The 72,089-nt window shown below is 33.9% G+C and overlaps 3 protein-coding genes across 3 annotated transcripts; 2 read left to right on the top strand and 1 right to left on the bottom strand.

The window, feature by feature from the left end:
* Positions 1-16,061: 16,061 nt before the first annotated feature.
* LOC132548922 (nascent polypeptide-associated complex subunit alpha-like) lies at positions 16,062-21,043 on the bottom strand. Its single transcript, XM_060212823.1, has 7 exons — positions 20,999-21,043; positions 19,857-19,990; positions 19,610-19,703; positions 18,048-18,178; positions 17,052-17,189; positions 16,689-16,811; positions 16,062-16,191 (listed from the first exon to the last, which is right to left on the bottom strand). The coding sequence occupies exons 2-7, from the start codon at positions 19,986-19,988 to the stop codon at positions 16,177-16,179; spliced, it is 633 nt and encodes a 210-aa protein (XP_060068806.1). The 5' UTR covers positions 19,989-19,990; positions 20,999-21,043; the 3' UTR covers positions 16,062-16,176.
* Positions 21,044-21,549: 506 nt separating this feature from the next.
* Positions 21,550-43,041, top strand: LOC132548929 (annexin A6-like). The gene is made up of 25 exons (XM_060212830.1): positions 21,550-21,661; positions 22,488-22,641; positions 22,961-23,144; positions 23,653-23,779; positions 24,267-24,430; positions 24,716-24,887; positions 25,408-25,511; positions 26,523-26,598; positions 32,525-32,688; positions 33,094-33,175; positions 34,333-34,427; positions 34,819-34,932; positions 35,592-35,682; positions 36,287-36,613; positions 37,041-37,222; positions 38,585-38,663; positions 39,008-39,093; positions 39,407-39,488; positions 39,695-39,789; positions 40,429-40,542; positions 40,905-40,995; positions 41,463-41,789; positions 42,080-42,261; positions 42,469-42,565; positions 42,964-43,041. The coding sequence occupies exons 1-25, from the start codon at positions 21,550-21,552 to the stop codon at positions 42,972-42,974; spliced, it is 3,312 nt and encodes a 1,103-aa protein (XP_060068813.1). The 3' UTR covers positions 42,975-43,041.
* Positions 43,042-53,630: 10,589 nt separating this feature from the next.
* Positions 53,631-71,721, top strand: LOC132548917 (uncharacterized). Its single transcript, XM_060212819.1, has 7 exons — positions 53,631-53,637; positions 66,303-66,411; positions 67,323-67,425; positions 69,198-69,363; positions 69,755-69,829; positions 70,358-70,506; positions 71,698-71,721. The coding sequence occupies exons 2-7, from the start codon at positions 66,308-66,310 to the stop codon at positions 71,719-71,721; spliced, it is 621 nt and encodes a 206-aa protein (XP_060068802.1). The 5' UTR covers positions 53,631-53,637; positions 66,303-66,307.
* Positions 71,722-72,089: the final 368 nt, after the last annotated feature.

The raw sequence follows: 72,089 nt of genomic DNA, 5'->3' as shown, positions 1-72,089 counted from the left end.
CTTCGACCTCTTAAAGAGAAGAAGAGTCAAACACAGACAACTGTTTGTGATGAAATAATGTGTACTGTACTTTTTTGACAGTACTGTATCATATATCAATAATGTATCCAGCAATTAATACAATGTAAAAACAAATACTTGTGAAAAACATTTCCAATAGGAAGACCTATTACACAATAGGTAACAATACCTGAAGCAAGCTTTATGTCGGCATTCCATACCTTTTTGTGCCGTATACCTGTGTGACGTTATTTTCGTGTTGACAGAATGTAGTAATTTGAACATGAAATCTGAAACCAATTCAATAATATATTGAGGTTCACATGTATAATAAACAATCTTTGTTATATATATAAAAGAATTTGGACATTTTTGTTGTTGAAACAATAATATAAAACAAGCTAATGAAGAACTATGTGATCATAAGTATCATATGAATGATCAAAAATTGAAGGAGTGGAGGCATAACATGTACTAGCTTATCCAAATAAAGAAATAAATATTTATTTATAGGCATACATGTTATCAACAGTGTATATAGCAGACAAAGATGAGTGGTTTGTCATAATTGTTTAGTGTTCTGTGATACTTCTTAGGAAGTTGACCTGTTTGGCACACTAAGTTAAAGTCTTACGAATATATCTGGTGAGCTGTCAATTTTGTTCACTTACTATTTATCAGATAGGCAGCAGAAAGTATTCATTACAAATTCTGCTTCTTGTACTGGTCTTATAAAAGCTGGGGTGCCTCAGGGTTCTATCTTGGGACATTTGTTCCTAGTTTATATCAATGATATATCTGATGTACTGTTTTTTACCTCGAAGGTTTTCGCTGGCGATGGCACTTTTCTTCGCATGTGATCTTCCTGTCATGAATTAGAAAATACCCTCAACACAAATCTTGATTCATTAATTAATTGGGCAAACACTTGGTTACTTGATTTTAATGCCGGCAAAACTGGTGTTTTATTTGTTACTAACGCTGTTAATCTTGATGGCAATTTCTAATTAAATTTTAATGAACTTTTTTTATTTTAGTGGCAGTCATATAATTTGGTAGCAGTTCTGAACGCAGAAGGTAAATAGGAATATCATATATCTGTCTTGAAGAAAGTAAAGATCCGGAACTGAAAGTAAAGGTAACTGGATCATAAATTTTATACAGAGTATTGGGTAAATTCACAAGTGTGTATACGGTGCACTACAATTTCTGCTGGGATTACAATTTTATTGTTCTTTAGACTAAACATTCTGTTCATTTTATAATGTAAACAAAGAGTTCAATCTGTTCGGCTTATAGCGTTATGACGTAATTAGGGTCGCGCGGACGTTTGTAAAATCGTTCTAGATCTATAACGAATTTTCGCAAATAAAATATAATATATTTATTTAAATGGTAAACTGGTGTCCTATTACCATAAGTGCATAAGTAGATGAGCTTGTACAAATTTCTACAAAAGCATCCCATGAAATTATAACGAAATATCACTTTACGTAATGGAAAATGCATTACCTTTCCTATGGTAGGATTATGACTCAATCATCCCGAAAATGGAAAATTTATAGTGTGAGTGATATTTCTAATTGAGGAGAAAACAAAGCAAAACATGAATTTGTTGAAAGTTAATTTTATTGAGAGCTAAAACGAAAAAGTGCATGCATAGTACGTCATTATGTATCATGTCTTGTTAATGTTTTTATTCGTTTCTAAATCTTCTTATTACCGTCTGGCTGTTTTCATAGTCCGAGACGTGAGCGTGGAACAATCAAGAATCAAGAGACTGGAAATATTGTAAAATAATACATTTCCATTGGGTTTCTTAAAAAAGTTATTACGTGGACATTAACTTATGTTGATAAACTCAATAAATCAACTTATATTTATTTAAACACTTATCCCCGAAAAATCGCCCTATGAAAATCAATAATATTACAGTTTCCGATGTTTAAAACATTAAACGCAACATTAACTAAGTATACTAATATAACACATGAAATACAACCTTGTTGAAAAACTTAATCACTTATTGAGATGGTTTCCTTTGAAGAAAAACGGTATAGAGAAATTATCATGTTAAATTCAATTCAAAATCTTCAATGTTGTGATACGGATTATAGCTTTCAAATTTACGGTAAATAAAATGTTTCATAGTAAGTGCAATCCTGTATAAAGTAAGCCCCACTTCTTGTTTTGTTCTGGAATTATAGAGAAATGTTCTTTTTGCTTTTACACTTTACCTTCACCTTTGACCGATACTTGGAATGCTCGCACTCCTTAAAATGTTTTGACGCCAGTTTGTGATAAATTCCATTATTAAGATTTCCTATCAAATCATAATCTTGAAATTTTGAGCGTTGGTCTTCAGCTGAACATTACAGGCGGTCCTCTGCTATCACTTTTGTACTCCTATTTTTTCTATATCCATGCTTCAAGCCTATTGCATTACTTTCAGAGAGCTTACCGCCAGCTGGTACAGCAAGACCCCGCCTCAAAATGAATTTGACTGCACTTATAATGTCCATAAAATTTGAAATATTGATTACATTTGGTGGCGAGGTGGTAACCAACTCGCCTTTCAGCTAGACGGCCGGGTTATCCTTGGGTACTCCGATTTCTTTCAACTGTAAAGACACTTCGCGCGCTTAGTTATGGCCCAGTTTATTTTGATAACAAAATTGAAAGTCAATGCTTACAATGTGTGATATGTTTGTTCAGCTCTTCCTCTGTATATTTTATCAAACCTACACCCACTAAATTGATTTTATCCCAGATACATAAGATGATCATCACCAATAAATCAATAAAAATGTACTCTATCTAAATTAGTGTAAAACGATAGAAGCAGGTTAATTTACTTCGTAAATCATAACTACTAGGGAAACCAACTCTATCAGGAAGAAAAATTCTGCTTTGATCCGTAAAGAGGAGGAAGAGAACTGTCATAATGAACGATATTGAAAGTTAGTTTATTTAGATAATGGAGGTTTTTGCTTGCAGTCGATCAAGCGAATGACCATCATCATGGAATAACAAAGTGTAGAAGCGTTGATAAATACAGCCGTAACAACAATTTACAGATAAATTATGGTGAATAATGTAACAATGAAAAAAATAAGGCTTTATCAACATTTCAATACGTTTATATATAAAATTCTGATAACAAAAAGAAAATCTCACCATATTGTAATTGGGTTTAGAATTTTTTATCTCTCCAACACATACTACAACTTAAAGTGTTCACCCAAAACTTGCGTTCTGAATGCGGCATTATAACCACAGTTCAATGAAGGGTGTGCTGATTGTGTTTTCAGCACACCGAAAATAAGTGCCAAGTCGCACTTTTTGCTCCTAACGAGAATCTGTAGCAGTTGAAAATTTAATCCTACTAAAGCCATTCACGTACACTTTCTAACGTCGCTGTACTGCTTGGACAATTGCAAAGAACCCCATCGCTGTACTGCTTGGACGCGAATCATATATGCTGATCAGTTTTCGTTTTAACATGGACGTAGAATTCTTTCTTACTTTGAGTTGAACTTGCAGCTGGAACAGTAGTTTCTCTGTTTGTGCTCTGGTCAAATTCATGGAATCGTTCCACTTAATTTTACAACACATGTTGTCACGAGAATTGGTGTCAACCGACATTGTTTCGACAAATGAATTTATCGCATCAGAATATGTGGTAGACTGAACAGGTGTAGAGGTTGACCTCTGACTTCCTGCAAAGGAAGCAAAATGCTGTATTATAACACTAAGCTCAGATTTTTACATACTTTGTTAATAAGAATAAACAATATATGGCCCTCTTGAAACATAACACTCATACTTCATAAGACAGACAAGGTGGAAACAGTAATCGGTCTTCTCTACAACTTTAATAAATGCATTGTACAAAATCACAAGTGAATAGCACCTTTTCATAATTTAGATTGAAATACAGTAGAACAAAACTAATAATCAAACTGCATCATACAGTTCTTTCGTCCTTCTAGGACAATTCCGTGGTGCAAAGGGCCTAAATTGAAGTCTATGAGGTGACAAAGGAAATTCCAAAGTGATCAAAAGAAGACAAAATATGTACAGGGATGTGCAGCTGCCCCATATTCATAATTGAATAAATTTCGTTATTTTCATACATAATTTTAGAATAGCGGCAAGTACCTGTGTATTTTCTAAACCGTACCTCGATTCGAATGAATTAAAAGTTGAAAAGCTGGACATGGCAAACTCGGAAAGAAACGATCCGCTTCTCGAGGTGTTAATTGATATATATTCAATATATTGGTGTTTTTTCCATATCTTTTATGCAAATTGCTTCCAAAATATGAAAATTATGTAAAATCTTATTTCTGTTATATTTCGAAAACCAAGAAATTGTGCGCATTCATAAGTTGGTGGCAAGGAATTAACAATTATACACTTTTAACTTGTGAGAGCATGGATGATTACATAACGGAGAGTGGTTAGTATACATATGATATAGGGTAATACTTGATTTCCGACGTTTTATGACACTCGCAGCGATAACAGAGAACATTTAGGCAACAGTGTGAAATATACACAAAAGAAAAATCCCTTTTTTAATGTATAAGATAGAGACCAAATATCTCTAGACATTTTCGCTACCAACCGTCATTTTGAAGGCATTAGCTATGGTCGACTTGGACAATTAGAAATACATTACTGTACAATGTAGACCAACGTTGACATAGCCAATCAGATTCAAGGACGAAGAAGCCTTATTGAATTTCAGATTAGGTTGTTTAATGTGTAAACCAACTTCAATCCATCACTTGGCATTCTTCTTAGAAGATTGATTCAGCAGTTGTAAGAACATTAAATTTTTGTGGTTATCAATGAATAAGACGGCCATTTTGAAAGTAAAAATTTCACTTTAGTGGGTTATTAGTGTAGGTATTAATAAAACCAAATGTTAACATTTTATTTCAGTTCTCTTTACAATGCTTCAATCCAAAACTTTGCTTGTTTCTCCTTTTAAAAAGTACATAACAATATTGTCAATCAATCTTAATTACTTTGCATAAAATTTCTAATACCTATTTCGGGGCACTTTATTTTATACTGTTTGAATACGCTTTTTAGCAAACAATTACGAATGGACTCCAATAGGAAGTTGTATTTTTAACCTTCAGAAAATATCGCTTAATTTCTCTAAAACCGCCACAATTTTATCTCCTGTTCCCAATGTATTCAAAACTGTGCTTTGCATATATGATATCTAGCATGTTATTATTATCAACATTTTCATTTTTAGTTTTACTTAGAAATCAAGAAATAATATTGTAGCATTTCCGCAAAAAAAAACATACATTTTTTGGCACGAAAAAGATGCTATATTGCGTATATATGTGTTTCGGCTTAAATACTTCTTTGTAAACGTACTACTACAGAGCCTACCAAAAGCACACGCAAGCTTTTGTATTCGTTTATCATTATCAAGCCTGTGATCGATGAAAATGAAAAACGCTTGAAGCATGTAGAAATGTTGGCTTCGATTTTATTCCAGAAAAAGCAATACTTCAAGTATGTCGCTAACACGCAGAAGTCAAACGAAGTACAACATGTTGATCGATGTATGTATTTAGATCAGACTACGGATGTGAGCATGTATGTAGTGAAAAACTGAAAGAACAAAATGAACACTCATAAGTCACTTACCAAAATTTGGGCACACAACACGAGTAATTGGGAAAAATCTACTACGGCTCATATTTAGCAAAAACATAGAAAGAACACGAAATCGAGATGGTAGCAAATAGTGGGTCGATTCAGGATGAAAACATTATGGGGCAAAATGGGACAGTGGAAAAATTGGCAGATTGGTAATAAGTTCCAACATGCGTAGCGTATCAAAGGCAGTGACTATTTTACAACAATTGGAAGAACATAATTCTTGAACTTGTATGGGGCAATAAACTCACTCTTTGGGGGACTAGAGACGGTAAAATTCCTAGAATTGTACTGTGTGAATCGCTCAGCGATGTAAACACGTCCGACATCTTGAAACGTTCAGCATACGACACAGAAAATAGAAATCCCCGCTACCAAATATAGACAGGAGTTCCGAGAAGGGGGATAACCCTGCTACATTAACATGACAATCATGCCATTTTGAAACACCATCTTTTTAACTTTCGAATCACCATGAGTTTCAATGGGTTTCTTCTGCTATTTTTTTATACTAAAACCTTTTTCATTTAAATTATACAACAACAACACCATAAATAAATCATGTAAAACGCCAAATAACGAACTCAAAAATAAATAAAACAATGACAATAAAACAACAAAGTAAAATGTATTAAACATTGTTTTGCTTAGTTTTGCCCGATAAATTAAAAAGCAAATAATCATTTTACCATGTAAACATAACTATATTTCAAGAAATAAACCTAGCATATTTTTACAAGCAATATCTTGCTTGTATTGTAAATGGACATCCCGTAATTGCCACCACAAATATCGTTCGGATTTCTGTATTTTTTTTTCAAAGTAGCATAACACCGTGACAAACTGATAAACACCACATACAATATATAGTGTTTTTCTGAGCTAATGAATTATATACATGTATATTACATATGTATATATTTCATTATAGTTTGTTGATCATGAACCGTGATGTGATGACCTCGCAGAGCTGTCAATCAATAGATTCCAGAGAGATCTTGACGCCCACTATTGTTTGTTCTAAATTTGCTCACTAAAAGATGAATATTATTCCTTCTTTCCTCTTATTTTCTCTTTATGATATAATTCCTAGCTGATCCCCACAGATAACTGTCCCTAAGTTATCCCCAAAGATTACTGTTCCTTATTTATCCCTACAGATTAATCCCCACAAACCACTGTTCCTAAGAAATCCCCACATATTTCTGTTCCTAAGTAATTCCCACAGATCACTGTTCCTACGTAATCCCCACAAGCTACTGGTGCTAAGTGATCCCCCCAGATTACTATTAATAGGTGATCCCACAGATTACTGTTCCTAAGTCATTCCCACAGATAACTGTTCCTAAGTGATCCCCACAGATTACTGTTCCTAAGTGATCACCACAGATTACTGTTCCTTAGTGATCCCCACAGATCACTGTTCCTAAGTAATCCCCACAGATCACTGTACTAAGTGATCCCTACAGATTACTGTTCCTGAGTGATCCCAACAGATCACTGTTCCGAAGTAATCCCCAAAGATTACAGATAACTGTTCCTAACTGATCCCCACATATTACTTTTCCTAAGAGATCCCCACAGATTACTGTTCCTAAGTGATCACCAAAGATCACTGTTCCTAAGTGATCCCCCACAGATTACTGTTCCTAAGTAATCCTTACAGATTACTGTTCCTAAGTAATCCCCACAGATTACTGTTCCTAAGTGATCCCCACAGATTACTGTTCCTAAGTAATCCTTACAGATTACTGTTCCTAAGTAATCCCCACAGATTACTGTTCCTAAGTGATCCCCACAGATTACTGTTCCTAAGCGATCCCCACACAGTACTGTTCCTAAGTGATCCCTACAGATTACTGTTCCGAAGTAATTCCCACAGATTACTGTTCCTAAGTGATCCCCACAGATTACTGTTCCTAAGTAATCCCCACAGATTACTGTTCCTAAGTGATCCCCACAGATTACTGTTCCTAAGTGATCCCCACAGATTACTGTTCCTAAGTGATCCCCACAGATTACTGTTCCTAAGTAATCCCCACAGATTACTGTTCCTAAGTGATCCCCACAGATTACTGTTCCTAAGTGATCCCCACAGATTACTATTCTTAAGTGATCCCAACATATAACTGTTCTTAAGTAATCCCAACATATAACTGTTCCTAAGTGATCCCTACAGATTACTGTTCCTAAGTGATCCCCACAGATTACTGTTCCTAAGTGATCCCAACAGATTACTGTTCCTAAGTAATCCCCACAGATTACTGTTCCTAAGACATCCCCACAGATTACTGTTCCTTGGTGATGCCTACAGATTACTGTTCCTAAGAGATCTACACAGATTACTGTTCTTAAGTAATCCCAACAGATTACTGTTTCAAGGTGATTCCACAGATTACTGTTTCTAAGTGATTGCCACAGATTACCGTTCCTAAGTGATCCCCACAGATTACTGTTCCTTAGTGATGCCTACAGATTACTGTTCCTAAATAATCCCCACAGATTACTTTTGCTAAGTGATCACCAAAGATTACCGTTGCTTAGTGATCCCCATAGATAACTGTTCCTAAGTAATCCCAACAGATTACTTTTCCTAAGAAATCCCAACAGATTACTGTTCCTGAGTGATGCCAACAGATTACTGTTCATAAGAATTCACCACAGATTACTGTTCCTTAGTGATGCCTACAGATTACTGTTTCTAGGTGATCCCACAGATTACTGTTCCTACGTGATTCCCACAGATTACTGTTACTAAGACATCCCCATAGATTACTGTTTCTAGGTGATCCCACAGATTACTGTTACTAAGACATCCCCACAGATTACTGTTCCTAAGAGATCTACACTGATTACTGTCCCTAAGTAATCCCAAGAGATTACTTTTTCCAGGTGATGCCCAAAGATTACTGTTCCTTATTGATCCCCACATATTAATCCTCACAAATTACTGTTCCTAATTGATCCCCCCAGATTACTGTTCTAAGTGACCCCCCCCAGATTACTGTTTCCCCACAGATTACTGTTCCTAAGTAATCCCCACACATAACTGTTTCCTAAGGAATCTCCATAGATTACTGTTCCTAAGTGATCCCCACACAGTTCTGTTCCTAAGTGATTCCCACAGATTACTGTTCCCAAGTAATCCCCACATATTAATCCTCACAAATTACTGTTCCTAAGTGATCCCCACAGATTACTGTTCCTAAGTGACCCCCCCAGATTACTGTTCCTAAGTGATGCCCACAGATTACTGTTCCTAATTGATCCCCACATATTAATCCTCACAAATTACTGTTTCTAAGTGATCCCCCCAGATTACTGTTCCTAAGTGATGCCCACAGATTACCGATATAATCCACTTTAGCCTGTTTAATAGTGTTAAGGTATTTATTGCGGAATTGGCTAACAACACCAGTGAGCATGAATTTATGTCCACGTTTTCGTTTCCTAATTGACTTTTCAAAATTTCATTTGACATCCGAGATGGTTCGTTATCTCTAACGATTATAATGAATCAAGCGAAGTCTCGGTAAACTTTCCACATGAATCTAATTTCAGGTAACTAAATTAATTCCATCTCTAAATAAATAATATCAACCATTATCAAAGAGTCCAATGTTACGTTTGAAACTAAGCTGCACCGACTTAATGAGGTTTAACGAACCTTGTGTAAACAGGGGCAATCAGTGCGAAGTTTGAAATATTCTCTTCTTTTAAGGGTGATAGAACAAAATCATTCATATATGACATATAAACAAAATTTTGGTCGTTGTCTCGGTTTCTCACTGATCTAGATGAAGCAAAACATTGGGAGGTTAGTCTATTAATATTTCTTTTTGTTTAATTTAAATTCTGAACACAAGTTTTTGGCACTAATTCCCAATCCATATATATGTATTAATACATATGATATTGACTGTGCCAAATCCCTGTGGTTCTGAACTGTTAAGACGAAATATCTTACTAATATTTTTATACATGTAAATCATCCATGTCTGTGAAATGTAGGACGCTGGCACTAACAAATATCAATACCCTTGTACCATTATTAAGTGTTGTACTGAGAGTTTCAACGCTTGCACAACAAAAGTTTACAACCTAAAATATTCTTTTTCATTTCGAAATTTAACTGACAACGAACAGGTCGTGATTCAGAAGTTTTGTACAGGTATATGTATTATTTGTGAAGATGACAAAGAAAATACTGGAAAATTTTTTTTTTTTTTTTATTGATGTATTTTTCAGGTTTTGAATAAAAGCTTCTCTTTGTCGGGGTTGTACAGCATCACTTTAGCTACAGATTATATTGAGCAAAATGGACGACTAATCATTCTTTTCTATTCGAAGTCCAAATTTCACTTTCTAACATTGTTTTTCCAATTTCAAACGTTTATTAAGTATTTATTTGATATTACTACCAGTTTGTAATACTGTGTACTCTGGTATATGTTAAGGCCAGGGACATAACTCAAACCCTTCCACACAGGGGCGAACGCTGCTTAACTAAAGGCCAGAGTGGACAAAGATCCTAAAGTTGATTGATTGATAGATTAGATTGTGCTGTCTCTCACAACAGTACGATGGGGGAGTGGGTAACGTTCGTACGCCCTACATGCAGACATGATGTCACTAAGTATCAAGACAGTCAATTTTTAAATGAACATGATGGTAGAGATCATTATTCCTACATAATTCCTGAGTGATGCCAACAGATTACTGTTCCTAAATAATCCCAACAAATTACTGTTCCTAAATAATCCCACCAAATTACTGTTCCTAAATAATCCCAAAATATTACTGTTCTTAAATAATCTAAACAGATTACTGTTCCTAAGTGATGCCTACAGATTACTGTTCCTAAATAATCTCAACAGATTACTGTTCCTAAGTAATCCCAACAGATTACTGTTCCTGAGAGATGCCTACAAATTACTGTTCCTAAATAATCTCAACAGATTACTGTTCCTAGGTGATTCCCACAGATTACTGTTCCTAAGAGATCTACACAAATCACTGTTCCTATGTAATCCCAACAGATTACTCTTTCTAGGTGATCCCACAGATTACTGTTCCTAAGAGATCTACACAGATTACTCTTTCTAAGTAATCCCAACAGATTACTTTTTCCAAGTGATCCCCACAGATTACTGTTCCTAAGTGATCCCCCCCACCCAAAAAAAAAAAAGATTACTGTTCCTAAGTGATGCCCACAGATTACCGATATAAGCCACTTTAATATGTTTAATAGTGTTAAGGTATTTATTAAGCAATTGGCTAACAACACCAGTGAGCATGAATTTATGTCCACGTTTTCATTTCCTAATTGACTTTTCAAAATTTCATTTGACATCCGAGATGGTTCGTTAGCTCTAACGATTATAATGAATCAAGCGAAGTCTCGGTAAACTTTCCAAAAGAATCTCATTTAGATTATGGTTTCCGTCTGTTTACGGTTAATCTCCAGGTACCAAGTGTTCTCCAGAGTTGTTTAGATGATGGTTTTTACACACGTGGTAGCACGTCAACCTACCATGCAACAGACTCAATTTCAGACAACTCGGCCTTTTGGTTATTGAGAAGTCGTTCGAAGATTATAACACGTTGGACTCGTGTAATCTTGAAAGTCCGTGAAGGTAATTAATTGAAAACAAAAATTGGTAGCCCTCCATCTCCCCATGCTACCCTGACTGATCCTGATTCCGTGCTTCGGTCAGCCCATCTGTTAATCAGTTGAAATACCAACATGGCAACATAATCGTAATTCAAACTCTAATTCCATAAACTAGGGCAAAATATGATCAAAAGAAAGATTTACACAGTGACTCCTGAAAAATTACATAAAGAATAAGAACAGTTGTTGTGGAATAGTAAGCATTTTCTGCCTTATCGACGACACCCGCTATGTAAACCATGGCCAATCAAAGTAAGTAATGTCAAGCTCTCAAATTAGAACAAGGTATACAACAGCGGAACCAACACGTAAACCAACTAGCATCAAAAGTGTCCAGCTTCGTGTTGGATAAGGAAAAAGATTTCTCAATGAAATCACTATGGCGACCAAAAAACTTTCTAATAATTTTCATCAACTTGCATCAGTTGACGACTCCGTGTACGGAAATCATGATAATGGGAACAGGGCCTTGAGCATCGAATCAAGTGTGACATGTAAATATCATAGGTAGGAGATGTAAGGATATTGCTATCTAGAAATGGAAAATTCTCAATAGGGAAATTGAAATAGTTGTATGAAAAAATCGAGATAAGCGGCTGATATAGAAAGTCTGTTGTATCTTTGATTTCCAGTTCTGGCGGATATATACGGACGTAGTCAATCATTTTCTTTTTATTTAAAGACAGGACGTCATCAATATATGAAAGGGTGAAATCCAATGAACTCCACAAACAGATGGACTGAGTTCACTAAAATTTAAACAGGTTTGATACTTTGGGAAATTCAAAAAAAATGAAATAGATCAAGCTCGAAATACGTTTCGATTAATCAGAATGAAATTCATAAATAAAAAACGCACAATGCTGAAAAAAATGTTTTGAAAAGTTTTAAACATAGCCAATTTAGATCATACTGAAGACCACTTAATGTGCTGAATTCACATGCACATACAAAGGAGAATGGGATAGTTTAAGAGTAGGAAATTGAGTAGAACGGTTACGATTTAACATCATGTAGTAAATCCTCTTTGTTGAGTCGTGTTGATTCTAAAAAATCTTGTCCTGTGGGTGAGACCTTTATTTTTCATTGCACAAGAAATTAAGAGTTGTTTCATAGATTTCACGTGTTTTAAAAACATAAAATGCAAAATTAAATGGAATTGTAAGAAAACAATGACCACATGGAATGAAAGTTGATGATAGCAAAGAGATCTATCTGTTAATTAGGGAATGGAGCTCTTTATTACAAACACGTGACAGCCATTCCACTCCATTTGCAACAGGTCAAGGTCAGGTTAGTGGATGGATTTTCAAAAGGAATGCAAGGTCGATTTGCAGTCTCCATGGATGAACTGTACGCACGGTAATCATGGGAATAGAGGTAATCCAGCAATATTTGATAAAGCCTTTTAAATTCAAAGCAAAAAACATAGTTCCAAATAACAATTGGGGGAAAAAAGCACATACAAGTTTCAAGTTAGTACTCATTTTATTAGCATTTTTTTTAAAATTTACATCTTATTCATTTTCACAACAAAACACATTTAAATAAGACATGGAACTAATGGAGAAGAACACATTGTACGACAAAAAAAAGCACACTAATTACACCAACAGGTACAATAGACAAAATAAGTCTAGGTTCTGATAATGTAAAGAAGATATAATATATAGTGAATACATGTGTTAAAAGACAAAGGCATACTTTTGTACCAAGGTAGAGTAATAGAATAAATATTAGACAAAAGTAAATCACTCGAATACTAACTATTAACTTTAAAAATCTTACCACTGTTGAATTTGTGCACTTAATTGAGCTTTATCTTTAAATTTACATTTAGATAAAAGAATTTGGTGTGCTTTTAACTCAACTTAAATGTGACTTTTAACACTATTAAAATTAAGTTGTTGTTCAAAACATCTGGACTTGTATATGTAATGTTTTATAATAAGTAGTATCAGGTTATCAATGTCAAATTTATTGTTTATTTACAGTTTTACCTAAAATTAATTTTTTTTTGTCAAATCTTAGACCAAGATTTTTAGCTATAATGTTAATTCTTAAATAATCAATTAGTATGACACCAGATGACAGTCCCATAATATATGGATAATAGTTTCTGGATGAAGTTTGAAAAAAAAAATAGGTTATTGTCAGTTTTTCCAATTTTGAATAAGAATGTATTTGTAACAAGGTTTCTATGATTAATTCTATACTGCAACCAATGAAGTTTGGAGTTGGATGTTGTGTTAAAAGGAGCTAAATAAATGTTCCATGTATCTTCTCTCCAATTTAATGAAGTGTTCCATTTTCTTTCAGATTTTGGTTTAGCAGAATTTTTACTAATTGTTTTGTAAATTTCTTGAGCTCCCTTTTTGTCTTTAAAAATAAGTTTTAAGTTAATGAGAATACTAGGTAAAACAGTTCTTTTTTCTAAGTCGAATACATTTTGGTTCCTCAAGATAAAATGATAGACAGCTCTTTTAATACTTTGATAAGTTAAGAAATTAGTATGAATATTATATTTTTCTCTTAATTCTTCAAGACTATAAAATGTTTTATCCTCTTTAGCTAAGTCATTAATAGTATGAATCCCATTATTATACCAAACCCTATTGAAGACATGTTTCATTTTGTCCGAGAGCGTATCAATATTGCCTTAAATTTTGTGTTTTCTTATTTCTTCTAATTGTCTTTTTTGTCCCCAAGTTCATTAAAAAAAATGGCATCAGGCCCTGTTTTCTCTAAGTTCCTAAATTCAATTATTAAAATTCTCTCTCTTTCATTAGACTTTCTTTTCTTATAAATTGAAAAAGAAATAGTTTTACCCCTGAGTTCCATCATAAGTGTTTCTAAAAATAACTGGTCATTGATGCAAAGGTAATCTCGTCAAGAGGAATATCATTTAAGTTATCTATATTGTAAACTGGGATAAAATATTGTCGCTTTATGTCATTTATTGTTTATTTAATAAGATCTAAGTACTCTGGGTCAAATAGAAGCGAATTATTAAATTTCAATAAACCACAACCTCGTGTAAAGTTGTCGAATTTTAACTGTATTTCTGAAAAAGAATGGTCTGATCGATACCTTGGTTCGATGGGTGACGATAATAAACTAGGTAATAAACTGTCTGAAATCAATAGTCAAGTCTTGCCTGCTTACGTGGAGTTTTCTTGTGCCATTTGTATCGTTTATTGTTAGGGTGAAGATCTCTAAATGTATCTATTAATCAGAAATCCTCTTTTAGATCCAAGACCTTATTTCTAGCATTTGGATTATTTATGTTATTGTAATAATCATAGTCTAAATTTGGATCAAGAATTTGTTATTGTAATAATCATAGTCTAAATTTGGATCAAGAATTTGTTATTGTAATAATCAGTCTAAATTTGGATCAAGAATCATATTAAAGTCACCACAGAATAAAACTCGAATTTCCAAAGTCTTCAGTAATATTTAAAAGTTCGTCACAGAAAGTAGGTTGATCAGTATTGGGTCCATATAGTGTTACAAGAGCAAACACCGAGGATAACAGCGAGAGGGTCTCGAAACCCACCACATTGTAAACCACGCTAATTACACCTGTGTCAACAATGCCGTGTTCCATGACTGTCTTATGTATACGACGGTCGTGTAGTGTCACAGGTAGGCTTTGTTTACAAGTACAGATGAGTAAAAGGCAATTAACTTCATGGTTTCGACTTTAAAAAGATACATGCAATAAAATTGACCTCATTGACACTTATCTTCAGCTCAATGACCTTTTCTTGAGAAAAGTGTAATTACTATGATTATCAACACAAAGAAAATGAGACATGTTTTGTATGGTTTGATAGCAATTCTTCTCTTACATTGTATTTTTATTTAGTGCCGATATAAATATGTAATTCTTTGAAAATGAAATATCAAAAATTAAAATGATTTTTTTTTACACAAATTAATAACAGCTTGTAATTATAATTTTATGATGAATCAGGAATACTGCCATTATCTTCACACAGGATTGGTGCAAATTGATTATCTCCCTTTGATTCAAGAATTTTGGATGTTCATTTAAACCTTCTTATAAAGACCACCTGTCTATCAAGACCAGTTTTTTTCTTTATTTCCCCATGAGCGTTCTTTATATACAGGTTCGACAGTAAATATATGTCAATAAATTTACACAAACTGTTAATTTGGCGTATTATGCACCCAATTTTTAAGTAGCTAATCGCAAGAGCCGACGATTAATTATTGATTTTTGTCAAATACTTCCACCGTAGAGTAGTTTAGCTATCATAAACAAAAAGGAAGAACTTTGAAAACTCTTAAGTATAGTATTCTGATGGTGATTGTTATAATTACTGAAATCAAGGTATTTGTACCCGGTGCAATTTACGACCTCAACTAAACACAGAGGAATGCTTTGGTTCGAGCATAATGCATAGATCATTTACTGTCAATAAATCAAAGGGTAATTCCTGTTAAGTATTTAACCACCATCTTCAAAACTTCCAACTTGATCACTTGATCTTGGAAATGTCAACACAGAGACAACCACCTTTAGAATCTCTGGATTACAAATAACTCTTCTACACATTATCTTGCTATAAAGTGGTGGATGTAACTATCCATGTTTTATACACAGCACTTGAGAACCTATAGTGGAGTAGTAGCTACAGTGTGAAGTAAAAACAATGTATTGTAGAAAAATGTTTTATGCCTTTATTAGGCTTATACATATAAATATCACAATGAAAGAAAGAGTCTGTCAAGCACAATGGGGTGTGAAGCTATAAACATTGGGGACATCGAGGCAGCAAAGGTTACATCGTCAATTCCTGTAAAGACAGAAAACAACAACTTATACCAAGAGGAGTAACAAAATTCCTTGTTCATGATTCATATTGATTGACTTCCATGTTTTTCAAGCAATTTTCAAGCAGAATTAAGGTTATTTTGAAATTCAAGCACTTTTGATTTACAAATTCAATTTTGAAGCACTTTTTGATTTCTGTGTGAACCATTTTGTTACAATTAAGAATGCATGCCAAATTTTAAAATGCTTTATGTTCCTTTGAAATTAATTTTGAAAACATTTGAGTTACAAAGATATCTTTGCAAGTATATCACTTGTGCGTACATCTGAAGTATATCCTCGTACGATTTCAGACAGTAGCACAAATCTTGCTGACAAATCAATACTATGATTCTATAGGAACAGCTTTGACAATGAAAATTAAGTTTCTCATTACTTATTTGATCAAAAGCATTAACACATTTACCTGAAAATAAATGAATATGTGATTGTGTTGACTATACGATGGGCAAACCTTACCATGATAGCATTGACGATGTCGTTACTATTATTTTTAAGCGCTTTGACAGCTTTAGATCTTGATACATTGGCTTGGGACATAACAAGTTCAATATCCTTAGCTTCCACACCGCTCTCATCAACCTGAAAAACCAAAAGACACAACTGGTTTGTATCTACCTTATTTCAAACATCTATAAGAAATTTATCACATTCTAGGTAGTGATTTTTGTAGTAGTATTTGACCTCGCAAAAGCACAACCTTTTTTTGCACCTCTATTTGAAAAAAAAAACATGAAGTGCAGATTTATTATTTATATTTTCCCAACTCTTCAGAATAATGCTTATATTGCGCCACCCTGACACTGAGGAATAAAAGTATACCTCGCCCTCTTCTTCGGATTCCTCCTGGATTGGCTCGGCTATGGTGCTTGGACTGTCTCCGCCCAGACTCATGGGGTTCTCAGGAGTCTTGAATTTCTCTGCAGCCTGCATCTGGGCTTGTTGACTCAGATCTTCAATCTTAAATAATTATGATAGCTTATTAGGACTTGCACTATTAAGACTTTCCACTTCCATGATTTCTATTCCACTTTGTAAAAATTTTGACATACAAAAATTAAGGATTAAATAATGTGTTACCAATTATATGATATTAATTGTTACAGAACCAGTTGCATAAGGCCCCCAAACTGCCCTCCCTCAGTTGTGAATGATGCTTATTAAAGAACTTCAACATATGGTCTGTGATCAGACTGGCATACACTAACTTGAGATTGGAAGGAAACCCGGAGGTACAAAGATACCATTTCATACGTCAACTACATTCCAGATTTCACTATAACATATTAGCCAATCAGATGCCAACAAATGGCAGATGTTTTGCCAAATAAAAAAATAGTAATTGTTTGCTCATGTAGAAAACATTATTATTGTTCACTTTAAATTTGGTTCTGTAATAGGTAACACTCTAAAACTCAGACTGTCTGAAGGACATGAATGCCCAAAAGCCCATGCATACAAGTATCAGTCTGATAAATTTGCAAAAATTATAAAATGTAACACGATCCTAATTGATGACCCAATGTAACATAAGGTGTAGAACTAGATATTATTAATGGTAAGTATGAATCAAATATTCCGAGTTTGTTAAGATTCAGCATTGGTTCTGAATTAATGTCAAAGGACATAATTAGAGTTGTCAAATGTGACTTTTACCTTGACAGAGGGGACATCTTTACACAAGGTTTCCAACTTTGAATAATAAAGGGCAAGTATGAATCAAATGGCACGAGATTTGTTCAGAATAGAACAGATGAACAAGGATGATGCTATCTCCCATCCTGGATAACATGGCAGGGTTATGAAAAAAATTCTTACCTTTGCTTCACCGAACACAATGTAGGTATCTGATGCAGGACTTTTATATACGTCTGGTCGGTTGATTACAAATAAAATGTTTTTGGACTTTCTTATTGTTACTCGCGTGACACTCTGTACTTGCTTCAGACCTGTAACATGGACGAAGGCAATATATTTCAGTACAGTTTATAAACTGAAACAACTTACATCACAGGAAAACAAAGCAGTGCAGCACCTCAACTGCCATATATTCAAAGACTGGGGACAGCCTTTCATCATAAAAAGCACTTTATAATATTAACTATATCATTCTGAAAGAATAACTTTAATAATTAGGATGAAAAAAATTCTGACTTGCAATTTGGCTTTCTTTGCACTAATCAAACAACCTAACATGCTTTTTTCTTTAAATAACACAAATATATTTGCAACTTATAGATACTGATATGCATGATAAAGACTGAATAGACTAGAGGAAGTCACTGTACGTTTGTTGGCAAGGCAATGCGCAGATGTAAACTAAATCTGTGTTAATATGAAAACTACAAGGTTTTAAGTCATTCATGAAGTGTAACCTTAAAGCAATTATTTATGATTAACTAAATGGACTCAAAATGCAAATTCATGTTGGACGGGAAATAATCCACATATTTCAAGTGTAAATCTAACTTTGGATTTGAAAACAATTTACCTATTGTAAAAAATCCTGCATACAGAAAATGTGCAAGTCAATTTAGAATTTCTGCTCCATGGCTTAATATAGATGTAATGCCTATGACATTGATGATGCCAAGTTTTTGAAAAGTAGAATTCCATGGCGACTATTATATGTGCTACATTTAATTATCTAAATTGCAAAGATTAACTCATCTGGCTGTTAAATACTCAACATGAAACAATTTTGCAGGCATTGGGAACATTTTTGCATGAAAATTATGCTCCGATTTCATATTCTGTTGTAATCAAGGGGAGATAACTTTAGGCACAAAAATGGTTTGTTCCTTATTTGTCATCATGTTACTTTCTGAATCATGTTTCATGTAATATTCTACTAGTGGTCCCATGGTTGAACAAATTAAGTCATGTATCTTGCAAACATATGTGATGGGACAAAGATAAGATTTAATCGATTATCAAACCTATCTTATTCTATGCTATGATCAATTGTAATTTTTCGTGATCAGTTATCAGTACCTTAATATTTGTGCATGTTTAAGCAATAACAAAAGTCTTGTTAAACACAACAATTACCAATAATATTAATTCTTGAGGTATCCGAGGTTAAAGTTACAAAAAAGTACTTCTGCCATGTATGTAGAATGCATGCACTTTCTATGAATATTGAAAACAATGTCAGTCAAAAATGTAATCGATTAGCTACATTGAAAAGCCCATCTGATTTTTACCACTCCTTGATTAAGGATTGTTACAGATTTCCTACTACTATAATTGTTTTCCGTGTTGGACTGAGGTCTACAACACCATCTGATACTTTATGTACAAAAATCTGAACATGTATGGAATATCAATGTAAGGTAGTTTTAGAAAATGCCTCATTTTCATACCCTATAAGAGCTTACCAAGTTTAGACATAGCTTTTCTGGCCTTCTTTTCACTGCGACTTTGTTTTGCTTTGCTCGTGAGCTCTTCTGTGATTCCTGCTGCTGCTGCAAGCTACAAAAAATATGACATGAAGTAATCTATAATTGGATTAAAGAAAAATTCAGCATTAAATACATTAACAATATCCGATATCTCTTAATCTAAACAGAACCAAATTCAAATAATTTTTCAGTGATGTGAAAAAAATGTTTTTTTATCCAATACCTGGCTCTGCTGTGCGGCATCCCCTTCTTCAAGCTCCGGCATTGAATCACTGCTGTCGGATTCAGTGCCTGAAGCTGAGCCCTCATCGGGCTTCAGGTCTTCAATTGGTCTCTCTACAGCTTCAGTTGGCATTTCTGGAGAAAAAGTGTCAAGAACAATGTAAATTTACATGGAAATTGGAGGCTACCTCATCCAGTATAATTTGTTGGATATTGCTATAGATATCCAAAAATGCATTTCAGGCATTGTTCTAAACAGCACAAAATCTCGTTAAAAGTAAAACCAATTGATCAAAAGGGATGCTGTAGAAATGTCTTGCCTAACCAGTTAAGGTCTAACTAAATAAAGTTGCCTTTCAACGAGTTTAAAATTTCTGACCTAAATCACAAATTTCGTGCAGAACACGCACTCAGCTGCCATCAAACCACTCTACTACTGGCATCATTATTCAACAGCTTTCAAATTGGCCATCGCAATACTCTAAAGGGTCTGATAGCAGATGAAAGCCTGTTAAAGAAGATCCCTTTCAAAAATAAAATAAATAGGCAAAAGGCACTTCCCATAGCAAAAGCAGTCGAAACTTTACTGCAAGATCTTACTTGCATGCAATCATTTGTAACGTTTTTTTTATTCCACGTCTACTCTAAACCAAAAGTTGTTCAACCCCTACCGACGGTGAATTTTTCGTCAAAGAATTAAACATCAAAATTTAAACGAAATACAAGATACCTCCTGAGCGACGTTGAAAAAAAAACATGATAAATCGTAACCTAATATTGACATTCGACAGATTTCTCTGGGGCCAGGTGCTTACATAGTTACCTTGAAAATGGAAAACAGTTGCCCATCTAAAACTATATCATCTCCAACAACATTTAAACATAGAAAATATTCCTATCCTACCAGGAGGTCGCGATTGCAATCGTTTCACGTGAGCGTATACAACAGAATCGACATATAAGGCGGTATTCGAGCATAGAATGTCAAACCAGCTTCGCCACAATCATGTTTTACACACAGGATATCACTTTTATACAACAAGACGTAGACAAAATTACAATATTTTGCATGACAATTAAATATCTGACGTTGATGGTCATTAACATGTGTGATATTAATCGATTGAAGAGCCCCATGCTTACTTGAGATCTGAGCCAAATTCTTCCAGTATGGTAAAAGGAACTTCCGGTTGAACTATTTCCGCAAAGTGTTCGGCGCTCTTTGGTGCGTGAGGCGCAAAAAGATGGCGACTTGACGACACAAACAACCATAAACAGTTTCAAATATTATCATTATAACGAGATACAGTATCATATTCTCCACATCGTTTGACTTATTTCAGGTAAGTTGTAGTCATGGAAGATTAAACACGAATATTTATGGTGAAGGAGCTTCGGAATGTTTTGAAACGACAACTCTGTTTATGAATGAAGAAGTTCAGACTTGTTTCCTCAGCAGTTTTCATCGTCGACTCAGGAATGCTTCTCGTCTATGTACTATACTTTGTGTTACGGCAGATTCTAGTTGATATAAGTAACAATAATATGAAATTTTATATAAAAAATATGGTCTTCAAATTCCACAAAGTACAAAACGGCTTGATTTGTGTAACATGTCCTTTATCAATCTAGATGCAGATGATGAGTTTTAAACAATTCTGTTTTTTCAGGGCAATTGAAGGGTAAAAACAATCATGCCAAGCGCTGGGGCTGTGTGTCCCCCTGTTATAACTCCACTCCGGAAAGCTATACCAGGCCTGTCAGGAAATAAAATTGATACATCAACATTGATTGAGTTATGCACTGGTGAGTTATTTAAACTGGGTACCTTCTATCATATTAACACAAGATGACTCCGTTTACTTTTAGTGTTACATGTTTATTTGTAATTGCAGTATAGATATGATATTGGCTTAAAGCTAACATGAATTATTTTGAATTATATTTATTTGTTTTTCAGTTTTTTTCCCTTTATTTCCTTATCAATTGATTAATTAAAGATTTGTGAAATCATGGGTGCATAAGTATTCAAATGTTCAAATCTTAAAGAAGGGCCAATGATTTTACAAAGATCACTCAAACATTGGGTGGAAAATATTCCAGATATAATTGAGGGAGTCCTGCAAACATAGAGATATGCATGATACACATAAAGATCAAGAAATTCCAAATATTGATCAGGAAATCCTTCAAACATTGAACAAAGCTTATTCTAAATATAGACAAAGGAATCCTCCAAACATTACCAAATATAGATCAGAAAAATCTCTGAACAAAGAGTACTTCAAATATGCAGATGAAAATCATATCTCTGAAACAAATTCTGGTTTAATACTCATGAATATTGATTAACAAACTGACAAATAATATGCATGCATGTGGATGTTCAGTAAAAACATGAACCAATGCTACTCCATTGCCCTCTAATAAGCCCATTCCCCGACATTGAACCGGAAATGATGTATCTAGTGGCCCCCTAGGACATTGAAGGGTAAATACAGTAAAGATGATGTTGTATATTAATACTATAATTGTACATTTAATAGAAAAAATAAACATCAAAATAAGAAGTTTAAACAAAACAGAACTATGTAATTCATGCTTTATTTATAATTTTTTTTTGTTTTTCCAGAAACAACAGAGTGTAAGATTTTTTTCACCTCAGATGGCACAAAGCCAAACCCATTTCAGCGCAGAGTTGCTGGACGAGAGGTAACATTCAAATACATTGGTCCCTTTACATTGAAGCCTGGCAAGAGGACTATCAAGGCTATTGCGGTGGCAAGGTATGTCCACATCATTTCACAAATTATGTTACACAAATACTTTTAAATGCAAATATTTCATAAATAATTTCATTAGCTTTCAATAACCAGATATAGCAATAGATGTGAAAGTAATGCAAGATATTATATAGGCTAGGGTTGGAAGTTACAAATGAAATACAACTTTCTCTCCTTTTTTTTTCTCATAATTTTGTATTTTGAATGCGCATTGTATATATATTCAACAAAAAACAGCTGTTTTGCTGTATTTCTTTATAATACTAAGAGCAGTATTGCCAAGAAATAGAACCACATGATACATGATATTATTTTTGAACAGAGATGGATTGCGAGAGAGTGATGTCATGACCAAGCAGTTTAACGTAGAGGATATTGGTCGACTTACACAGCACCTGAAAGATGACAGCACTACAACAGACGACTACTCTGGATTTTTTGACACTTCAGACCAAGACAGCGATTCAACCATAAAACCAAAAACAAAGAAAAAAATTAATAGAAAAGTAAAACACTAATTTCTATACATCATATTTCATTTGTTACTCTTTCCGGTATTCCTAATTTTCTAGTACATACATATTCAACTTTGATAAAAAATTTAAATCAAAACCTGATCTTTGGTATCTGTAATATTGTTTCATTCATGCAGTTGCAGTTCATATTAAAGGTGAGGAACTGCTGAAAGATTCCTCCTACCAGTAGTTTTTATGAGTCATTTTAACACTTGTAATATTATAAACACTAAATTCCACAAGACCAGATTGTTTGTACTCCAAGAAAATTAAGTATACGTCCCTTTGATACTCAATGAATACTTAGATCAATCACAATTTATGATTAAGCCTAATTTTCTTCTAATTCTGAATATTTTAATTCTGGTATGTGGGGATGGGGTAGGGGAGCGTTATAACTACAGACTTAATACATACAGAGTTTAAAAAACTTTCCATAAATATATATATATATATTTTTTTTTTGCATTTTTTGATATGTCATCTTATTTTGTTTCAGAATAAATCACCAGTTCGTGGAAAGTCTCCTCTTCGTAAATCTCTCACAAAACCTCCAAGAGAAGCATGGGCCAGTGAAGCGATTCTGTCTGATACTCTTGGTTCAGCATCTGATGGGCCATATTCATGTAAGCCACACACACACACAAACACTCACAAAAATAACGAATTAAAACATGTAATTATTTGTTTGCATTACTATGATAAGTAGCATGGTACTTCTTATCCCAGTTGCCAGGGGACTTAAGAACATTGGTCTAGCATGTCCTGGGTTTAGGACAGTTGGGCGTCAGGAGCCATTATTCAGTTGATATGGGATTTCAAAATTGAAATGATCCATAACATCAGATAGATACCTGCTATAACTGAAAATCTAATGTACAGAATATTGTTAATCCAGTAAACCCTGCCAGTCAAGGATTTGATGATATTTATCAGTAAATCAGATAGTAAGTATAAGTGACTTACAAAGAAAGGATGGAATTTTGTTGTAAATCGTGTAAAATTTCATCAAAGATAATGCTAACAGTGACCATGATAATGTAATATCCAGCTAGCAAAAAACTTAACAATGAAAAGAAAAGTCAAACAGAACTGTTTTTTAATTTTTTGCAGCACAACCCATACCAGATGGTCCCTTCAATCCCACAAACTATGCTGGAACCCAGATTAATGTGTGGGGAGGGGCTATTCCTACACAGATCCCAGGAGTTGGGCCAAATGTACCCCCAACCCTCTATCCAACACAGTATGGGTACCTTACTGAAAACATGATTAATGTAAGTTAAGATAAAAGGGAGACAACTAGTTGCTGTTTTTGACTTCATTCATTTGTTGATTTTGTTTATGTTTGATGATTGTTTGATTTTGATGAAGTTCAGTGCAAAGTGTTTCCATGATTATAATATTTAAATGATCAACTCTGTTAGACCAGCATACTCATTCAGATATCACAATGTTCAAACATGATTTTAACATAAATATGGACAGAAATGCATCAGAATTACTGGTATACTGATACTGTTTATCAATGTGTGAATTTTTTTCCTTTCCACATTTTGCAGACCTGTAATCCAGATGGCAGATATGTAACTGTTGGTGATATCAAAAGAATGGTTGGCAATAAAAAGCCCCCTCAGGAGCCCCCTAAACCTGTGGAGCCCCCAGCCCCCAAACCTGCTATTGAGTATCCCATTTATCAGGATCCCCCTCTGAACTCTGTCAGCCCTGGTAAAGGTAATATCAACATCGTAATCACTACCACTCCATATTTAGCCTGCAATAAACCCAGAGGGCCAAACATTACATCTGATTCAAAATTAAGGGGTGGGCTTATTACAGCACAGGATCTCATTATCTGATAAATATTGGGGTCATCTTCAGTGATTAATCATTGCGTTTTATGGTTTACTACATTATTCAAAGCATTTGAGTCAATCTGTAGTAAAGATATATTTGGAGCATAACTTAAATGAAAAAAAAGAATTTAAACAGAGTCATTTGTATTATGTGAACAACAAAGAATATATTTGTCATGTAATTTCTTATTGCTGTGATATGACCAATCGTAATGTCATGACCAAATAATGTCACATGACTTTCAGGTTATATTTGATTGAGATGTCATGGAGACAGTAGATAGGACCTTAGTCTTGTTGAGTAATTTGAGTTGAGTAAAGGTAACTCAATTGAAACTGGCATTTATGAATGCCAAAATTTTTTTCCAAAATTTTTAATTAATTGTTTTGTGTTCCAGGCGATTTTAAAGACAACATTGTGCACATATACGCACACATGTTGGAGTATGCTAAGAACAACAAAGACTTTCGACTTCCTGTTTCTGAACCACAGATGGGGAAGGTATGTCAGCATTTTTTCTTTGTCCTATAATGTATGTATATTTGTCCTCCACTTTTGACCTGGTTTGAAGATTTATACATTTAATAACAATAGACAAGTTTAACAAAATCATACAAGTATGATTTGAATTGCTAAAACATTCATCCTAATTCTACCGTTATTACCTATAGTGAATGGAGGATACGATATTTGCCAGTAATGCCAGCTTAACCTGTGTTGGGATATATGTTATGATGAATGTGTATATGGCATTAACTTTTCACTTTAAAGAACTTCTTCTAAATACCCAAGGCCTTAGATACTGATTTTGGACTTGTAACATACTAGGAAGAAGGTTTGCCAAGTATGTGAAAATGAATGATCTTGACTCAATTTTTAAGGTAACAAGAATCAGATGTATTAAAATCATTAAAACCCTTTTCTCAATAACTGATAGGATCCAGGTTCCTCAGTTTCATGGTCATCAGATCCAGTGTCAAATGTGTTAAAATCTTCAAACCACTTCCTTTCAATAACCAAGAGACCCAGGGTACTGATATTAAACCTGTAGCTTTCTAAATGAAGGGCTACAAAGTTTGTTTAAATCAATGGCCCTCTTTTGAAGTCACAGAGATCAAACATGTTAAAATCTTCTAACCACTTCTTAACAACTTTATGACTCAGGGTACTAATATTGGGCCAATGAAATGCTAGGAAGAAGGACTTCCATGTTTATTCAATTATATGACTTTGACCTACTTGCAAGATCACAGGAGTAAAATATGTTAAAAAGGTCAAGCAATAAGCCCAGGGCCATGGTGTTGATGAAGCAGAAGTTTTGGATTATGGACTTCTAAGTTTCCAAAACTGACTAGACTGTCTAGTCTTCTTTTTAAACTGCAGAACAGATGAGATATTCATTCCCATTGGGCCTCTTGTTTTAATACAGGCCTCTGTGTTTATATTTACATTTAACGACAATTTCAGAGGTGATCTTGTTTGTTTGGATAAGTATAAATTATTGCTATACAGATGCTGGAGGCCAAGTTTGAAGATGAAGGTGATGGCTACAAAATTACGGTTGTCATGGCAAAACCCGGAATTCCACGTAAGATTTGATATTCAATTTCTTTTGTCTTGCATTTGTAAATACAAACTTTAACCTATCAGGATATGTGGATTTCACTATTCACTGGTGCTGAAATAAGATGGCCTTGTGAATTTATTGCTATATTCAAATTGCTTTTGACACTGTGAAAAGCACACAACTTTTTAAAACAGGAAAATTTAAAGGCTGTGAAAATGATTATTTTATGACTTTGTAAAAACAATTGTGGAATTTGTAATAAAGAACAATTTGTAAATAAAGGTGTTACTGCTACACCGCTTAATGTGATGATGTAATGACTATGAGAAGTATGAAAATTGAAATGTGTGAAAAATGGTTGATTCATTCTATGGATTAGAAAGGGAAAAATGATCAACAGAAGAATAAACTGAAGAAGTTGTTTATAAAATGGCTCTACAATGTAAATGATATTAAATGTTTTTCTCCTAAGCTACATTTTACTACTCAGTAAAGTGCTGTTTTCTGATGTATTTCGTTGTATGTGCCATATATGTATAATATTTACAATACTTTAGATTGATTGATCCAGAATTTTTGACTTAGTAATTTTTTTCTATTATAGATTATTTTTCTAACACATGCAGGTGTTTTGGGTAAAATAACACGCCTGTTGGAAATGACATGTTATCAAAGAATAAAATTTAGGACTTGCATCAGTTTATTACTAACAGGCAAATCAACCTAAAACATCAACAACATCAAATGTAATAGGGAAAATAGCTAAAACTTAAAGGAATTAGGCTATAGATATGTCTTAAGACAATATCCATGTGTTGGACTGGTCCATATTTTTGGCATATTTTTTGTATTGTAATAATGTTGATGTGGAAAAAGAAAAATTAAGATATTAGAAACATTTGGAGTACCTTTCCATCTGACATTATTGAATCAATAATTGGAGATCCAACACTCCTGGTATAGAAGATTATAATTGCATTCCTGAGTGGATGTGTTGGTAGATCCAACAGTGACTCTTACCTAGTAAACATGCATAAAAATTACAAGGAAAATTCAGTATTCCAGTACATGTTCTTATATTTACCAGCTTCTGGCACTAACACTTTATATCTCTGTTGTAAAGAAATTGTTGGTTATCAAATACCTCGTAACTGCCAACAGAAAGTGCAGGAAATTGAATTCAGATAACATATGAGAAAAAAAATGGAAAGTTGGATAACATATAGAATTAGTAATATTAAGCATTTGTGAAGGCTACCATTGGTAAGAAACACATCTGCCATGGTACAATACTGTTAAGAAATATCACTTTTTTAGGGACCATCTCTGTTTTAAGGGCATCTATATTTAAAATGCACCTCTGTTTAAAGACCAACTAAGTTAACAGACCACCTCTGTTTACGAACCACCTATGTTTACAGACACATCTATTTAAAGGCCATCTATGTTTACATACCACCTCTATTTACAGACTACCTATGGTTACAGACTATCTATATTTACAGACTACCTATGTTAACAAACTACCTATGTTTACAGAATATCTATGTTTACAAATCACATATATTTACAAACTACCTATATTTACAAACCACCTATGTTTACAGACTACCTATGTTTAGAGACCACCTACATTTACAGACTACCTATGCTTACAGACTATCTATGTTTACAGACTACCTATGTTTACAGATTAACTATGTTTACAGACTATTTATGTTTACAGACTACCTATGTTTACAGACTATTTATGTTTACAGACTACCTATGTTTACAGACTATTTATGTTTACAGACTACCTATGTTTACAGACTGCCTATGTTTACTGACCACCTTTGTTGAAAGATAACCTTTGTTTACTGACCACCTCTGTTTAAAGACCACCTGTTTATAGACCATCTCTGTAAAGAGACCACAAACAATTGTAGGAGGTTCTGCAATCATTACTCATTATATAGGACTTCTTGATTAAATACTGTATTATTGAAGAAGGATCAAATACTCATTGTAAAAGTTATTGGTGTACATGATATTTAATGTACTTAATGAATAAGTAAGATGTGTAAACAGGACTGTTGTTGTTGTCTCATTTGGACCTGTAGCAGTATTACCTTTTTAAACTGACCAAACACTGTATTATTATGCTGGTTGTATACACTTCATGTTAACTGTAGTTGGATTCAATATAAGATTGCATTTTCTAGGAATTTCTTAATCACAAATGTTCCAATTCAGACAGGTTATGATGTGTATAAATGCTATAAGTGCCTTTCTGTGTCTGATAAGCGTCTCTGTGACAGTGGTGTAGTAACATAATTGTCAATTTAACTTTTATTTAATTATCAGCAGGCAACTGTCTTGTTTTTTGTCAGATACATTGTACTGTAAAATTGTTTATTTTCATGAGGGATTTCTTTTACTCTTAGTCAACAATTTTTCTATGGATACAAATTGACATGGAATTTAGTACAAGTGATTTTTTGGAAGTTAGATTTATCCATGACATCAACTTCCAATATAAATGCATTTTGTTGTTTTTCTTTTCTCTTTTTTTTGTTTTGATAAAATTTGAGTCCAATTTAAACATCTTTACAGTATAATGGGTTATAGTTAATATATATATTGTGTAAATACCTTCATAAATGTAACAGTGATATAAAGTTATTTTAATAGATAATATTCATATTTTTTTAATATTATATATTAATGTAAAAGGTGTCATTTATAATGAATATTAATGCATTGTTAAATGTGTTCTCTCTTAGAATTTACCATATCTTTTATATTTATATTTTAACTAAAATATTTTACAAAAGGAATGTTTTGAGGTTAACATTTTGTAAGATGTATATAGTAGTGTAAATAGAATGAAGAGTAGTATAGATATTTGCTTGTCTTAATTTACAAGATCTACTTTTTACACGGCACTGAACTGTACATGATATGTGTATAAAGCTTTATATGGCAAATGAATGGAGATTTTGTCTGTTTTAAATAAAACCAGTGTAAACCATTATAAGTGTAATGATTATTTAGTTTGAATATTTAAATGGTAAAATTAAGATAAGACAAGAAATGTACTTGTTTTGGGTATCCTGACTTATTTAAGAGCTTTTTCCAGTGAAAGTATATCTCTGAAATATAATTGTGCTAATTGCATTTTCTGTACCAATTATTGTAGTTACACAAATTCTTCATTACAATGATCTACCAAAAAGTTAATATTTCATTGTGCCAAGTTAAGTACATTTATGGTATCATGACAATTAGATAAGTAAAACAAATTGAAATTATTGTCATGCTTCCTGAAACAAATATATTTTTGTGTTTGTCTATAATGACAGAATAAGAAAAACAATGGATAATGACACATGTACCAATAGTGAGACAGATGAAAAAATGATAAGGCAAAAGCAAAACTATTTGAATTTCATAAACGAAACATGGAAATAGACCTTCATAATCAGTTTCTAAGACAATATTTTAGCGAAAAATTTCATTAAGAATTCAACAATAGTGACTTCATAAATCTGAATGGCTAAAGGACAGGAATAAAACCAGCAAATTAATCTCTGACTCAAAGAAATGGAAATAGGGGTTGGATTGGGAAATGAGTATATGCTGATTTTTTGACTGAAACGCTGTAGATGTCGGCTAATTACAAGGCATGGGCCTATTGTCAGATGTAGGTTGATTGTATGTTGATGGAAGGTAGGTAGACTTTGATTTACAATGTAGTAATTTTTTTATGAAAATATAATATGATTTCTCTGTTGATAGTGCTTTAACTAAATTCTCTATGTTAAATGATGCTGCAGATTAATATGGTCCTATTGAAGTCATTTTAATATTTCTTCAGCACTTATTTGTCTTTCTTCCCAAAGTATTTTCTTGATCTCTCAATAAGATTCTGAAGCAAAGAGTGTTTGCATTCCTAGTGTTATTTGTTGTGTGAATCTTATAATTGAAAAAATGATCCTTCATATCATTGCTGTCTGCTCTACAGCATCTTGGCACTGAATGTTTGCTTTTTTAACACTACTGTGTTGTATCTCCTGTTTTTTCTGTATAAAAAGAGTGATAAACACGTAAGATATGGATGATAATAAGGATGTAAATAAGTTTGAATGTGGAGGCTAGTCTTTAGCAGTCCATGTAAATAGTACAGATTTTTGTAGAAGTGTATTACAGTTGTGTTTGTGTAATATTGTGTATTTTGTTTAAAACATACTTCAGACTGGTAATGCAAACATTAAGCATGAAAGTAATTTTCACAGCCTCAAATCTTTTCCTGTTTAAAAAATCCACAGTTTTTTCACATAATACTAAAACAAAGATCCTTAACTTTGATGTTTTCACCTGTGTATTTCACTATTTCACTTAAGCTTTGGTCAAGGTCTCTGCTGTAGAATAACTACACAGGTGACGTAGAAGTATTTATTGTAATGGAGCCTGACTAGATTGATTGTGGCTGGACAGTGGGACAACAAGGTTGTGGTGACTGGACTGTGGGACAACCAAATTAGTGGTGACTGGATAGTGGGACAACAAGGTTGTGGTGACTGAACCGTGGGACAACCAAATTAGTGGTGACTGGACAGTGGGACAAACAGATAAGTGTTGACTGGACAGTGGGACAACCAAATTAGTGGTGACTGGACAGTGGGACAAACAGATAAGTGTTGACTGGTCAATGGGACAAACAAATTAGTGTTGACTGGATAGTTGGACAAACAGATTAGTAGTGACTGGAGAGTGGGAAAACCAGATAAGTGTTGACTGGACAATGATACAACCAAATTAGTGTGACTGGATAGTGGGACAACTAGATTAGTGGTGACTAGAGAGTGGGACAACCAGATTAGTGGTGACTTGAGAGTGGGACAAACAAATTAGTGGTGACTGGAGAGTGGGACAACCAGATAAGTGGTGACTGGAGAGTGGGACAAACAAATTAGTGGTGACTGGAGAGTGGGATAAGCAGATGAGTGTTGACTGGACAGTGAGACATGATTAATGGTGACTAGGTAGTAGGGCCACTAGATAGGCGAGGACTGGATAGTAGGACAACCAGATCAGTTGTGACTGGAGAGTAAGATAACAAGATTACAATTGGACAGTGGGACAAACAGATTAATAAGGACAGAGCTGTGGGACAAACAGATTAGTATTGGCTGGACAGTGGGACAACTGGATTAGTTGCAATTGGACAATGGGACAAACTTATTAATTGTGACTGGACAGTTGAACAACCTGTTAAGTAGGGATTGGATAGTGAGACAAACAGATTATAGGAGACTTGACAGTGGGACATCAGATTAGTGATGATTGGAAAGTGGGACAATGAGATTTAGTGGTGATTGGACAGACAGTGAGACAATGAGATTAGTGGTGATTGGACAGACAGTGAGACAATGAGATTAGTGGTGATTGGACAGACAGTGAGACAATCAGATTTAGTGGTGATTGGACAGACAGTGAGACAATCAGATTTAGTGGTGATTGGACAGACAGTGAGACAATGAGATTAGTGGTGATTGGACAGACAGTGAGACAATGAGATTAATGGTGATTGGACAGACAGTGAGACAATGAGATTAGTGGTGATTGGACAGACAGTGAGACAATGAGATTAGTGGTGATTGGACAAACATGATTCATTTTTTGTCGATATTGTTGACAGAAGGATTGCACTTGTCAATATCAGGAAACTTATATCATATTATCAAATTATATTTTCTTAAGTTTTGGAGATATTTAATAGAAAGAAATGAGTGAAATCATTGATTTTGACATTTCTTTGTTTATGAAACTTTGTGTTTCTGAACTTTCCCATCACTCATTTTGATATATAATATAAATATTGAGATCTCAACACAAAGATATCAGGAAAGTAACAAATAGAAAATTGAAATATTGTTAAATGTTTCTTATCACTGATTACCAGGTGGCTCTGTGAGAAAGCAACCCAAGATTGAGACTTTGAAGAAACCCCCACCCACAGAGAAAAACAATGGCAAACCAAAGAAAAAAGAGAAAGAAAAGGAAAAACCTCCACCAGCACCTAAAAAATCTGATCCATTCTTTGCCATGGAGACAGAAGACTTACAGGTAGCCACCAACCTAAAAATAAATAAAAGCCCCATTCGTCATATTTATTGATGTTCAGTAAAATTACAACATTTATCTAATACTCTGTCCAGTCTTTTAATAAGTCCACTCTCCAACTCAACTAGTAAGTCCCAACACAACATCTTTTTATATATAGGTGTCAGTGATATTATTTTTATGGAATGTACTTGAAAGTTTGAGTTATTTCATTACCAGAATAGCTCAGTTGGTAGTGTGTTAGTCTGATAATGAAGGGACCTAGGATTGATCATTAGAGGATCTAAAAAAAAATTTTAAAAAATGACCTAATTATTTATGTTTGAGGTGTCAAAATTTTGATATGTCTACCGTATATTAATAAACATTGTAATATTTTTCACTTAATTTATCATTTCTTTGTGTTAGACTGAAGGAACAGTGAAGCCTTATGATAAGTTCAATGCGGAACAAGATGCAGAAGTATTGAGGAAAGCAATGAAAGGACTTGGTAAGTACTGTATCTCAAAGTACAGGGTATGGTAGGCAATACAGAAGTATTGAGGAAGACAATGAAAGGACTTGGTAAGTACTATATCTCAAAGTACAGGGTATGGTAAGCAATACAGATAGTGGTGATTGAGGAAGACAATGAAAGGACTTGGTAAGTACTATATTTCAAAGTACAGGGTATGGTAGGCAATACAGAAGTATTGAGGAAGACAATGAAAGGACTTGGTAAGTACTGTATCTCAAAGTACAGGGTATGGTAAGCAATACAGAAGTATTGAGGAAGACAATGAAAGGACTTGGTAAGTACTATATCTCAAAGTACAGAGTATGGTAGGCAATACAGAAGTATTGAGGAAGACAATGAAAGGACTTGGTAAGTACTATATCTCAAAGTACAGGGTATGGTAAGCAATACAGAAGTATTGAGGAAGACAATGAAAGGACTTGGTAAGTACTATATTTCAAAGTACAGAGTATGGTAGGCAATACAGAAGTATTGAGGAAGACAATGAAAGGACTTGGTAAGTACTATATCTCAAAGTACAGGGTATGGTAAGCAATACAGAAGTATTGAGGAAGACAATGAAAGGACTTGGTAAGTACTATATTTCAAAGTACAGAGTATGGTAGGCAATACAGAAGTATTGAGGAAGACAATGAAAGGACTTGATAAGTACTATATCTCAAAGTACAGAGTATGGTAGGCAATACAGCTGCCTTCTATGAACCAACCTAAGTCTGTTTCAAAGAAAGTTTTGGTGTATTTAAAAAAAAAAAGGGGGGGGGGGCGCTCGCATAGTATTGAAAGGATTAACCTATTGGGAAAAATCTTTTATTCAAAATGGAAAATAGTTCAGGAAGTTTACAGGAAATGGAAATCACATTTTATTACAGAAAGGTATAAATCAATCTATATTACAACAACTTACTTGATAAGACCCAGCTTAGTCAGTCTGGAAATATATACATATCTACATACCTGTAATATATTCTGTCAATATTCTTGGTATGTAAACTTATTTGATACTTTAAGAGAAAAGAAAACTTAATTTCTTCAAAATTAATGATTTTCAAAATAATATTGGGTAATAATGCTTTATAAATTCAGTTGAGAATTTATTTTTTGTTATTTTATATCCTTTTGTCGTTTTTCAGGAACTGATGAGGAGGCTATCACAAATGTGCTTGCTTATAGATCTAATCCACAACGACAAGAAGTTCGGACAACATTCAAAACCATGTTTGGAAAAGTAAATATTCCTTGAATTAGATATTTCAAGTCAAATTTGACTTATTTTGTATGAAATTGATTTTAAAATAAAGTTAAAAATGTTATCCCTCTGTAACATACTATTCCTTACAAGTCTATGTTTAGAAAGGATCAGACCAGGTTTTGGGCATATGTCATATATCAACATTTTATGTTTTGATTTTTTTTTTCATTCTACGTTTACAAAATCTTATGAGTAATTTTTAATGCAAAGCCCCTTTCGCAATAGATATTGCATCATGGAGTATAAATTGCCAAGTTGCTAAGTTTTCAATTCTTGAAAAAAGATACATGACATTTTGAAGTTTGTTTCTTACTCCATCCACTATGTTGTTGATAGAGGTAATCAAACATTTCTTTGTGGTTATCAGGACTTAATAGAGGAATTAAAAAGTGAATTAAGTGGTCATTACCTGGACACATGTAAAGCCTTGCTGATGGCCCCAGCAGAGTATGACGCCTACCAACTACACAAAGCCATCAAAGTAAGGATTCCATAGTTCACACACAATTATAGTGAAGATATTCTGAAACTAAATCTCTTTATAAGGTTGTTAATCCATGTTTTTAGGACCTAGCTATAATTTTATGATCTACAGTCTTTTTTTAAATAAAGAAGTTGGGGTGAAAAGGTATTTTTGTATCTTAGGATGTGTGTAAATGTTGATAAGTAAAACCATAATCTATGAATGTTGTATAACAGAGTATAACAGGAGAATGTTGATCGTAATTTGAAGCTTGTGAAAGGTGAGATATTAAAGAATCTGACCCCGTGAGTTTAGATTTCTCTTCCATATAACAGGGGAATATTTCCTTCTTGTAAATGATATTTTTAACAACAACATTTATCAGTAATGTTCCTTTAGATAATAATTTGCATGTGTGATGTTTAAAAACTTGAAAGTGACTGCATATCATACTGTTACTGTAAACTTGTGATCTGCCATATTCTAGGAGGTATATGTGTAATAGAAATTACAGGCTCAGAATTGTTAGAGAAATCTTGAACAGGTGAAGAGGGGACTGACAGTTATGTGATAAGTTTGAGAATAATGAGTTATTGTGTAAATAAAATTTGAATTCATATAATTTTGTTGTTACCTTGAAACAACTTTAACTCATATACATGTGATTCATATCACAGGGTCTTGGAACAGATGAAGATGTCCTTATAGAAATCCTGTGCACACGATCAAACGCTCAAATCAAAATGATCAAAGAAACCTACAAAGCAAGTAAGTATTTAAAAACAAAGTGAAGACTTGCATAGTTTTATTTCTAGCTTATTTAAAGTCTCAAGGTTCTAGAGTAAAGGTAACTGCTACTATTTTTAGATAATAATTGTCAGTGCTCTGGCAGCTTCATCCCTTGAGGGATTCTCATCAAACTTCACACAGGCAGGGAAACATCTTGAACAGAGTTGTTGATCCAAGGTCAAGGTCATCATTACTATTTACAGAAAATCAGCACTCTAGTGATTTGTTCATTACAGAATTCTGACCAAATGACCATAATACATTATTACACATTGGTAATTAATCTGTTTTGTCAGATTGCCATATTTGCATTTTTCCATTAAAATCAGTTATAAACTAGTTTTATACTTTTTTCCCAAATCAACACCAAACATTAGTACATCACTACATGTTTATGAACATTACAGTGTATTAGTTTGTGGGATCAATAGGAAACATGCATTGCTTAAGCAATACTCTGTATTCATGTTATAGATAAGCCATGTAAGGAAATATATGCATCAGTCCAAAAATTTCTTAACTTCAAGATTCATCTTTTTCGTATTTCATTCTTTAATGTGTTGCTATCTGCCTATCTGCCCAGAATATAACAAAGAATTAGAAAAAGACATCATCGGCGATACATCAGGAAATCTGAAGCGCCTCCTGGTGTCACAGGTTCAGGCAAATCGTAGTGAGAGCAAAGAGGTTGATCGTAACAAAGCTAAACAGGACGCCAAAGCACTATATGAGGCAGGTGAAAAGAAATGGGGGACAGACGAATCTCGCTTCAATGTGATCCTGGTATCCCGCAGCTACCCACAGCTCCGAGCCACCTTCGATGAATATGACAAGTTATCTAAAAAGGACTTTGAGGAAGTGCTGAAGAGTGAAATGTCAGGAGATTTGCTCAGTGGCATGAAAACTATTGGTAGGTGATAATTACTGATAACCTTGGAACTCTCAACAGTATCTCAGTGGGATATTTTCTCACTTATCGTTAACTAAAAATCACATCATGAATTATAATAAATAGCAGTTTCCTTTTACTTTCTGTTTTTTTTTTTTTTTAATTCTTCTCTCTCAGGTAGAAGTTTGAACATTTCATACCCCCAAAAATTTATATCAATTTTTTAAAACTTATTATGTAAACTTAGTATCATGTTGAACCCCTTTGAAAATTTGTATTTTTTTTTCTTCTTTTGGTCAAGACGATGCATACTGTTATATGATTGATGATATAAAGTTGTTTTTTACTTGAATTTGATGAATTGAAAAACTTACCAGATGAATTATTTCCATTTATAATTTGAGATATACAAAATGTATTTAATTTATGTTTTTTTTGTTAATGACAGTACGATGTGTTAGGAACAAAGCTGGCCACTTCGCTAGGCAGCTGCAGAAAACAATGAAGGGCATTGGTACTGATGATGATACATTAGTGCGGGTGGTCGTCAGTCGGTGCGAGATTGATATGGTCCAGATCAAAGAAGCATTTGAAAGTCTGACAAGTCAAACCCTTCAGCAGTATATCGCTGTAAGTAACTGAGACATCCCAGCAGTATATAGCTGTAAGTAACTGAGACATGCTAGCAGTATATAGCTGTAAGTGAATGAGACAATCCAGGAGTATATAGCTGTAAGTAACTGAGACAATCCAGCAGTATATAGCTGTAAGTAACTGAGACAATCCAGCAGTATATAGCTGTAAGTGAGTGAGACAATCCAGCAGTATATAGCTGTAAGTGAGTGAGACAATCCAGCAGTATATAGCTGTAAGTAACTGAGACAATCCAGCAGTATATAGCTGTAAGTGAGTGAGACAATCCAGCAGTATATAGCTGTAAGTGAGTGAGACAATCCAGCAGTATATAGCTGTAAGTGAGTGAGACAATCCAGCAGTATATAGCTGTAAGTGACTAAGACAATCCAGCAGTATATAGTTGTATGTGAGTGTGACAATCCAGCAGTATATAGCTGTAAGTAAATGAGACAACCCAGCAGTATATAGCTGTAAGTAACTGAGACATCCCAGCTGTATAGAGCTGTAAGTGAGTGAGACAATCCAGCAGTTTATAGCTGTAAGTGACTGAGACAATCCAGCAGTATATAGCTGTAAGTAAATGAGACATCCCAGCTGTATATATCTGAAAGTGAGTGAGACAATCCAGCAGTATATAGCTGTAAGTGAGTGAGACAATCCAGCGGTATATTGCTGTAAGTACCTGAGACAATCCAGCAGTATATTGCTGTAAGTACCTGAGGCAATCCAGCAGTATATAGCTGTAAGTACCTGAGACAATCCAGCAGTATATAGCTGTAAGTAACTGAGACAATCCAGCAGTGTATAGCTGTAAGTAACTGAGACAATCCAGCAGTATATTGCCTAAAGTACCTGAGACAATCCAGCAGTATATTGCTGTAAGTACCTGAGACAATCCAGCAGTATATAGCTGTAAGTGAGTGAGACAATCCAGCAGTATAGAGCTGTAAGTGAGTGAGACAATCCAGCAGTATATAGCTGTAAGTAACTGAGACAATCCAGCAGTATATAGCTGTAAGTGAGTGAGACAATCCAGCAGTATATAGCTGTATTAACTACTTATATACAGCATATGATTTTGTTGAATGACTATCCATATGGACTATAAAAAACTGATTTTGGAATTTCTTACTATCCATGTAAACTAAATAGAAATGTCCACTTCTGGTCAGAAATCATCTTGTAATTTTCTATCGAAATTGATGTTTTGTACACTTAGAATTCAAGAATAACATTGATATAAAACTCCTGTGCATTGATATCTCTACAGCACAATGTTTGATCAGATGTTATAAAATATTGTTCTGATCATATAGACGTTTCATTAATCATGAATCTGCTGATGTTGATTTACAGGATGACCTGAGCTCAGATTATCGTGATGTTATCCTGTCTCTTGTCATGGGAGGGCCACCACCAGACAAGGCCACCAAATGTAAGTGACCAGTGGTCAGTTCTTATAACAGGAACCATATTATGTAGCTAAGATGTATCAAATAATACATACCCAGGTATATTGTTAATAAAAAACATTGGAAATCTTCCTCATAGGAAGTATATGACAAATCACTGGGACCTTAAGTGTAAATGCTACCAATGATTGGAATCTAAGTTATTTCCCTTAAATTGTTTCCATTTTAAGTTATTTCACTGGTTTCATATTCGTTCAAGTAAAACTGTAAAATTTTCAATAAAAAGTGTGTAAACTTAATTCTTGATAATTCATGTGTGTACCTGTACATTTGTTATAACCTTAATGTTGTGATTTTAATTTGACAGCTGGCAAGGGCTTTGTTGAAGCTGTGAAGTACAAAACAGAGGAAGAACTAGATGAACAAGTGAGAATGGAGTCAGAAAACATTCAGGTATGTTGTCCTTTACACTTTGATATTGCAATTTTTTAAAAGCATTTTGAAAGATGAACATTTGCATGATTTGTCTGTAAAAACTTCTACAAGAACAGATTTTTCTGTATATTTCTGACTGAAACTATATATTTTTTTTTAAATTCCAAAGTTTCATAAATAATGTTATGCTTTGATAATGTGCCAATTTATTTCAGCACCAACTTAAGAATTTAAATTGTTTAACTATTAAACTTTCATTAATGTTGTACTCACTACTTGTTGTGAAGAATATTCTTAATTTTGTTACCTTAATTTTTTTTTGTTCATGTAGGAAGATCCAACACTAAAGCCAGCAGAAAATTTTAATGCTGAAAATGATGCTGAAGTTTTAAGGAAAGCTATGAAAGGGTTTGGTAAGTGCTGAGTGTATATCAAGGATAAAAACTTAACTATAGCAATTTAAGGAATATTTCTAGGCTAATGATTACAACAACATCATTCTAAAAGTGTTTAGTTTCAGCAATTTTTCAATTGGATACAAATTACAATTTTTGATATATTAAGTGTCTAGTTTATCACTTTTAAAATGTAGTGTTAACTGTTCTTTGTTATGTTGCAGGTACCGATGAAAAAGCTATTATCAACGTGCTGGGTTTCAGGTCCAATGAACAAAGAATGGAGATTGTAAAGACATTTAAAACTATGTTTGGAAAGGTAGGAAAAGCTAAATTGATTCTTTCTAATTTTCAGATGATGTACATGACAAGAATTGCAAAATTTCCCAACATAATCACCATATCTACCCAATATTATGATTCTGTGTGTATATATAGGCCTTTTATGTATAGTTTGAGTTACTGTCCTTTGTTCAAGTTTCGTGTCTGGAGTATAACTTTGCATGCATATAAACAAGGGTAACGAAACTTGTTGTATACGTTGATCATGCTAAGACAATGTTCAGTGTACCTAATTCAGCATCTACAACCCAATTGTTACAGAGTTATTGTCCTTTGTTAAAATTTTGTGACTAGAGCACAACTTTTAATGGTTTGCAAATAAACAAGGATAATGAAACTTGGTGGATACATTGATTATACTTGGACAATGTACAGTGTACCAAATCTGGGGTCCTTGACCCCTCAGTTAGAGTTATTTCTTGTTAAAGATATCTTGTCAAGAGCATAACTTTGCTTGCATTGTCCACACTGTCTTTATTACTACATTGATCATAAACTTTCGTGTGCAGCTTGTATAACTGTGTCCCTCCTGGGGTGACATTTACATAAACACATTGTAAAACAACATGATGTTTAATGTTATTTTGAATCCTATTCTACCATTGTCATTTTCAAGGACTTGATTAAGGAACTTGACAGTGAACTCAGTGGTGGGCTAAAGGTGTTGTGTCATGGCCTCTGTATGACCAGTCCAGAATTTGATGCTATGAACCTGAATAAGGCTATCAAGGTGGGTATATGATTTAATTCACAAAATGTTTTTAAAAAAGTATTTTTGAATCATGTTATTGAAGGAAATACCTGATAGAAGGATTTAGGGAAAACAAAGTGGTTTGATACTACAACACAAAAAAATATTTGATTTAAAAAAAAAGAGTCTGGACAAATTGGATTGGATGGTATAGGATACCTAACTACTATTTAATTTTCTCCTTTCAAAATGTTATTCAATGTAGCTCATTTGATGGAAGGTTTTCATAATTTTGATTGTTTAGCTGTTATAAGTATATCATACATGCTGTCTATGAAATTTACAGGGTACACCTATATCAGGATATTGGTATGTAGTGAGTTATCTCCCTTTTTTTGCAGGGTCTTGGTACAGATGAGCAGGTGCTTGTGGAGATTATCTGTACTCGGTCTAATTCACAGATTCTGGCCTTCAAGGAAGCTTACAAAGCAAGTGAGTATCACATGTCAAATGTCTGTCCTCATTCACAAACTAATGATCAAGATTAATCAATACCAAATCAGTTCAGCTAGTAAGTAGTAATATATTTCATCCAATATAGTTTATATGTTTTTTATAGATAATTTTGCTTTTCTTTTACAAATGCAAAATGGCTACCTTGAATTTACAATATAACATAATTCTTGTTGAGGAGATCACACCGAAAATGATATATAAGATCATACCCCCTGCAACTAACCAACCCCCATCCATCCCAACCCCCTGTACCTCAAAAACAAAATAAAATATAAAAAATCAAAAAGGGAAAAAAACTATACACATGACCTAAGATGACACGTCGTTCTTTGTTCTTTGTTCTTTGACATCTTTTGATTTAGTTAGGCATATTTATATTGTGACATTTTTCATATAACTATTAAACATAAATGTTTAACAAAAAACATGTAATATTTTTCCAGAATATGGAAAGGAACTGGAGAAAGATGTCGCTGGCGACACATCTGGAAACTTCAAACGCTTATTGATCAGCTCCCTCCAGGCAAACCGTGATGAAAGTAAAGAGTTTGACCGCAATAAAGCTAAGCAAGATGCTCAAGCCTTACATGAAGCTGGTGAGAAGAAATGGGGAACAGACGAATCCCGCTTCAATGTGATTTTGGTGTCTCGCTCCTATGCACAGCTCCGTGCTACTTTCCAGGAATATGCCAAACTAGCCAACAAAGATATTGAGGACACACTGAAGAGCGAGATGTCGGGTGATCTTTTGAAGGGCATGCTGGCTGTTGGTAAGGTTTCCTTACTTTATAGACCATCTACTATTCCTACTGGGACATAAGAGTTGGACAGTAATGAGGCTTCAGTGTTTTATTTATTTGAGCAGGAAGTCATTCATTCAACTTGATGAATAAGATATAGGTTTTCAATTTTCCATTACAAAATATTGTGCAGGTGTTGAGACAAAAATAGAAGAAAACAATTGAATAATAAAGCATATACAAATTTATATAACTTAGCTCCATGGTTTGAAGATCTTTGTACCATATAGTTGATTGTTTATTTCCTGTGCTGTTTTCAGTTCGCTGTATACGAAGCAAGCCATCCCACTTTGCAGACGAGTTATACAAATCCATGAAAGGTCTTGGGACAGATGATGACCGTTTGTGTCGAATCCTTGTGTCACGATGTGAAGTGGACATGGTCCAAATCAAGGAGTCCTTCCAGCAGGCCTACAAACAAACGCTCGGCATGTTCATTGCTGTGAGTTCATGTAAAAAAGTTTATTACAGTCTCATTTAAAGTGTTCAAAATTCAAGTCTAAAAAATATCTTCATTACAAAAATGTTTTATTTGGACAGCTTTGATCATTCCTTTACAAAATGATAATTATTCAGGTAAGCTGGATTATTAAGACAAGCAATGGGTACATGTCTGTGCCACTAGTCTGACTTGTCATATTTGTTATAGGATGATGTGTCTGGTGATTATAAGGCCCTGAGTTTGGCCCTGATTGGTGAAGGTTCAACCACTGAAAAAGACAAGACAGAGAAGAAAAGCAAAAAAGGTATGTATTACCAGTTAAACTTTCAATATCAGACAGAAAATTGTGGTAGTTCTTAAATATTTCACTCTTTGAAATCTGTATACACAAGACTAATGCTATTCCAGTGTATTGATTTCTTTTCCCTGTTTTAAATGTTATATCATAGAAAAGTTGCCCGTGTGAAGTCAAGTTATTTTAAAGTTTTGCATCATCATTGTTTAACAGATTTTATAAACATATTTCAGTGTTGAGTTATGTCCCCTTGGTGAGTTATGTCCCCTTGGTGGTTTATAAACGAACTTTTCTGTAGTACTATAAGATCTTTTACTTTTAGTATTGAACAGATGATGGTACTTCTGATAGTTTGGTAATACAATTGTATCAATCTTATCTTTCTTACAACACTTTTTTTCTTCTAGGATGGTTTTAAAGGAGTCAGGAGAAGAGAGTATGACCTTTTTATTTCAAACACATGATTTTATGGAACGAAATGTCCACATTGCAATGGTTTCACCAGGAAAGACAAAATCCCTCATCATCCTGGTATTTGAGAGAATATTGCTTGGTTCAATTTTCCTTAATTTTTTATATTGATATGTTCATGCTTTGTAAAATTATTCTGCTTGTAAATGGAAATATGTGATCATGAACAGTTACCCAATCTATTACTAAGGACTGTTAGATATGTTGATGCCTTTCTACTTTTCGTTAATCTAACTAGTACAGTAATGGTGATGGACTTAGTATCATCATATGTATTAAGGAGTAGATGATTGGTGATAAGAGAATCATAAAGTGCTTCCCTGTCCCATTATGGTTATGAAATCTTCAGTTAATTGTTCTTAAATGCTTTTAATTAAGGTGTAAAACATTGTACATATCAGTTTAATCAAGCTATGATTGAATGTACAGTTGCCCAAATGGTAAGATTTGAACCATTTCCTGCCATTGTCTATCACTTATGCAAAAATAAGTATTTAATAAAATTCTGTGTGTGTATTTTAAACAAATTTTTATTTCAAAATAAAATAAAATAAATAACAAAATTATGTATATTGAAATAGATCATTGTGCATTGAAATAAAAAACAGTGTATGATATAGATTGAAAAAAATGTGTATATATAAATACAAAAATATTTGTATGATCTAGTCAAAATGAGTCCAGAAAAAAAATATGCTGAGATTATAACAAAGTTTAATTTGATTTCTGTTTTATGATTTGGGACTAATGTAGAGTATGTTATTAAAATAGTCATTTTACAGGGTTTTCATTTGAAACAATTTAATGTTATATTTACACTGGTAGGTCTGAAATAAGGCATGAATTTCAATTTTATCATCGATCTATATAATCTGTTTTTTACATTTTGGAGACAAGTTTATCTTTTTTGATGTAAAACTTGTGAAAATGGAATCAATTTCTTGCAAGGAAAAAAACATAAATGTTTTGATTTGAAAATAAATTGATTTATCAATATTCTTTTATCTCGATGGTAAGCTGAGAGAATTTTGTTTTTTACAGAAAGGGTACAACTGTTCAAAAGACAAATAATTTTAGAAATTTCCAAACATCTTCTGGAAAAAAGTCATGTTGATTATTTTGTTTGTACCATTGAAACCAAAATGAATTTTTAAAAACAAAATTCATGTCATCACAGTTTTTTATCAATTCAACATAAGTTTGATTAAGACTTTTCTGTGAATCCCGAGCAGGAAAAGTGCTTTCTTGGTGTTTGCAATATGTTACAAGATCTTAAATAGCAAGTATGTATTTGTACTGCTATGGAATCGTGATCATATCAAAATATATACTTAAAGCATAGGGTGCACAGTCCATAGAGGGGTGTACAGTAAAGTGTTAGGTGTCCATACAGAAATGTATTGTAAGGTTGCTAATCTTTTCAAAAAGACTACCTCCAGATATTCACAGTTTTCCTGCAGATCAACAAAACAAAAAAGATTTGATGTTAACACAAACTTGTTATCAGTTTGTACAGAGGTTGAACATGTCTGAAGTTTATTATTGATTCCAGAATTTTATCAAAATTTTGTATTGTCATTTTGAATGCTTATATATTACAATGATATTATTGTAAATATTCTAATTAATTTGCATTGTACATATTAACTGCACTTCTCTGGAAAATATCATATTTACATTGTTAGATTGATATATTAATATTGTATATTGAAATAATTATAACTATGCCCATTACTGCCATGGTCTCAAACTAGACCCTTAGAAATCAAGAAGCTCACAAAACAGCCTGGCTAAACATAATTAGAGATCTATCAATTTGTAGGAAGTGTAGAGTATCTCTAGGCTTGATCATATTTAATAATTAAACGTGTATCGTGTCTCTCATTTAGAAGTATATTTACACATTTTTTTTTATTATTATTTTTAGTATTGTTTTTCATGTTTACAAAATGTATGATAAAGTATGGTATAATGTTTTATTATATATAGATTATCTCTTGTTGTAACCAAAGATACTGTGAGAATGTGATGGACAAAATTTTTTATCTTTGTTTTTATAGTCAGGAATCTTTCCAAAACAGATTTCCTTGCATGAGAAAAGTTTTGTCATCAAGTTATTTAATGGGTAGATCAAAAGAACAGAAATTCTAACATAATTATGAAAAAAGTTCTTTTGTTTTTTAATAGCAAGCACGTTGTGAGAAAAAAATCAGCTAGATGATCTTACGATATGATTTTATCACATTTTTGTGTAATTTTATTTCATAAACGAAATGAACCTCTTACTTGTATTGAGCAGCAGTCTACATTGTAAGATTGTTAAAGATAGAAAGGTGGTGTATTGGCACCAGAAGCCAAAATTCAGAGTTAGGATGGAGCTTTCAATGAACATTGTAGAAAATATTAATATATATCTGTTTATTTTTACTAAGCGGAATTACCATAAATTTTTGCGTATAGTGCACACTTTTTCAAGCTAACACTGTCGTGTCAAAAAGGGGGTGCACATTATACGCAGGAACATGCCATTCTTGGGGTTATCATTCCCGAGTTCTGCGTCCGTCATATTGGATTACCTCCCTTCACATAGTTATATGTAAAAGTCGTCGGTAGTGTAAATTATGACATTGTTATAGAAATCTTCTGCATTCATCTATATACATGATATGTTTTTGTATCGCTCTATAAATATATACAAAAAATAATCAAAAGACTGGAAAACACACAAGTTGTGAAATATAAGCACTTTTGTTTCTTCAGATGTTTTTACATAGAAACAAATGTGAGGTCAGGAATAACAGTTCTATAGTGACGACATATTGACACAAGAGATGATATATTACAACTCTGATAATTTGAGGTAAGACTATTTAGTTATACATTTAATTCTAAAACCCTGTACAAAATCCTGTACAATAATGATGTCCCTTAATCACGCTTGTTATGATGTCGTAGATCATATAATTTGTTAAGCATCATAAAGATTCAGAAATGAAAGCACTAATACTTAATTTGACATATTGTTTAAGTCATCTTTTATATTATTTTATTATTTTCACCAGACACAGTAAATTTGACCTTTATATTTGAGATATATATATATACATAGCAGCTTATTCTCAGTCCGTCCCTATTGATAATATTATTCATTACAGACAATTCTGGTATTTATTTAGTCTGTTGGAATAGGAGGAAAGAAAAGTGCCCAATTAATAAAAACGTTTAATTATTCATGTATTACGTTGGACTCCTCCACCTCTTTGTGTTAGCTTTTTCTACTGCAGATTAATTGCTCATATTTTATATATAAACTATCATCTAAAATTATTAATTCTGTTTTTCCATAATGATCAGTTATCTACTCTTGTCAGCAGGTTTTGATTGTTAGCCATTTGTTTGTGAGTGTAATGTCATGAGAAAACGACATAATTTTCTCACTCAAACTAATGACATACCAATTAATACCTGCTCATAAGAGCAGATAACTCTGCATTACCAAAAGACAAAAATATCACAACTTTATTCACCAGAATGGCCACCTGACTCTGTTGTTTGAAGAATTATCGTACTTTATGAAAACTGGACCCATCTGCAATGTATATATCTGAGTCATTAAGTTGTGAGCACACACCTTTCAACAGGGCTATTTTGTATGAAAATGCAGCAAGGAACAATTTCATCCATTACCTAGATGTTTGTAGTACTTAGATTGTTAAGAAAATGATGTGTATACTATTTTTTGTATAAGATAAAAGTGTATGATGGTATATGTTGTAGAAAAGTTTTAGCAGCGCTAGCTAGTCTATTGTCAATATAGTATCATGTGGGTCATAGATTCTGTCGTTATTAAACTGTTAATGTCTTTATATTAAAAACTTACCTCTCAGTAGCCCATGCTTCAATTATCACTGGTACCTGAATCTACTGGTAAACTCCAAAAATATATATTTAAAGCATATCACACATAAGAAGGCATCAAAACTTAAGCAAAAAAAATGTGTGGAAATGCTTTTTAATTCAAACACCAGAAGTGACCATATATATACAGTAAAGATGATCAATGTACCTAGATTGGTTTTTTTTTCTGTCAATTGTAGCCTGAAATACCAGTCAGAAATGCTGATAATTGTTCTATAATTGGTTGAGGAAAATTTAACTGATATTGAAAGCAATATAATGGTCTGTTGGCTGATCTTGTGCGAAAAAAAGCACACACCCAAATCAGGCAGAAAGGTTATAGCAGTTTACCTGGACCAATGTGATTTGCTGACAAGAAGAAAGGTTTCTATCATAACTTTTATACTCTTAAAGCTTATAAAGCAAATTTATATCCATGTCTGGTAAAAAGCTATATCATTACTGTTATCAACTTTTTATCAGACATAACTTTGTAACAAAATAACACATTATGCTGGATCTTTTTTCCGGAGCATTTTTTTTTTTTTCTGAACAAGTCTACTATTACTATTCCAATAGAAAAGTAAATGCCAGCAAATAGTGGTTTATGTCTGTTGATTATTCTGTGATATTTGTTTACATACGCATGCCTTGCTTTGTTGATCAATCTATTTATATATATTTATTGTAAAGATTATATTTCAATCCCATGTTCTGTTGACATTGTGATTGTTAGGCTACATGTAATTGAATATCTGTTACTAGATCTGTCAGAGTATTGTAAACTATTAATGTAGGTCGAGTCTCAATTGTCCATGGACTAATTATCCCTAATAACACATCTAATGAACATTTTTAAGTCACATTTCAGTGTTATTAAAATTTGTTATAATTTCACTTTGTACAAATAGTATACTTTTTTTTTTTTTTTTTTACATATAACGTGGTACAAAGTGAAATGAAAAATCTTGATTTTATTAGTTTGGTCTTCAAAATTGGAACTACAATTGTTCCAGTATAGATATTTGAAATAATTGTTATATGAAAAACAGCAACAAAGGATGATTGTAAATTTTAAGATTTTTTTTATTTTTTTTTTTTTTTTTTATGAAAAGCTATTGAAAGTGATCAATAGACACTGGTTGACTAGTCTTATACAATTGGACTACAATAGAACATTTGTAACAACATTAATAAAATGTGCATTCCAAACGTACATTGTATTTGTTTGTTTGTCTGTTTACTAATTCTACTGAAAGGTATATGAAATGTACATAGTTACTCTTTCTTTGATGTTCTGTTTGAAGGTAAATGGGTTCAGAAAGGTCAAGAGAAAGAACATAATTCAGATTTACACAATTTCTTGCGATGCTTTCTTCAAGTTTTTCTGGTTGTTTATTCATACAACATGCATTTTTCTAAGAATGACATATTATAAAAAAAACATTACTATTACAATGTTCTAAATATTGGGTGATATATATTTTTCTCGTATTTGCCAATATTAACAGAAAAATATTGATGAATTGACACTTCGTCAATATGCTTCATTGCAAACAATACTTCCTGTGGCGCCCACACAGTTGGTGCCATCACAAACAAGAGCATTGTCCTAAAAGTTCAAACGCTTGGTAAGTCACAACAAAAAAAATGACTATAATCATAAAAGGTGTATGTAAAAATCACATGGCAGACTCAAAGCTGATGAACCTAGGACATGCTTGTACATGAAGGACAATGTACTACATGTTCCTAAAAACACCAGCCCTATAAATCCAGTGGTGAAATTTGCACGTTTAAATGGGGATCAGGGATGATGGCAGTTATGTTGAATACATTTGAGGACGATCAGGGATGATGGCAGTTATGTTGAAAACATTTGAGGACGATCAGGGATGATGGCGGTTATGTTGAATACATTTGAGAAAAATCAAGGATGATGGCAGTTATGTTGAATACATTTGAGAAAAATCAGGGATGATGGCAGTTATGTTGAATACTTTTGAGAAAAATCAAGGATGATGGCAGTTATGTTGAATACATTTGAGAAAAATCAGGGATGATGGCAGTTACGTTGAATACTTTTGAGAAAAATCAAGGATGATGGCAGTTATGTTGAATACTTTTGAGAAAAATCAAGGATGATGGCAGTTATGTTGAATACATTTGAGAAAAATCAAGGATGATGGCAGTTACGTTGAATACTTTTGAGAAAAATCAAGGATGATGGCAGTTATGTTGAATACTTTTGAGAAAAATCAAGGATGATGGCAGATATGTTGAATACATTTGAGAAAAATCAGGGATGATGGCAGTTACGTTGAATACTTTTGAGAAAAATCAAGGATGATGGCAGTTATGTTGAATACATTTGAGAAAAATCAAGGATGATGGCAGAAAATACTTTTGAGAAAAATCAAGGATGATGGCAGTTATGTTGAATACTTTTGAGAAAAATCAAGGATGATGGCAGTTATGTTGAATACTTTTGAGAAAAATCAAGGATGATGGCAGATATGTTGAATACATTTGAGAAAAATCAGGGATGATGGCAGTTATGTTGAATACTTATGAGAAAAATCAAGGATGATGGCAGTTATGTTGAATACATTTGAGAAAAATCAAGGATGATGGCAGTTACGTTGAATACTTTTGAGAAAAATCAAGGATGATGGCAGTTATGTTGAATACTTTTGAGAAAAATCAAGGATGATGGCAGATATGTTGAATACATTTGAGAAAAATCAGGGATGATGGCAGTTACGTTGAATACTTTTGAGAAAAATCAAGGATGATGGCAGTTATGTTGAATACATTTGAGAAAAATCAGGGATGATGGCAGTTATGTTGAATACATTTGAGAAAGATCAGGGATGATGGCAGTTATGTTGAATACATTTGAGGCGGATCAGGGATGATGGCAGTTATGTTGAATACATTTGAGGCGGATCAGGGGTGATGACAGTTATGTTGAATACATTTGAGGAGGATCAGGGATGATGGCAGTTATGTTGAATACATTTGACGAAGATCAGGGATGATGGCAGTTATGTTGAATGCATTTGAGGAAATGAAGAAAAAGATTCTAATTAATTTTATTATGTAAAAAATTTGCTGAAATCATTTCTTGGGATCATGCATTCGTCATAGGATCGTTAAAAAATGGGGCACAAGGGAATGTGTGGAATTGGATGCAGGAATTAAAACCAAAAAAGGAATTAAACTGCTCCATAGAGCTGTTCCGTCGTTCAAGGACCCGTCAGTGACACTTTAGGCAGGAAGTGTAGAAACATACGAGGTGACGTTGGCAAACCAAAAGTGCTCGAAGTAAAACTCAGAATATTGATGGGAAGTTTCACCAACCCCATTATTCAATGTCAGAATTTTCAATATTGGATTATTTCACAAGACCGTTAAGTTACAACGGAACTTCGGGACCGAAAGCCCACCAGCAGTGTCTATCAGCTTCATCTCAAGATTTAGTGTTAGATACAATACAGATGAATAATGAATTAAACTGCACTTCTCTTATCTAACCATGTATATCGTTGATGTGTATTAGTTTTCCAGCTCTTAGCGTATAACCTGAGACCAGTCGTACCTGAAATAGTTGGTCATAACTCATCTGAACAACACCATGGGGGTCAACAGTACTTATCACGGAGGAAAGGTACAGTATGTCGGAGAACACAGAGATTCACGTATTGATGTACAGCCAAGTTTGTGTGTTAAGATTGTACAAGAGAGACGTAAGTGATAAGCAGATACAGAAAAGCCAAACATTAAATCAAACAGTGTCATACAGCTATTTCGTTTTCCCAAGATTTGCCGGTGATGCTAAGGGTGAAAGGAATATCACAACTGAAAAAAAGTCGAAATCTCTCAGATGGAAAGGTTTATTAGTCCCATAATTCAGTGAGTTTTGTAACTTCCACACACATTTATGTGTATGCTATCGCCACATAACATAAAAGCAGAAAGATGCGCGATCCCATTAAACTTGAAGAAAATACTTGCACGTGCCAAAATATGATGTCAACGACCAATACTGCACGATGTGGTTTCGAGGTTGCGGAGATACCAGATGCGGGACATGTTAACACATAAAAGAAGGCCATTCCTTCATACTCAAAAACGGAAAAGTTATAAAGCCAAACAGTTGCAAAAGCAATAACCTTATTTACTGGTGTTACCTGTCCAACTTCCTCGAAGACATTGGACAGACGGGAAACGCTCTGTCTGAACGGCCCGAGTCCACCGAAAGCAGATTCGCTCGCCAGAAACGCGAATTGTCCCGTTAGGTGGACATTTGGATAAGTGTGGTAAAGAACATTTCAGGGTACATCCCTTCTACAAAATGACAGAGCTTTCAAAATGAGTCAGTAAAGAGGAAATGTTTGCCAAACGTTTTAACCCGTCCCTAAACTCGCACAAAAGTTTATACCGGGAGGTCAGTTATACCATTTTTTAACTCCCCTTACAATGGACAACAACATTATCATAATGTAGGTTAATGTGTAACGTACCTATAGCATCAATCGCCTGAAGATGACCGCAAGGCTTGAAAACGTCAGTGATTGTGATTTGGAATGTTAGGTTTTATGTTTTTATACTTGTACATATATCTGATAATTTAAAATGATCATGAAATGCGTGTATATAAAATACGACGTTGTCAACCTTCGAATATGTATGAATTGACGATTAAAACGAGATTTGAATATCATATGCAAAAATTGAAAATAGTAAAATTTCATTTATATCACTTGATTATTTCTTTAATTCCCTATGTATACAATCGATAATCTTAATACCGCACACATGGAACAAGTTAAAAAGCGATAAATATTTGTTTTGTTTACAAAAGCAACAATACAATACCAATATGTCAACATAATCATAATTTAAACTTAAATTCAATATAAACAAAGAAAAATTTACACGGAGACTCATGAAAAATACAAGGAGAATCAGACCAGGTGTTCTAGAAGAGGTTTCGTCTTCTGCTTCATTAATGACTCCCGCCATGTAAAATTCGGGCCGTCGAAATAGGTAGAACAAGTAAACAATAACGAAATCATCAGGTTCATATTGCACAAAGGACTGGAGTATTTCCCAATGAGATCACTATGAAACCGTCTCCTTGCAAAAACATCGTAATATTGAGAACGAGACAATGAGATCGAATCAACTGCAACATGTAAACACCATAGTTGGGGATGCAGGGATGTTGTTATATCCATGGAAAATTCACTAAAAGTTTCATGGGAAACTCTCCTCGTTTTTTTCGTTGTAGGAAAAGATCGAGGTAAGGTCTATCCTGTCTTTGATTTCCAATTCAGGCGAGTATATACAAAGGACATAGTCAATAAAAGTCGTTTTTATTAAGACAAGAAATTATCAATTCATCCGAAAGTGAATCTGAAGAATTTTGCGAGCCCTTTGTTGCTAGGTTTGATAAATTCAGCCTCGTGTGAAGTAAAGAAAGTTCTTTCCAAGATGCAACGTCCGATGAGAATGTACACGATATAGCTAAGCTAAAAGTGCCAACAACACTAACAAGCTATAGTAAGCACAGCTTGACATTACAGCTTGATCAAAGTTTAGTCCGCTTCATGATACGGAGATGTGAACATGACTTAAGCTGTAAATCAGACAAATCAATAGATAAATAGCTATATAATGGTATTTCATAAGCATTTTAATCAAAATATGTTCCTGTGTCTGTCTCCGGATTCCAGATAAATCACTTAGAAATGGCCAAAAGTTTCCCTGATGCCCGAATATCTAGACCGTTTTACGGAATCTGTTTGCTTTATGTATAATATGTATAATAGTACATACAGTATATTCTCATTATCTCGAAGTCATATCACTCGAAGACTCCGTTTATTTCGAATTATACCAATTATTCAGTGGTATCAAAATTTACTCACAAGTTGTATACACTATAGCAAAGCTGAATGCAATTTATTTAAAATGATAATCTTCAAAATAGTATTCAAAATTACGACTGATTCATGATGGCCTAGTCTCGATGTACTCCTCAGGACCTCAAGAATCTTGTATATTTTGTATTCATGCTTCTATTATAAGATAATTATTATAAGATCAGGTTTTCAGAATATATTTCATGATATAAGAACATGAATAATTCCATGTTCATACATTTCAAGTAAAACTATAATGTGTATATGCCAACACCTTTTGAGATTTTTTGTAAAACGTATGAATGATTACCTACGTGTAATAATGTATTTAAAATGTATTTATGCATATACAATTCACTTTATAAGCATGATAAATTCTATTAGTACGTGCCATGGAACGTAAAACTCTTGCAATATATTTTCTTATTGGTGCGTGTGCTTTGATGTTTGACTTAAAATTAATTATAAATTAAAAATGAGAAATTAAGTGATAATGTTTTGTCTGTAGTATAGGTATAAATGTAAGTGTATTTGGTTAAGATGCTAAGGCTAAACATGGAGTTCACTGTAAGTTCACAGTGTGATATCGTCCGTTCCATCACTTGATGGGTGACCCTTTATATGTCTAGTAAGTCTATGTCACAGGACGAAATGGACATCCCCTTGTATAGGCCGACAGGTATTAATCACAGGTATATACACACGAGATATAGTCACCTGTTATAAACACAGATCTCATCCCCTCCGTATGGAACAGGTCAGTCGTGTGCTGTATAGCCGAAGGTATGTACATTATGTTATGTATGTTTATCGTTCGCCTTACTGAGGGTATGTGCACTGTTTCGGTTGAGGTTTGTTTTATGGTCATCAAAGTATTTTTTCACCGCAGAGAAAGCGATCCTCATATGAGCAATCCCAAAACCACAGATTATACTGTTTCAATAAGATTGTATTTGGAACATCAAGAACACAATGGTGTATTTGACTAAATGTTTATATTGCATTCTGACATTAGATAAACAGTGGACTATCATCAGTAGCGGAGTGTTTACAAGTGATATAGTAAACAATAGCAAACTATGTAAACTAGCTAAAAATAAATGCTCTGCTAAATATTTACATTGGTAATCTATTATCGAGCTTTATCTCTAATGTAGTGTTTTATTGTTGTTATTTTTACACTGAATTTATATTTTATTATTTATCACCATGACTACCTGCCTATTGACGTCATAGCATTTGGTTTAAATTTCATTTTCACATGACGTGATAGAATGTCAGTAATTTCGCTTTATGCAGATATTATAAGCATGTTGCGTGTACACCTTGTAGATTGTCTACTCTTCAAGATGTAACTGATGTGTTTGTGATCTTTATTAAAAGTATATATAAATACAGTCAACATTGACAAGTTTCTTGTGACGAGCATTGTCATGTTTTCAATAAAATATATATTAGCTATATATGTAACTTAGCCATCCGGCGATGACCTATATTTAGAAATATCGAGCTTCAAGTGGCCATGGCAGATTTATTACATTACAACAAGTGGTTAACACACAGATACTGTATGCTGTGTCCGGATTGTCATAAAAGTATAGTCCAACATCTAGCATGGTTACCTGGTAATCATGTTTTACGATATTTACTATAATTTATATTTACAGTCCCGCCCAATAACGAATTACATAATGAAAAAAGCACCATCTTTATATAAAAATCAATTTTAATAGAGCAGGATGTCTGTTTATAACAGACCAACATAGTGACTGACTAACATAACTTACGGAGAGTTGTTAATGAAGCTAAGACTGAATTTATAAGTTTTAAAGTTTATTTCAAATCTTTAAGCGTTTTTATATATTGTAAACACTTCGTTTATTATCACCATTTGCCTTATTTACACTATTTTGATCGAAGATCTATAGTCGAGTCCAAATTCGTTATATTATAAAGTAACTGGTGGTATATGGTGACTATTGGATAGGACATTCAGATTAGATGAAAATACCACGAGGATCTGGGTTCAGAACAGAAAGGTCCATTTTTAATGGATCGACTCTAACTGCAAACTAATATTGCATGGGCTATAGATGTATAGAACTATTATACAAAACCTGGCACGTCCTTTAATCACATTGACTGTTAAGAGGACGTAAAACAACCATAAGCCAAACTAAACCAAATATGCAAAAGAACAACTGAAACAACATCCACCAATACAAAGTTAGAATTCAATGCGATATATGCAAAAGTAATGCATAAAACTGCACCATACAACTGTTTCATGATTCTAGGGTTCATCAGTTATGTCAAATGCCTAAAATGGGGGAAATTGATAGCGAATTAGAATACAAGAACTTATTAACAGTAGATGTATCAAACTGAAACCAGGAGTGTGAATTATATGAAGCAGTGTTTCAGTATCAAACTGAAACCAGTAGTGTGAATTATATGAAGCAGTACTTCAGTATCAAACTTTAAACAGTAGTGTGAATTATATGAAGCAGTACTTCAGTATCAAACTTTAAACAGTAGTGTGAATTATATGAAGCAGTACTTCAGTATCAAACTTTAAACAGTAGTGTGAATTATATGAAGCAGTGCTTCAGTATCAAACTTTAAACAGTAGTGTGAATTATATGAAGCAGTGTTTCAGTATCAAACTGAAACCAGTAGTGTGAATTATATGAAGCAGTGTTTCAGTATCAAACTGAAACCAGTAGTGTGAATTATATGAAGCAGTGCTTCAGTATCAAACTTTAAACAGTAGTGTGAATTATATGAAGCAGTGCTTCAGTATCAAACTTTAAACAGTAGTGTGAATTATATGAAGCAGTGTTTCAGTATCAAACTTTAAACAGTAGTGTGAATTATATGAAGCAGTGCTTCAGTATCAAACTGAAACCAGTAGTGTGAATTATATGAAGCAGTGCTTCAGTATCAAACTTTAAATATGAAGCAGTACTTCAGTATCAAACTTTAAACAGTAGTGTGAATTATATGAAGCAGTGTTTCAGTATCAAACTTTAAACAGTAGTGTGAATTATATGAAGCAGTGCTTCAGTATCAAACTTTAAACAGTAGTGTGAATTATATGAAGCAGTGTTTCAGTATCAAACTTTAAACAGTAGTGTGAATTATATGAAGCAGTGCTTCAGTATCAAACTTTAAACAGTAGTGTGAATTATATGAAGCAGTGCTTCAGTATCAAACTTTAAACAGTAGTGTGAATTATATGAAGCAGTGCTTCAGTATCAAACTTTAAACAGTAGTGTGAATTATATGAAGCAGTGCTTCAGTATCAAACTTTAAACAGTAGTGTGAATTATATGAAGCAGTGTGATCAAACTTTAAACAGTAGTGTGAATTATATGAAGCAGTGTTTCAGTATCAAACTTTAAACAGTAGTGTGAATTTTTGAAGCAGTGTTTCAGTATCAAACTTTAAACAGTAGTGTGAATTATATGAAGCAGTGCTTCAGTATCAAACTTTAAACAGTAGTGTGAATTATATGAAGCAGTACTTCAGTATCAAACTTTAAACAGTAGTGTGAATTATATGAAGCAGTGCTTCAGTATCAAACTTTAAACAGTAGTGTGAATTTTTGAAGCAGTGTTTCAGTATCAAACTTTAAACAGTATTGAATTATATGATCAGTATCAAACTTTAAACAGTGTGTGAATTATATGAAGCAGTGTTTCTTCAAACTTTAAACAGTAGTGTGAATTTTTGATATAAATTTAAACAGTAGTGTGAATTATATGAAGCAGTGTTTCAGTATCAAACTTTAAACAGTAGTGTGAATTTTTGAAGCAGTGTATCAAACTTTAAACAGTATGTGAATTATATATGAAAAATCCTTAACTTTCGTGTTTTTCTTTTCTTTTTCGCTAACTTAGCGGGTACTCTAAATCCACGAATAGATATGTCCAAAAAAGTTAAATTTGAAGAACTAGATTTGTTGAGATATGTCTATCCGCGAAATCAAGTGCCCACGAATTTTGTTCAACCATGAAAATTGTGTCCCGCGAAAATATACAATATTACAGTACATGGATGTATCGGATTCTATCGACCCAAATCATTTCACACGTGTGATGGTATGTTGTAATGTCTTGTATTATGGACATCAACAAACTTTCTGTCTACTGCATGTGAGAGTGAAACGTTTACGCCAAATATTGAATTAAATCATACTGCTGTCACGTTCTCCCAGGACTTGTGCAATGATATAAATTACAATTGACATGTATTTCTCTTGGTATATGTTATCCTTAACTTTCGTGTGTTTCTTTTCTTTTTCGCTAACTTAGTGATGTTATTAAAAAGTTAAATGTTGAAGTAACGTAGATTTGTTATATGTCTGGTGTGTTTTGTAACGTGATGTTGTGTCCCGCGAAAATACACAATATTACAGTACATGGATGTATTATCTGATGTGTTTTCACACGTGTGATGGTATGTTGTACACGTGTGAGAGTGAAACGTTTACGCTTCTAGAGTTACGTTTTCCATGTGTTGACTAGATTTCTCTTGGTATATGTTATACTGGTGTGTTGGTAACGTGATGTTATTATCTGGTGTGTTGGTAACGTGATGTTATTATCGGGTGTGTTGGTAACGTGATGTTATTATCTGGTGTGTTGGTAACGTGATGTGTGTTGGTATTGTTATACTGGTGTGTTGGTAACGTGATGTTATTATCTGGTGTGTTGGTAACGTGATGTTATTATCTGGTGTGTTGGTAACGTGATGTTATACTGATGTGTTTGTAACGTGATGTTATTGTCTGGTGTGTTGGTAACGTGATGTTATTATCTGGTGTGTTGGTAACGTGATGTTATTATCTGGTGTGTTGGTAACGTGATGTTATTATCTAGTGTGTTGGTAACGTGATGTTATACTGGTGTGTTGGTAACGTGATGTTATACTGGTGTGTTGGTAACGTGATGTTATTATCTGGTGTGTTGGTAACGTGATGTTATTATCGGGTGTGTTGGTAACGTGATGTTATTATCTGGTGTGTTGGTAACGTGATGTTATTATCTGGTGTGTTGGTAACGTGATGTTATACTGGTGTGTTGGTAACGTGATGTTATTATCTGGTGTGTTGGTAACGTGATGTTATTATCGGGTGTGTTGGTAACGTGATGTTATTATCTGGTGTGTTGGTAACGTGATGTTATACTGGTGTGTTGGTAACGTGATGTTATACTGGTGTGTTGGTAACGTGATGTTATTATCTGGTGTGTTGGTAACGTGATGTTATTATCTGGTGTGTTGGTAACGTGATGTTATTGTCTGGTGTGTTGGTAACGTGATGTTATTATCTGGTGTGTTGGTAACGTGATGTTATTATCTAGTGTGTTGGTAACGTGATGTTATTATCTAGTGTGTTGGTAACGTGATGTTATACTGGTGTGTTGGTAACGTGATGTTCTTATCTGGTGTGTTGGTAACGTGATGTTATTATCTGGTGTGTTGGTAACGTGATGTTATTATCTGGTGTGTTGGTAACGTGATGTTATTATCTGGTGTGTTGGTAACGTGATGTTATTGTCTGGTGTGTTGGTAACGTGATGTTATTATCTGGTGTGTTGGTAACGTGATGTTATTATCTAGTGTGTTGGTAACGTGATGTTATTATCTAGTGTGTTGGTAACGTGATGTTATACTGGTGTGTTGGTAACGTGATGTTCTTATCTGGTGTGTTGGTAACGTGATGTTATTATCTGGTGTGTTGGTAACGTGATGTTATTGTCTGGTGTGTTGGTAACGTGATGTTCTTATCTGGTGTGTTGGTAACGTGATGTTATTATCTGGTGTGTTGGTAACGTGATGTTATTATCTGGTGTGTTGGTAACGTGATGTTATTATCGGGTGTGTTGGTAATGTGATGTTATACTGGTGTGTTGGTAACGTGATGTTCTTATCTGGTGTGTTGGTAACGTGATGTTATTGTCTGGTGTGTTGGTAACGTGATGTTATTATCTGGTGTGTTGGTAACGTGATGTTATTATCTGGTGTGTTGGTAACGTGATGTTATCATCTGATGTGTTGGTAACGTGATGCTATACTGATGTGTTGGTAACGTGATGTTATTATCTGATGTGTTGGTAACGTGATGTTATACTGGTGTGTTGGTAACGTGATGTTATACTGGTGTGTTGGTAACGTGATGTTATTATCTGATGTGTTTGTAACGTGATGTTATTGTCTGGTGTGTTGGTAACGTGATGTTATTATCTGGTGTGTTGGTAACGTGATGTTATACTGGTGTGTTGGTAACGTGATGTTATCATCTGATGTGTTGGTAACGTGATGTTATACTGATGTGTTGGTAACGTGATGTTATTATCTGATGTGTTGGTAACGTGATGTTATATTGATGGGTTGGTAACGTGATGTTATTATCTGGTGTGTTGGTAACGTGATGTTATTATCTAGTGTGTTGGTAACGTGATGTTATTATCTAGTGTGTTGGTAACGTGATGTTATACTGGTGTGTTGGTAACGTGATGTTATACTGGTGTGTTGGTAACGTGATGTTATTATTTGGTGTGTTGGTAACGTGATGTTATTATCTGATGTGTTTGTAACGTGATGTTATTGTCTGGTGTGTTGGTAACGTGATGTTCTTATCTGGTGTGTTGGTAACGTGATGTTATTATCTGGTGTGTTGGTAACGTGATGTTATTATCGGGTGTGTTGGTAACGTGATGTTATTATCGGGTGTGTTGGTAATGTGATGTTATACTGGTGTGTTGGTAACGTGATGTTCTTATCTGGTGTGTTGGTAACGTGATGTTATTGTCTGGTGTGTTGGTAACGTGATGTTATTATCTGGTGTGTTGGTAACGTGATGTTATTATCTGGTGTGTTGGTAACGTGATGTTATCATCTGATGTGTTGGTAACGTGATGTTATACTGATGTGTTGGTAACGTGATGTTATTATCTGATGTGTTGGTAACGTGATGTTATACTGGTGTGTTGGTAACGTGATGTTATACTGGTGTGTTGGTAACGTGATGTTATTATCTGATGTGTTTGTAACGTGATGTTATTGTCTGGTGTGTTGGTAACGTGATGTTATTATCTGGTGTGTTGGTAACGTGATGTTATACTGGTGTGTTGGTAACGTGATGTTATACTGGTGTGTTGGTAACGTGATGTTATTATCTGGTGTGTTGGTAACGTGATGTTATTATCTGGTGTGTTGGTAACGTGTGTTGGTATGTGATGTTATTATCTGGTGTGTTGGTAACGTGATGTTATTATCTGGTGTGTTGGTAACGTGATGTTATTATCTGGTGTGTTGGTAACGTGATGTTATTATCTAGTGTGTTGGTAACGTGATGTTATACTGGTGTGTTGGTAACGTGATGTTATTATCTGGTGTGTTGGTAACGTGATGTTATTATCTGGTGTGTTGGTAACGTGATGTTATTATCTGGTGTGTTGGTAACGTGATGTTATACTGATGTGTTGGTAACGTGATGTTATTATCTGGTGTGTTGGTAACGTGATGTTATTATCTGGTGTGTTGGTAACGTGATGTTATTATCTGGTGTGTTGGTAACGTGATGTTATACTGGTGTGTTGGTAACGTGATGTTATACTGGTGTGTTGGTAACGTGATGTTATACTGGTGTGTTGGTAACGTGATGTTATACTGGTGTGTTGGTAACGTGATGCTATTATCGGGTGTGTTGGTAACGTGATGTTATACTGGTGTGTTGGTAACGTGATGTTATTATCTGGTGTGTTGGTAACGTGATGTTATTGTCTGGTGTGTTGGTAACGTGATGTTATTGTCTGGTGTGTTGGTAACGTGATGTTATTATCTGGTGTGTTGGTAACGTGATGTTATTATCTGGTGTGTTGGTAACGTGATGTTATACTGGTGTGTTGGTAACGTGATGTTATTATCTGGTGTGTTGGTAACGTGATGTTATTATCTGGTGTGTTGGTAACGTGATGTTATACTGGTGTGTTGGTAACGTGATGTTATTATCTGATGTGTTTGTAACGTGATGTTATTGTCTGGTGTGTTGGTAACGTGATGTTATACTGGTGTGTTGGTAACGTGATGTTATTATCTGGTGTGTTGGTAACGTGATGTTATTATCTGGTGTGTTGGTAACGTGATGTTATTATCTGGTGTGTTGAGTTGCGTTCTCCTTGACTTTGTGGTTAGTTTGGATCTTACTATGACACAGTGGTGTTAATCCATTCTGTTGTACTGACGTCGACACAGTCAACACTGTGTAGGTATAAAGCTCTTTACCACGTGTTTACGGTGTTATTATCATTTAAGTGTTTATGATATATCCCTACTTGAATGTCGACGCTACGATTCATTTAACCGTATTCTCATATATAGGCGTGAGTTATAATTCAAAGATATATTACTCCCTTTTTATGAAATAGACTTAAGATGTCGCGCGAGCGGGATCAAATATAGGTAATTCGATATTTGATAAAGGTCTAAACTTTTGTAAAAGAAGATATTGATATGTGACAAATTGAACGTACAATCCTTACCCCTGACACACATTTTCTGGAGTGTATAAACAGTATTATCTTAAAGGTCATGATGTATAGCACATACATTTTGAGAACATATGAACATGTCAACATAACTTAGCAACTGTTTGATCTATTTGGGTCAGTTACATTTGTTGAAAATCACTCAGCATGCGAAAGATGTGGATCTATCTTGTAGTAATAAACGATATTTTTACTCTCGTGATCCATTTAACTTTTTAAGGCCACAATAAATGTTACAAGCTGCATATGTATAGGCAAGGATGTTTACTAAGCGCAAGTTTGTTGCTAAGTTATAGAACTAGAACTTAAAGAGAATTGATTATATGGTGATCCTGTCTCTGAAAAAATGTCATTGTACTATAGCTAGTTAACTCATCTTCAATATTTAGTTTTAGTGTTTGTTAATTGTAATGTCATTGACATTCAAAATAATTGTAATTTTAAAGTAAGATTTGACATTTTTGACAGCTTACACTGTATCTACATTCTAAACAATGTAATGCATTTACCTATGCGACAGGTTTGATAAATATTTGAAGTTGCTGATAGACATGCTTTCGAATGGCGGCTATAAAGCTGACTGAGTCATCAACTTGACATATCCAAGCGACATGTGCACTCAGACATACTCTTGTCGACGTACATATCCTCTACATGGCGTCTCCTCAATGTGACGTGTCATTAAGGTCTAAGGTCACCTATCATAATTAATCAGGGTGATAATTATCTGCACATATATTGAAACATGAATATTGAAAACACCTTTCTGGTGTCATAATCAAATTAAACAAATTCTTAAAGTATTGTCATTAAATGGGAGTAATGGTGAGTCTGGTAAACTTAACAACCTCTTTAATATAATGAAACTGCTAAGAAATTAGTACTTTTCATAAAACAGCCAGTTATGCTGTGTGAAAGTTAGGAGGTGTAAAAGAGGATCCAAATAAATTTATCTATATTATACGGCTAAAATAAAGATATCATTCATCATTAAGATAATGAAGTTTGATAAAAAAAAAGAAGATGCGGCTTAAATATTTCCTTGGGAAACTAAGGATAAAGCCGTGTGTGTTTAAGTGGTTGATTGTGGAAAGTGTGTTAATTATATAGAGTACCTGTCAAGAAATTGATATTTTATGACCTTCTACGTACTTATAGTTAAAGGCCACAGACTTGTAACCACACCATGATCTCGTATTTGTTATATAATGGTGTATTGTAGAGTTGTCCTGTTATACGATACACATAGTTACGTGTCTAAGAGAAGCTACCTAGGATTGATAGCAAAAGGTATTGTGCAAATAATGACCTGCTCTGGAATTAAGTTACGTTTTACGTAAGTATTGACGCCAAGTTATATGCACAGTGCATAAATAAACAGAGACATGGTTGTACATGTTCCTTAAAATTATAATTTTCTCAATTTGCCGGATTTTATATCGGATAATATTGGATTTTTTCTGTCGTTTAACCTTTCAAGTCCCTAAACTGTATGTTCCATCTTTATATACATCTGAGAAGATCTATATCTGTTTATCATAATTTTGATTGAATAAGAGATTTAAAAAAAACATGCCGAATACACTAAACAAAGGTTTCGACAATAACTGACACCTGATGCCTATTTCATCCCTATGAATGGCGGTATACCATTTCCGTAGCGTGCTAATCGCTGATGGCGGGCTATTGTAACAGCCAGAACATACCAGGAAGTATCCAGTTATGTATATACGCTACTTATTAATTCTAATCCATCAGACCTGCATCTGGTGAATGGCTTCATTACACACTATATTAATATGCCAATTTTTTTATTAGAAATTTGGATGAGAAATTCTTTTGTTTAACTGCGTCCAGAGTATTTCCGTAAGGATGCCTGGTTCGTTTAGATGGGGCTTAGGACTGAAATGATTCTCTATAATAGGTATGTAGAAAGAAAATATGCATTTTAAGTGACATTTATATATATTCATATCTACATATCTATAGTCGAACCTTATTATCTCGAAGTCGACGGGACCATGGAAAAACTTTGAATTATCCAAATATTGTATTTAAAGGAGGTCGTATGTTTAGTATGACGTTTGACTTCTTAATAAACGGGGCCTTCCAGATAACGAGGTTCGACTGTGCTTTTTTTTTTTTAAATATCTCAACTTCACAAAACGAGTTCGATCTATGTTGCCTCTTTATCATCTTGAGATGGATCTTTAATGTTTTTGTACATCCTAAACAGATTTTAAATGCTCGAAAGATTGTACAAAAAGCAAACAAGAGTCTAGTACCTTTAAATAGAAGTTAAGTAATGAATGCTTTCGAATATGAACAAAATAACAAATTTCAGTTCTGACAGTATACAGGTAATTGAAAATGGAGTGAAAATATATCTTAATATTGATTATTTATGAATTGGTATATGATATTCAGACTATGATATTGTTCAGTCGGCGTTATATGACATTTTTGTCATTTTTAGAATTTAAATTCCATGCAAAGTTATTTTTGTTAACTTTAGGCTCGTAGCATCTAGAAGGACAAAACACGTGTAGGATGTAGTTTATTCATTTTCTCGCTCCACTGTATCTAAGTTTGTATTAGAAGGTGCTACTCACTTCAGTGTCTCTTGTACGATCCTTCAAACAGTCATAATATGAAGATAATTTTACCTAATTCAATAGCATGTAAAATTATCTGTGTTCGTAGTTGCAAGCGTTCACACGTTTTTACTATAGTAAACCTAACGAAATTCATCCAGTCAGTACTAATTTATTTAAGTGTTAATACTCGTCACATTTGCATGAAGCGTGAATAAACTAAACAAGTGGTTTGTGAAAAATTCTAAATGCAAATTAAACGAAACTGTGGATATTCACAGCTGTAGATTTGTAAAGGCTGGTCAGATTGATGTTTTCCGGGGTCAATTGGGCTTTGAAATCCTTACTTTTTGATTGGCATCAATTAAAATATTCACTAACCACTGGTAACCAAGTTTAAAACATCCGGGGCCTGATGAACATCCTATTTACATGTTATTTTGTACTTTATTTAATTTCGTTATATATCATCATTTCTACTGGCGAACCACTACATTATGGAAAGTATTATAAGATACGAAACCTTAGTACATGTCCAAGTGTACAAAGGTTAATCCAGTCCTACTGTAGATGTAGTCGGACGTATCCAATTATCTGACCAAACACCTAGATCTTTATTGTTAAGGTTGCTCTATCAAACATATCTACGTATCGTCAGAACTGAACTGATATACATTACATGTGTTCTAGACGTACAGGTATCAAAAGTGAAAATGCGGATATATTGCTATAGATATGATCTATTGTGTCGATGTAACCTACTGATCATGAGGTATGTTGGTTTTACTGTAAACATAATGCAAAATACTTACAGAATCTCTCATGAGATTCCATTTCGTGTGATTTAAAAACTGGAGCAAAAACTTTTTCATTTTAATTCTGTTTGGGTAGACTTGTTTGTAAAGCTTCATTATTTGTATAGTTTCATTGACGTTCTGAAGAAGAAACGTTTCAACCTTTACAAATACTGAAGAGACCTGTACTCATTATAACAACATTAGAAGGGAGGGAAGAGAACGTATGATTTATAATTACGGTAATCTCAGATTGATTGTATGCATACAGTGTGTTAAGATACAGAAATTGGTCCATGTTTGCCCGTGGGCATCACACAGATCAATCCTACTCGTCAACTCATGAGCATGGAGTACAGTTTCGCATCACTGATTAGCAAAATAAACATGCCTTCTACGACACTTGCTTTATCACTTTGATGTCTAATATGTGGAATATACACTATGCTATATAGATATGTCTCTAAGTAAAAACTGGTATCAAAACACCGTTAACCTGATTTCCATTTGACATGAGTCCACCGTGACAATGGTTTGATCAGGCCTGAAGTGACCTATATGTACTGACGGTGACATGGGTTTTGTTGTATATCTTGTTTAGGATGCCGTCTTTTTATATCACTTTTAGTTTGAAATATATTTCATTGTTATAATATCTATATATAAATATAAGTGGTATTATCGTATTTTCGTGGAACCTAATTGTTTTAAAGTCATAAGTCACTTGATTTCGTGTATAAATAAAGCTCAATAAATAACTAATTTCAACAGTTCGTGAACAGAGGAATTCATGGATTAAAAGCAACCCCGAAATCAACGAAAACAAAATTTCACAAAAATTGATAATGTTATAGTACATATTTATGTAGGTAAACAATACCCCACTTACTCCACTGGTGGATGTGTTCACTGAGGTTAAATCCTGTGAATAGTGTTACAGCTCAAATGTTCTTTCTAGTTCTCCACCCATATCGGCAAACATGTTTTAAAATGTGTTTCGACCAGTGTTGCTTTTACATGATTGTATTGCATATTTCCCCAACTTTAGTCCCCGTTGAGTCCCGATGAACAAAAAAAGCAGCTGTGTGATGCAGTTGATTTCAATATATAGTTTTATGAGTTTCTAATATTGATATTGTCTGTTTTGGTTGGAAGTGTATTTTGTATTATTATCATCTCCATTCATTCAGTTGAAAATTCCTTAATTATGTAATTAGCACCGATATAATTTCCTTCCATTATCTATATTCTCTATTCCTTATCGCAGCCGATAATTTTAAAACAGAATAGTTTTTGTGAGAAATTAGTTTGATAATATAGGATTCTCATTTTCATTGTTTAAAAAGAATATCAAAATTAGTGTCATTAAACAATGTTTTCCTTCATTTTATGTTCTTTATAACAGCGGTTTTGTCTTTTTATTCTTTATGATTTAAGGAACCCCATTTTAAAAATGTTTATATATTTAACATCCTTTCCTTTCTAACTTTCGGTGTTCTTGGCAGATGAGATGGAGCCCGGATCACAGCGACGGTCGGCATGTGTGTTCTGGATACTGACGCTGAGTTCTTTTATCTGTACGACTATATACCTGTCCATGTGTACAGTTGAAGTGTAGGTAGTAACTTAGCATTGATTTTAAAAGAAAAGTCGTTAGTAAAACCTCGTTATACCGCCACCATTTGCCTAGGAAAACCTCGTTATACCGCCACCATTTGCCTAGTAAAACCGTCTTATACAGCCACTATTTACCTAGTAAAACCTCGTTATACCGCCACCATTTGCCTAGTAAAACCTTGTTATACAGCCACCATTTACCTAGTAAAACCTTGTTATACTGTCACCCTTTCTCCAGTAAAACCTTGTTACACTGTCACCCTTTTTCCTGTAAAACCTTCTTATACTGTCACCCTTTCTCCAGTAAAACCTTGTTATACTGTCACCCTTTTTCCTGTAAAACCTTCTTATACTGTCACCCTTTCTCCTGTAAAACCTTGTTATACTGTCACCCTTTCTCCTGTAAAACCTTGTTATACTGTCACCCTTTCTCCAGTAAAACCTTGTTATACTGTCACCTTTTTTCCTGTAAAACCTTCTTATACTGTCACCCTTTCTCCTGTAAAACCTTGTTATACTGTCACCCTTTCTCCTGTAAAACCTTGTTATACTGTCACCCTTTCTCCTGTAAAACCTTGTTATACAGTCACCATTTTCCCTGTAAAACCTTGTTATACATCTTCCATTTACCTAGTAAAACCTTGTTATACAGCCACCATTTACCTAGTAAAACCTTGTTATACTGTCACCCTTTCTCCTGTAAAACCTTGTTATACTGTCACCACCTGTCCATTAAAACTTAGTGACATTGACATCATTTGTACTGTCAAATATTGTTATACTGCCGCTATTTGTCCCGTAGAATTGTATTTTACCGCCACCATTTGACCAGTAAAACCACCAGGTCCTGTTGCCACTTCCAACATTCATTAAACAAGCCTAGCTAAAATGTTGTCATTTAACTACAGATCTGTGACAAGTCGGGAACCATGCGTCTACATAGAGGGAATAACTGTCACAACCGTGGTAGCCTTTCTGTGTGGAATCTTCTGGTACTGCTACAAACAGAAGGTTGGTTTATAGTTAATACATCACGGTACAATGGACTTTATTACCATGCTGATGGTGTCACAAACAAATGATAACCAAGTGTTTGTATGTTAGTTACACGACTTAACATTAGTTCACTTCACCATCGCAATGCGACCATTATGATTGCGTTCTTTTCGCAAGGGACTAACGGGGACATCCACATATGATATATATCATTTGTTATATACAAAATGCGTGAACATTACACATACATTGTGTTAGTTACTCCTTATTGATTTGAATTACATAAACTAAACTGATGCATACAAATTGTTTTCGATTTCTCAAATTTCAAAAACGGCATTTTGTCTCAGTTGGCTTTCTGCTCTGTTGCTTAAAAAAAACTTTTTTTGCTGCAAGTCAGTGTGTCGCATGTACTTCGGAAAGGCACGGGAGAAAAGATGACATAAATTGACCAAGGATTTTTTAATAATTTATTTTATTGCTTTTAAAACGCTTTTTGGGAGTACCATACGACGTTTCTGTCATGGAAAAATTAAAACATAAGATTACCATACTGTCACTACAGTTTCCATTTGTTTATGCACAGGATACTGTCCTAAACGAAGTCTGCCATAACGATAAATAAAACATTTTTACGTAAAGTATAATCAACCCTTAATCACAACGCGCTGACAACACCAACGGTGACTGATGATAAATAAGACACGATGGAGAGAAGAACAGTAAGTAGGAAACGCATTGTGTAACACAAAGGTATGCGTAGTATGTGTAACTTATGATAACCCTGTCCGATACGAATTGTCATTGTTCTGATGACACGAACCATTAGTCAAACGTCATTGCCCAACCGAGATGTCATTGGCCCCCTTACCAGCTGACTACAGATGTGATTAAACACAAGAAAGATACAATTTATCTGGGCTATTTATAGCAGCAGTTTATGGTACTTATATATTACGTTTTTCTGAGTTTGTTGCCCTGTTTTACGTTATGACTTTCGGGTGTGTTCAATGACACTATGTAATAAATCATTAAGGTTACTGAATTGTTTAAACAAAAACAACACTAATAAAAGCGGATTACAGATATTTTTAGTGGTCCCGCTACTGTATCTGATAATGTGTTTTAATCATTGTTTTAATCTTTCCGAGAGGGTGGTGTGGTAGATTTATCAATCAATGTTTTAATCTATCCGAGAGGGTGGTGTGGTAGATTTATCAATCATTGTTTTAACCTATCCGAGAGGGTGATGTGGTAGATTTATCAATCATTATTTTAACCTATCCGAGAGGGTGGTGTGGTAGATTTATCAATCATTGTTTTAATCTATCCGAGAGTGTGGTGTGGTAGATTTATCAATCATTGTGGTAGATTGATCAATCATTGTTTTAATCTATCCGAGAGGGTGGTGTGGTAGATTTATCTAATTATTGTTTTAATCTATCCGAGAGGGTGGTGTGGTAGATTTATCAATCATTATTTTAACCTATCCGAGAGGATGGTGTGGTAGATTTATCAATCATTATTTAAATCTATCAGAGAGGGTGGTGTGGTAGATTTATCAATCATTGTGGTAGATTGATCAATCATTGTTTTAATCTATCCGAAAGGGTGGTGTGGTAGATTTATCTAATTATTGTTTTAATCTATCCGAGAGGGTGGTGTGATAGATTTATTTAATCTTTATTTTAATCTATCCGAGAGGGTGGTGTGATAGATTTATTTAATCTTTATTTTAATCTATCCGACAGGACGATGCGGTATATTTATTCAGATTGTTGTTGCAGATGCGATACGGCACGTCTCTAGAATACTACCTCCACCCTCTGCCACTGTTTGCTGATGGCACTGAACCCGAGACAATCCCTGTCCCTGATGGTCAGCCAGCAGTGACTGAAAGGATGCTACAAAGCGACATGTTGAAGCCACTTACCACCGATAAAGTCCCGGACGGTATTTAGTCATTTTCATGTTTTCAATTCGTAAAGTCAGGAACTTGGCAAACTTACAATGGTTTAGATGGATTCTCTTTTAACTGAGAGATTTATCAATTCACTGGACTCCCACTTGAAAGTTGGAAGTAATTTTAAAAGAACATAGTTATGAAAAATCATAGCTTCACTACCAAATACAACATAAAAGTAAATCTACGAATTATATTATTTCTGAATTCCATATCTTGTGAATGAAAATGATTTTTTAAAAAACCCTAACAGTGTTCCATTGCTATTCATCTTAAACATGTTTTTAATCAAACACTCAAACAAATCAAAAACTCAACACATCGTTTATATATGGAATGTCTTTTGTTTTCGCATATTGACTTCTCGTTTCTCCTTTTCAGACTTCGAATGTGTTATTTGTAACGAGAACGAACATTCCGTCGATCAAAAGGTGACACAACTTAGCTGCAGTCATGGTAAATAAACTAGGTATACGATGAAGATGTCCTTCATGCCTTGTAAAATAAAATCGAAGAGTTATCATTTTTTTCTTTTTTTTTATTTATTTTATTTTTTTATAATATTTTTTTAATTCACATATTTATTTTCTTTTTAATGCCCTAAAGGAGGTTTATTTTACGCGGATCTTGTTGATTTCTTTTGATTATTGTAACATGTCTCATTAATATGGATAATAAACGGTTTCATGCGTTGACCTTATGAACATTTTGAACTAAACCTTTTGTCAATGACAAATGATGACGTCATATTTAGGTCCATTTGAGTTACAGGGAACCTGTGTTACGTTGACCGCCTGTAACCTTATTTCAGTGTTGCACAGAGTGTGTTACGCGACTGTGTTTCAGTATTCCACAGAAGGTGTGTGTTGTGTGCCTGTATTTCAGTGTTGCACAGAGAGTGTGTAAAGTGTCTGTATTTCAGTGTTGCACAGAGAGTGTATACAACTAACGTACAGTAGTAATCGTTATGCGTCTGTATTTCAGTGTTTCACAGGGAGTGTGTGCTACGATGGTTTCTCAGCACCAGCAAGAAAACATGTCCAATTTGTAGGACGCGTCAGGTTCCAGAGGGCCGACTTCTTGTCATCACAATAATTCCACAGGAGGGGACGTTACCAGTGCGGCTCTCACAGGTATTTCGTATTTCTATCAAGATTTGTTCGATGCTCCTTAATATGGTTGAACTTTTACGCTTTTGCTCGTACGGATCAAGATGGCGGATGTCATCGACGAAACAGTACTTATATCCGAACACCAAGTCTTTTCTATGTACTTTTTAGTTGTTTCGGTGTAAACCTTTCCCTCGTTCATCGTTCGTCCACATTTTATCAAATAAAAGTTGAAATAACAACTTATGTTAACATTTATAGTACGCGTAGCAGAGGTCATTACTTATTTCAATGCCTCCACCAGTACAGGAATCAAACCCAGGATTTCTAGTTAACTAATCTTACACTCAACCATTAAAAACATCTCCTTAGCCAAGCGATTTATTGCGGTTAGTATATGTGTTTATCTAGATTATGTATATTTTTAATGTATTTTTGTATTAAGTGCCAGAAATTATGATGTCGGACGGTAAAACCGACTTGTTTTACATGCAAATTTGGAAACATTTTCTGTTATCTTTCATTCCTTTCGTCTGTTTTAGGTATGACAGCTGGAGACCTAACTGTTGTGAGAAAATGATGCGTCCTGTGATTCGGGCGTTCGTGAGGGAAGTTCTGCCAATGACACTGCAATTCATCACACTCGCATATTGTGTGTTTGTGGTGTTTAATAACTTGTGCAATAGCAATGCAATATATCAATAATTTGTTATCTGGAAATATGAACATTCATATAGAGCGTGTTCAATGACAACTATGCCTCCACAGGCTTGAGAAACTATGTATAATTATGATGTTAAAGTATCCTTCATTTTTCTATGTTCTGTCCTGTTAACAACTGTATACCGGAAAAAATCCACCCCGTCTAATTGTCGCCCTTTTCGGCCCTGAACAGAGAGGACAAATTTAAGATGGGTGTTAAAATTTGTTACACGTATATCCTTTTATACAATCCTAAGAGGGCGAAATGAACATGAGGTGAAATCATGTAAAATGGTACAAAGGCGAAATTAACCTGGGGCGAAAATAGCCCGTGTACGGTATAAGAAAACCTTACACTCAATAATACTTATGTTGACTGCTAATATTCAAACAAAAGTACATTTTCATTAATTGTATGTATCTATGAATATGATAACACTTTTAAGTCTGAATGAATTTTAAATCGTGAGCGTGATGTTTCTACATATGTATGATTTGTGATAATTTTTATAGGTGTTTAAAAGTGGCGATGACTGATACTTGTTATAGGTGTGTTGTGAAGAGCGTGCATGTTTGACGAGTGAGATTGGCAGGTTACCGTATTCACTTGCATGATTTTGTAACTTTTTTTTTTAATGATATCGATACCAATCGAAAAAGAATATACCTAAAAATGTTGAATAAATAAAAACGTTTTCCATAAACTGCTTCGTTCATTTTTTCTGGCTGTGTAACAACATACTGTGTATCAATCAAAGGGAGATTACTCCAATAAATATCTCCAATATAAATACCTGTTGGGATGTTTTTATCATTTCATTTGCTTCTCATTAATAGAACAGGTATTTGATCTAAAGAACAAATTAGATAAATCATGTTTTTTTCTTAATTCGAAATGGAACGTG

The sequence above is a fragment of the Ylistrum balloti genome, unplaced genomic scaffold (genome assembly GCF_031769215.1).
Source record: "Ylistrum balloti isolate Yb309-2 unplaced genomic scaffold, AGI_CSIRO_Ybal_v1 Utg370036, whole genome shotgun sequence".
Lineage (NCBI taxonomy): Eukaryota > Metazoa > Mollusca > Bivalvia > Pectinida > Pectinidae > Ylistrum > Ylistrum balloti.
This window is presented reverse-complemented; position numbering and strand designations above follow the sequence as displayed.

Coding starts and splice junctions, on each gene's coding strand:
- LOC132548922 (XM_060212823.1), bottom strand. CDS start 19,988: ATGCCAACTGAAGCTGTAGAGAGACCAATTGAAGACCTGAAGCCCGAT. Junction 19,704..19,856: donor ATGCCGCACAGCAGAGCCAG/GTATTGGATAAA, acceptor TATTTTTTGTAG/CTTGCAGCAGCAGCAGGAAT. Junction 18,179..19,609: donor AAAAGCTATGTCTAAACTTG/GTAAGCTCTTAT, acceptor TCCATGTTACAG/GTCTGAAGCAAGTACAGAGT.
- LOC132548929 (XM_060212830.1), top strand. CDS start 21,550: ATGCCAAGCGCTGGGGCTGTGTGTCCCCCTGTTATAACTCCACTCCGG. Junction 23,145..23,652: donor AGAAAAAAATTAATAGAAAA/GTAAAACACTAA, acceptor ATTTTGTTTCAG/AATAAATCACCAGTTCGTGG. Junction 40,543..40,904: donor ACCTGAATAAGGCTATCAAG/GTGGGTATATGA, acceptor CTTTTTTTGCAG/GGTCTTGGTACAGATGAGCA.
- LOC132548917 (XM_060212819.1), top strand. CDS start 66,308: ATGGAGCCCGGATCACAGCGACGGTCGGCATGTGTGTTCTGGATACTG. Junction 67,426..69,197: donor GGTACTGCTACAAACAGAAG/GTTGGTTTATAG, acceptor TTGTTGTTGCAG/ATGCGATACGGCACGTCTCT. Junction 69,830..70,357: donor ACAACTTAGCTGCAGTCATG/GTAAATAAACTA, acceptor TCTGTATTTCAG/TGTTTCACAGGGAGTGTGTG.